Here is a 72089-nt window from a genome sequence, read left to right on the forward strand (position 1 = left end):
ACTACTAAATCATGTACTGTATATAATTATATTTACATCCCTGAATAATTTTATTTTTCTGTGATTGCCTGTTTTCTTTTCTCTCTCCATCCCTCCCTCCTTCCCTTCCTCCCTCTCTCCTTTCCTTCCTTCCTCCTCCCTTCCTTCCTTCCTTCCTTCCTTCCTTCCTTCCTTCCTTCCTTCCTTCCTGTCTTGTAATTCCTGTTTTCCTCTGGCTTCATCCATCTTGCAGTTCTCAGTCCTTCTGCTCCAAGCTGAACTGTTTGTTACCTGTGATTGTTTGTACAGTGTGGAGAATGGTTGTCTGTCCTGCATAAACCTACTGAGGAGCCATGTACAGGGTGCCCCAGAATTGTTTATAAAAGGAATGGAGAAGGAAAAATGTATCCACTGGTTTCTCAATGATCCTTGATGGCCGGGGTTTGCCTCGTTGGTCTTTAGTCTCCTCACATTTCTTCAATATATACACATGAGTGCTAGATAGAGCCCTCATACCAGAGATTCAGATAGGCTTGGGGAAAGAAATTGAAATACACGGTACAGCTGAGGTAAGGTGTGTTCAAAGTACAGTAAGTATGTGTTACTTTGCTTAAAATTAGCTGCTTCAGCAATGGCTAGAATCAAAGACTAGGCACAAGATACATATAGTATAGACCACTCCTTGAACCTCTATTAAGTTCAGTCTGTCACAGGACTTCAAGGTAGTAGCTGACTGAAATCTCTATAAAAAACTTATTTATTTATTTATTCATTTAGAGTGCGGGGGAGGGCAGGGAGAGAGTGGAGGGAGAGAATCCCAAGCAGGCTCGGTGCTTGTCAGCACAGAGCCCAATGTGGGGCTCAAATTCATGAACTGTGAGATCATGACTTCAGCTGAAATTGAGAGTCTGACGCCCAACCAGTTGAGCCACCCAGGCACCTCTCTACAAAAACCTTAATGGAAGAGGTTACTGGAAGAAGTCATCTTGTTCCTACCCCTAAGTGACCAGGTGATAGTCTTAGCTGTAAGAAGTTTTCCAAACCTGCATCCCTGATCCAGGAATGAGGACTTCTAATCCTGTTGAGTCCAGGTTTGTGGGACTGGGAAGCACAAATTCTGCAAGTGGGAGATGGGCACGAGTGAGAGAGACCAATCCTGCCTTCACCCTTGGCTCTCAGACCCGTATATTTTAATGACTAAGATGCAGCAGGTTGTGTATTTCCTGCATCCTGGATGATGTTGCACCTGAGTCCACATCATTTTTGAGAGATTAGCAGGCCAGTGCATTTTTCCATTAGGCAACTGCTTTTAGGTGAGGAAGTATAAGGTAGATCCCCTTTGGCTTGAAAATTAGCTCCTGGTTTTGAGGAAAACTGTGGGATTCCATTTTGGAAATAAGACATGTCATTTTGCTCCTTTTCTCAATTTTGCTTCCTTATATTATTAAGCAACTTCTTTAGTAATTTTCTGAGAAAGGCTCTATGGGAGGCAATTTTTTGACCATATCTAGAAATGTTATTCTGATTTCACCCTTGAATGACACTTTCACTGATTTTAGAATTCTGAAGTTGAAAAATCACATTTGCTTTAGACTATCAAAAGTTTCCCTTTCAATTGTCTTCTAGTCAGGATTTCTTTTAGAAGTCTTACACCATCGTGATAACTGATTCTTTGTGACCTTTTGTTTACAATTTTTTCCGAAAAGTTCTGATGTCTTGAAGTTTCAAGATAATGCAAGATATTTGGTGGACTCTTTTTCTCTTTTGGGAAATTTCTTACAGAATTTATTTGATACCTCATTTCTTGAGTACTTGTTAGTTAGATGTTGTACTTTCTTTTCTTTTCTTTTTTTTTTAAATTTTTTTTTTCAACGTTTATTTATTTTTGGGACAGAGAGAGACAGAGCATGAACGGGGGAGGGGCAGAGAGAGAGGGAGACACAGAATCGGAAACAGGCTCCAGGCTCTGAGCCATCAGCCCAGAGCCCGACGCGGGGCTCGAACTCACGGACCGCGAGATCGTGACCTGGCTGAAGTCGGACGCTTAACCGACTGCGCCACCCAGGCGCCCCAGATGTTGTACTTTCTGTATTGATCCTTAAATTATCTTTTCTTTCCTGTTTTGGATAGCGTCAATATTTTTGTTCTCTCTGGAAAAATTTTTTTGTCCCCTTCTATCTTTTTTTTCTCTGGATTTAAGTTTTGAAAAATTTGTTTTTTAATTTGTAGGGTTATTTCTTATTCTATAATTATTCATTTTTTCTGACATCCTATTCTTACTTGTGGATCACTGTATGCTCTTATCTCATTTTAAGTGTTCTGCCCTGGCACTGTCTTTGTTTCCTTCAACTTCCTTTTAATACTTCTTTTTAACTCTTTCTCATGTTGAAGGCTTCTCGCTATGGTTCAGGAATCCTTTGCTAACTCTTCTTTTTTTAAGTGATTTTTATTTTATGATTTAGAAGTTACTGTGATTTATGGTTTTATTATTTTTTACTTAGGATTTTACAGTGCTATACAACCCATTCATTTATTCATCGATTCATCCTTTCAACAAATGGCTATTTCATGCTATTATAATAGCATGCAAATATACCATGAACTACTCCAAGTGTTGGAAATACCAACTTGTAGCTGGCTATTCTTACATGGGAATGAGGCACTAAAATGCCAGTGTCAATAGGGATGACTGGATGGTAGGGGTATCAGTGGTGAATTTGACTATTTCTCTCTGGAACTGCTCTCACCCTCTCCAACAACAGTGGTATCTCTTGTCCTTTTTTTCAGGAATGGTTCAACTTTTCTAGAGAAACTTCCTCTAATCTTCTGTCAGTGAGCTGGGAGATTGAATGACATTGATTGCCTATGTACTATATTTGGGTGGGAGCTGGTTGTCTCACTGTTTAATATGTAGTCTTTTATTATTCCCCTTAAAAAATCTAAGTCCACATCCTTACTTTCCTCTCTGCCTTGTGTTCCCAAGTATAAGGTGTCTCTGGTTCAATTACTCCACATATTATAACTCCCATATTCTTCCAGTTAGACTCAACTCAAGTTGAGTCAACTCAACTCAACTGGGTGGTTCAGTCAGTTAAGAATTTGACTCTTGGTCAGATCTTGATCTCACTGTTTGTGAGATGGATCCCTGCATTGGGCTCTGTGTTGTGCTGGGGAATCTCTCTCCCCTTATCTCTCTGTCCCTCCCCCTCCTCCCTCAAAATAAATAAATGAGCATAAAAAAAAAACAAAAACAAAAACAATTGAACTCAACTCTTTGGGGTGGGGCTGGAGAATTGTGGTGTCTAATTTTCCTTTATGTAGACTATTAAGATTTTTAAAAATGTTTTGTAGATACCTGGTGCCTTATATCCCAATTCTCCAGGATTATGAAGACAAACATTGACTTATCTGTGTGTCCATCTATAGGCTCTTAGGTCTGACCTTTCTCTGTTCTTCTAAGTCCTTTACCACATTTCCATCAACTTCAGCCATCAATAGTACATTAAAGAAGTAATTTATGTTTTTCTTCTTGTTCTAGTTTTGCATTAATGGGTGGAAAGATATGATGTTTAGAAATATCTTTCTTTTGCCACTTTAGAATCAGAAGTCCTAGAATTCCTCCCCCACCCCATCTTCTGCTAAAATATAACTCCTTGAAGGAGTTTGTGTCTCCAGAGCTTAACATGACACGTAGTACATTTTAATTAATGTTTTTTTTTAAGTTGAATGACTTGGAATTGAGGGATATGAAGTAATCAGCTAAATTGGGAGCAAGGGCTTTGGGAAAAGGCTGTTTTAGAAAGACAAAACAGCATGTCTAAAGGAAGAATGAAAAGGAGAGCACAGTGAATTTTTGCAATTATAAGGAGTACTTTGTGTCTGTACCTTAGAATACATTTATTGGTGTAGCAAAAATGAACTTTGTCTTTTTGAAGGATCCCCTGGCATGAATGTGTGGTAGAAAGAATTCTAAGATGGCCTTAAGGATTCTGCCCTCTGGTATACAATCCTCTCAGATTGTTGACAGAGTCTGTGAATGTGATGAGATGTCACCCCTGTGATTAGGCTACCCTATATGGCAAAGGTGAAGGGATTTGCAGGTGTAATTAAGATCCCTAATCACTTGGCTTTGAGTTAATCAAGAAAAAGATGATCCTAGATGGGCCTGATACAATCAGGTAAGCTCTTAAAATTGGTCAGAAAAATTTCAAATGAAAGAGATTCTCTTGCTGGCCTTGAAGAAGTAACCTGCCTTGTTGTGATAAGGTCCCATGGCTACCATCTGAAACCACCTCTAGGAACAGAGAACAACCCTCCCAGCTGATGGCCAGCAAGAAAATGGGGGTCTCAAACTTATAGCCAAAAGGAACTAGAGTCTTCCAATAGCCTGATGAGCTGAGAAGATGACTTCAGGCCCTAGATGAAAACCCAACTTGACCCACATCTGATTTCTGCTTTTTGGGACAGAGCAAAAAGCCCACTTATTCTGTGCCCAGCCTTCTGACCTCCAGAAACTACGAGAGAGTATATGCATGATATTTTTAGCTTCGGCTGTTTATGTTAATTAGTTACATAGCAACACAAATGTAAAACACCATGCCAAATGCTTGACATGGACAGTATTTGACTATTGCTGACCTTATATTTTCAAGTAGTGACCTTTATTAATACCCAATTTAGGTAAGAAAAAAAAAAACCAAGCTTGATCACATATGTAATTTACATAACTTACCTTAGAAATATGCTCAGAAAAGCATACTTTTGGAGGTGGAATTTGAGAAAATGCTGAGCCAAATTGCCTAAAATAATACGGGAAAATGAATATCCATATTAATATTAGTCCTGGAAGCCCTGGGCTGTATGAGTGTGGAGGTCTTAGGAAGGAAGAAGATGTTTCTGGAGATGGAGTGAACAGTGACTTCTGGGGGGGGGGTAAGGATTCAGGTATATGGGAGATGAGCTATGAGAAATGCCCACTGGACTTTAGGAATTGTGAAGTCTGATACCAATGTTTAGCTGTTTCCCGTTTAGTGTGGTCATTTGTCTATTATTCTTACTATTTGGCAAATTCTGTTTTGCATTTAAAATTTTTAAAAAAGAAATGTGGTCCAGATTTTTTCTTTCATATATACATTTTATATTTATATATACTTTTGAGAGTAGACCACCATGATGTGTTAGAAGTTTGGCCTCACAAGTCAAACACATTTCCAGCTCTCCTCACATATCCTATTCTCATGATCATCTGGACACATATGGTTGGGAATATCAAAGTCATCTTATTGAAAACAGCCTATTGCAAACTGCATTGCACAGAATGAGCCCTGATATGAATTGACTACCCTTTATGTAGATGGCTTTTATACAATAAAACTTCATTAACTTCAAACACCAGGCACCAGCATATTAAGGAGGTAAAAAGAGAATGAGAGAATCTGGTCATCTGGGGATTAGCAATTTGTTGCATTGAAATAGACATAACTTGTAACAAATTAATATTTGATTAATGAGATTTTAGGCCGTGTGACTATGTTTGTGTGTGGGGAAGGAAATGAAAAATGAGCAGATTTTTCTGTCTGGGACAAGAGGAATGGGACTGATCACAGCAGGGTCTATGAACTGTGTTTAATTTACAGGAGTTATGTCTTCAAGCCCAGCTCGGCAGGCTTGAACTGTTCTCTGCAGTACCTAGTGCATGCTGCTTTGTGGAAGTATAAAAATGAAGATCATCTCTTACAAAAAAATATAAAGTCCTCACATGAAATGAATCTGTAAGCAGGGTATTTTATGAGTTAAAAGCAACATGTGAGGATGAGCTAATCTCATCTGTGAGCGTTTTAGATGGACACAAAATATTTAGAAAAGGTTAGACACTTCTCCACAGTGACACAAGTCTTTCATCCAGTCATTTGCAGGACATAGGAAAATGCTGGAATTTCAGAGATAGATTTTATTTAAATACGTTATTTTGAGAATGGTTGATGAGGAGTAATATAGCAGTGGTAGACAAACTATACTGTTTTTCTATGACATCAAAGCAAGATTCACGATTGCAAGCAAAGCCTCCAATATTTCCAAGAACCCCAACTAAAAGCCAGCATTTAGTGAGTGCCGACTGCATACCATGCACTTTACATTCCTCGTTACATTTAATCCTCATAAGAGTCTGAGATGGGAACTTTCACCATCCCCATTCCAAACAGGAGTCAACTGAGTCACACATAATTTGGTACAAGTGAGAATTAAATCTCAGCAGTGTAAGCTGAGAGTGCTGTTTTCAGCTACTACTTACTACTCTTTCCCTGGAAAGCACATGCCAGTTTTTAATCATTACTGCCACTTGGACTTGTTTGGATAAAATTTAAGCATCTGAAGCATCTCACACTTCCCGTGTGATACAAATGGAATGCTTGGTGATGGGTTTTGTGTCTGTTATTCAAAAAAAAAAAAAAAATGGCGCCGTAGCTGCACTTTTATTGCTCATGATTAACGTGCCAAGTACACTTGTCTTAGTGCCTTGGTCCATGGTCATCATCTTTACCCAATGTGTTCTAAAAACCCAATCCACACTCAAAGCCACTCTTTTTTTTTTTTTTTAAAGGTTTTTCTTAATTTTTTTTTCAACGTTTATTTATTTTTGGGACAGAGAGAGACAGAGCATGAACGGGGGAGGGGCAGAGAGAGAGGGAGACACAGAATCGGAAACAAGCTCCAGGCTCTGAGCCATCAGCCCAGAGCCTGACGCGGGGCTAGAACTCCCGGACCGCGAGATCGTGACCTGGCTGAAGTCGGACGCTTAACCGACTGCGCCACCCAGGCGCCCCCAAAGCCACTCTTAATTGGTAATGGATTAAATAACACTCCTGCTACAGGAAGCAGTAAATGAGGCAGCAACGTCCTTGCCATTTGACTTAATTTTACATCTTTTTCTTGGTGCTTCATTCTTTTGATGATATATTTTTCTGTCAGGGCTGGGTGTCTCTAGTTTTTAGGCATTCAGAAAGAAGATTGAATTCTTTCTTAGATATAGTCTTAATGGAAAGGTGGTAGTAGAGTTGATCACTGATAGGACTGTGTAATATGAGAAATAATTTGACCTTTCAATCAGTTCCCAAATCAGGAGCTTCCAAAGAGTCATTGGAGCACATTTATTTGCCATGCACCTCAAGATAGGCAGAGACCAAATACTAGGCATCACAGACCAAGCATTAGGAATATTTGCATTAGAATCTTCTGACTACGAGGGCACCTGTTGGGATGAGCACTGTGTGTTGTATGGAAACCAATTTGACAATACATTTCTTAAAAAAAAAAAAAAGAATCTTCTGACTACTTTGAGAACCAACTGAGTAGGGCACAACAGAAATCAAATAGGATCTACATACTTAAGATCTGGAAATAAAATTTGAAGAACACTGAAAGTCATTTAAATTTAGGAAAAATTCACTGCCATCTCTAATCTTCCATGTTGTTCTGATAATTTCAACCCTGCCAAGTGGACACAGCAACTATCTCTGGAATTTATGACCCAGGTGAATTGAGATAGAGAAAACGGAGCTGGTGCTGAGGTATTTCCATATATCACCTCTTTTCTCAGAGTGTGTACCTGATCTGAAAGCTATGTGGCAGGGACGAACCCGAATTAAAAACAGAGCTCCCCCACATTATTCATCACCACGGACCTGGGCTTCCTTGTTGGGAGAAACTTTGGAGATCTTAAGAGTGAAACCTATGAATAAAGTCACAGATCAAAGGATGGAAACATTTATAGTCATGAATACTTTTAAGTAATCCATAAAACAGCCTTTACATCATATATGTTACTTAATTTGAACATCCTGTGTTTGATCCTATAGGGGTGTGTAGGTTAAATGTGATGTGAATATTGGCAGTTGCAGTAGGCAGTGTTCTAATGGAGAGCAACTTGTAGTGGTATAAATAGTCATTCTGGGGCTGAAAGCAGTCATGAGCTAATTTTGAAACTATAAATTTGATATAACTAGTAACTGGGCCATCATCAAATGCCCATATAATATAAGCTACCATTTTCTTGTTGTTGTTCCTTTTTATTACTTTCTGGAACCATGACTCTATGAAAATGAAAGAACAATATAGTGGCATAAAACAGGTCTTCATCTTAGGAGCTGAACTTTCCCAGTTTTCTCAATATTGAACTAATTTATTCATTTATTCATTCATTTATCAAATACACATATAGCGAATATCTATAAGTGTGGAAAACATTCTCAGTGTTGCCTTGTTGGAGTTATCTACCCTAGACAAGGCATTTGAATTCTGAGTTACTTTCCTCTTCTCTATAATAGAGAAAATGATATATGTCTTATAAAAGAAAAAAAAATACCTAAAAGATTATGTGTATGGATGTATATGTTTGTAGAGCAACAAAGTCAGACACTGTTTAGAATAGTAGTTTATAAAATGCTGTATTGCATAATAAATGAGTAGCATAGCCATCTTAAAAGCAATGAAAACTCCATTTCCCCCAGATTATTTCCCTCAAGTGACATTTATTAGGATAATATTCAATATTATGTCTTTGCATTGTTAGGGTTGATTTTGCCTTTGAAGTCAATGAAGTTTTCCACAAGTGTCAGTATAGAAGAACTGTCTTCTTCTGAATCAGATTCTGACTGTCTTGACCATGAGTTCTCATGGTTGTTCCTTTCTTCACCCTTGGCTGATAGGCTTTTCACCATGATAGTGGGAAAATTCAGAGTGGGTATATTTTTACTAAAATGGCATTACTGAGACTGGGATGATAATTACTGGTGCTGGCTCAATCCCTTATATTTGCAGATTCATTTATATTTTATATAGGCTGGATAATTTCCTTCTTAAATCTGAGAGGTTAGGTCAGGTATTAGTATCCCATTTTACAGATGACAAAACTGAGGCTCAAAGTGTCATAAACCAGTATATGGTAACTTATGGAAAGGAGCTCAACACTAAAATTTTTCACGGTTTATTCTACTACTTAATGATTCTCAATGAGGTACTATATCTTATTATGAGAATACATTAGAATCTCAGAGTGTGGAGATATATGAACAGTTTAAAAATATGAAAAAAACTTGAACTAAACTGTAATTCATTTGCTTTCAGCCATATTTAATTTATTTGGAAATAACAATAAAGAATGAAATTTTGATATTTATTAAAGGACTATAGATTAAGTCCTTTGTATACCACTTTAGCACTTTTTGTCATGTAAATCTCATGTCTATATTATAATTTACTTGATATTTTTCTTTAAATGTGATGCTCTGCTTTTGGTTAAATATATATATTTAAAATTATTTATTTTTTTATTAGAGAGAGGCAGGGGGAGGAACAGAGAAAGAGGGAGAAAGAATCCCAAGCAGGCTCCACTCTGTCAGCTCAGAGCATAATGTGGGGCTCGAACCGTGAGATCATGACCTGAGCTGAAACCAAGATTTGGACACTTAACCGAGCCACCCAGGTGCCCCCAGTTAAATACATTTTTAAAACAATTTTATGTCACTGTTGTAAATGAAAAGCTGAGATAACTTGCGATAAAAATAAGGTAACCAATAAATAAAGGGATAACTATCAAAATGAAATATAGAGGTGTTCAAAGACCTCACACAATTGTCATTTGTTTATTTTAATTAGAACAAACCATAATTTAGGAAACTTTAGGTTTAAAATATATGAGAAAATATTGTATTGTTATGCAGTGCCTCTCCCAATGACTTTCAGTATTTCCATGCTTTGTTAAAACTGACTTAAATGTAAAGAACCCATAAAGTTGTGGGTTCTGTAAGTTATAAAAATTGCTTCTTTATTTCTACCTACTGTGTGGTATTATGTCTTATAATTATTCTCTAAAATCCATTCTTTACTTGGTTTTAGTATTAGGTCCTTCCCCATGCCACCAAATTTTAACTAGACACATGGCTGGCTAACCATAAACTATACTTCCTAGCTTTCATTGCAATTCGATGTGGCCATGTAACTGAATTAACATTAACATTATCAGCTTAGTAAGAGACTATTTATATTCTGATTTTACTTTTTCTTTCTTATAAGCTGGAATATGGGCATATATAAAGATAATACCTTAGAGAATCAGAGAACAAGAAAGAAAGGACTTGGGTTCTGTGGTTACCTTGTGAGGAAGACTTTAGTCTTCTGGGATGGCTACCAGAATAAATTTTTATGTGAAAAAAATTAAGCATTTGCTTTTATTAAACATTGATTAAAGAGTTAAATGGAGACCCTTACTAACAAATTTAGTACTCTCCTTCTCTCTCTCTCTTTTTTAGTGGAGTCCTATTAATGATTAAAGCAATGGACTTTTACTTAACGTGATATTCTCTAGTGGTTCACTTCAAACCCGGAGGTCTAATACTTTCTACTCTGGCCACTCTAAATAAAAAAAAAAAAAAACACTTTAGGCATCAGGAGCAAGGCAAGGATGTCTCCTCTCAGCACTCCTATTCAATATTACACTGGAAGTTCTGGCCAATGCAATAAGACGAGAACAGGAAATAAAAGGTATACAGATTGGAAAGAAAGAGATAAAACTGTCTTTGTTCACAGATGACATGATTATCTATATAGAAAATTTGAAAGGATAGACAAAAAAAAAAAAAAAAAAGAAACAAAACCAAAAAAAAAAAAAAAAAAAAAAACTCCTGGAACTAATAAGCGATTATAATAAGGTTGAAGGATACAAGATTAATATGCAAAAGTTAATGGCTTTTCCATATACCAGCAACAAAGATGTAGGATTTGAAATTGAAAACATATTACTGCTTACTTTAACACCTCCCAAAAGAAATACATAGGTGTAAATCTAACACAGTATGTATAAGACCTACATGAGGAAAATTACAGAACTGATGAAAAAAATCAAAGAAGAATTAAATAAGTGGAGATATATTCCATGTTCATGTATAGGAAGACACAGTCATGTTGAGGTGTCAGTTCTTCCAAATTTGATCTACAGATTTAATGCAATCCAATCAAAATTCCAGAAAATTATTATGGGGATGTTGACATTCTACAATTTTATATGGACAGGCATAAGACCCAGAATAGCCAACTTATTATTAAAGGAGAAGAATAAAGTCTTAGGACTGATACTACCTGACTTTAAGACTTACTATTAAGCTACAGTAATTAAGACAGTGTGGTGTTGGTGAAAGGTTAGAGAAATAGTCAATGGAACATAATAGCCCAGAAGTAGACTCACATAAATATATTTTTTTAATTTTTTAAATCTTTATTTATTTTTGAGAGAGAGAGAGAGAGAGCAGGGGAGGAACAGAGAGGGAGATGCAGAATCCGAAGCAGGCTCCAGGCCCTGAGCTGTCAGCACAGAGCCTGACGTGGGTCTCGAACCCACAAACTGAGATCATGACCTGAGCCAAAGTCGGACCCTTAACTGACTAAGCCACCCAGGTGCCCCTAGACTCACATAAATATTAACAACTGACCTTTGAAAAAGGAGCAAAAGCAATACAAAGGTGCAAAGATAGGCTTTTTTTTTTCCACAAATGGTGCTGGAACAAATGGATATCCACATGCAAAAAAAATGAATCTAGACACAGACCTTATATCCTTCAGAAAAATGCCTCAAAATGTGTCATAGACCTAATGTAAAATGCAAAACTATTAAACCCCTAGAAAATAATATAGGAGAAAATTTAGATATTCTTGGGTATGGTGATGACTTTTAGAAAAAACCAATGGCCAATTTATGAAAGAAGTGATTGATAAGCTGGACTTTATTAAAATTAAGATTTCTGCTTTACAAAAGACAAGATCAAAGTAATGAGAAGATATTTAAATTAAAACAATAAGATACTCCTAAATGCCGATTAGAATAGTTGAATTCCAAAACACTGACAACACGAAAGGCTAGCAAGGGAGTGAAGTAACAGGAACTATCATTCATTGTTGGTACGAATCCAAAATGGTACAGGCCCTTTGGAAAACAGTTTCCTGGCTCCTTACAAACTAAACATACTCTTGTAATGTGATTCAGCAGTCATAGTCCTTGGTATTTGGTAATAGCAAATGCATTCAGGGTATAAGAAAAAGAAAAAGAAAAAGGGAGGAGTCAAGAATGACTCTAAGATGGTTGGTATGATCAATGGTATGAATAAAGAATGCTTATGGGGGGTAGGTTGGGCTTGGAAATACAAATTTGGGAGTTACTGGTATACAGATAAGTAGGGAATGACTGAAGATAGTAATCACTAAATAAATGATAGCTTTATAGCCATATAATTTGCTTCTTGAGGAAAATATTGACCCTATCTGAAGATTCTCCAGAGGTGACATGTCCTACTCTCCTTGTGAAATACAAACATCTAACATCCGATTCATGTAGCTTTTCTTACAGTTAGCCAGTCAAAAAATTTAGTCTGATTTTAAGATTTTATTAGACTCATGATTGAGGGCATTAGAGTTAGAATAATATAGACATGAAAATAAGCATTGACTCTAGCAGTGGGAAAATTATAATACAGGCATATGCTTGCAATGGAAATAAGCAGCAGTGCTGTGGAATATGGGGACTATTTCCCAACTCAGCCTGGGAGGCAAAAAGGTAATTAAGGCAAGTTTTGAGAAGGAGACAGTACCCAAAATAAATATAAACAAATTGGTAGAAACTAACTATATGCAGGAGGTGGGTATAACATTGAAGTACAAGAGGGTATACATATGAAGACCATAAATATCTTCTTATGAAGATTTAGAAGCCTTAGATAGGCTTCTAAAAGGAGGCCTTATCTAAATAAGGCCTCAATGTTAGACCCTGATTTTTTAACGTATGGATTAGAGGAAAATATTTATATAAAAATGTCCCACATCTGTTTGAAGGTTTCCCTGTACATTTTATTATCTTTTGAATAAAGATATGATGAATTCATTCCCCGGAAAGTTTCTTGTCTCTTTTAATGAACCAGCATCTTCTGTTATTCAGACTCTGAGTATATTTTGCCTTGGGTGACAAGAAGCCCAAATCCAGAATTAATGCTCAGTAATAATAGTTATAGCCTATGTTTCTGATCAGTTTATTTTCCCTTGGAATCAATGGTGTTTTCTGTTTCTACACTTAAATAATCTGATTATGTGCTTGTCTTTCATGGTAAGCCAACACAAAAACTTTTTGAAGTAGGTTGAGGGTAAACTATAAATATACACATAAATACTGCACAGTCCAGATGGAAAACAGGCATCATTTGATGCTTTTGGAGCTGCAAAAATCATGTACGTGTTAGATTGTAATGCATTTTAAGGTTCACATTTATGCAGATGTTGAACCATGTGAGAAAGCCCACTTGGCATTGTTCCTTCGAGTTTATGTAACCATTTTGTTATTTTGCTAATTTTAACCTCCTTTCTCTCTCTCATTCAATCACCAAATGTCTATCCCGCACAAAGTACTTGGTATTTTTTTCTCTCCACCATTTTTTCCTATTTGTAAGGAATTCCTCTGATAATGGATCCTTCCAGCTTTCCCCTTACACCCATTCATCTATACGGTTATTCTGGGAACCATTATGGCAGTACAACCTCACTCTCTGGCTACAAATCATGTCATAGGTACATGGTAGCTACCTTATCCAAGATCGGTAAATGAAAACCTTTATCTGCTTGGAGATGAGAAGTTCTAGTATAGTTTAACTGCTCTCAGAGGAAGTAAAACTTTAGTAATTGTTGGCTTGTTCTTTTATGTTGCAGAAAAAGCCTGTCAGTGAAAAGAGTGAAATAACTACACAAGATGGACAGAGATGAAAATGGTACTTCTAATATATGAGATTGCCACAGTGGGCTTGTTGGCCTCCAGAGTGAGAGTAGTACTCCTGGGAAACCAAGAGCTCACACAGGAACATGGGACTAGAAATTAAATTTTACATGCCATGTTGACATATACCATTATCTCACATTCTGTACAATCCTTGGACGTAGGACTCCTACAGTCAGACTATGGACTGTCTGCCTAGAAAAGGAGGATTCTGAGTTAGGTCATGGAAAGACAATCTAGTTACAATATTGTACAAACTAAACACTCAATCCTGATGAATGAAAGTTACCAAATCTTTGCAGAGCACCAAGACATAAAAATGAACCAGTAAACCTCACAGAAGCACTATTATCACATGATATAGATTAAGCATAGAAAGTGGAAGGAAGTATAAAAATGGATACAAATAATAGCCTTATAAATACTTGAGAGAGTAACCCATTCTTAAAAGCAAACAAAAATGGCTTCTTGTAAAGGGCATCATCAGTTTACATAATTAAAAGCATAAGCAATTAAATAAAAACTTAATAGGGGCGCCTGGGTGGCGCAGTCGGTTAAGCGTCCGACTTCAGCCAGGTCACGATCTCGCGGTCCGTGGGTTCGAGCCCCGCGGGTTCGAGCCCCGCGTCGGGCTCTGGGCTGATGGCTCAGAGCCTGGAGCCTGTTTCCGATTCTGTGTCTCCCTCTCTCTCTGCCCCTCCCCCGTTCATGCTCTGTCTCTCTCTGTCCCAAAAATAAATAAACGTTGAAAAAAAAAATTAAACAAAAAAAAAAACTTAATAGATTAGTTGAATAGCATAAAGAAGAAGAATAAATTAGTGAATTCAAGTTTTTGGTATTAGGTAAGTAAATCCATTGAATTCAGTTGTAGTTTATTTACAAGATATTTCCAAAAGAAAAATACAATACAAAGTGAAAAGTAAAGTGATACATACTTTGTGAAAATGTTAACCAAAGAAATGGTGACGTATGTGACAAAATAGAATTGAAGGTGAAAAATATTACACAAAAAGGTAACAATTTATATAGGTAGAATTGTAATTCACCAGAAGCATGTGTACATCTTATTTAGAAAAAATATATATTAGAATTATAAGTAATAGAAGAAACACATGCGTGTACATGCACATAATATATATAGTAAAAAATCTATTAGAAATATAAGCAATAGAAAAATACACACACACACACACACACACACACACACACACACACACCACATTATAGTGGAAAGTTTTACCACACTTGTTTCAGAAACCGATGCATTAAACAGGCAAAAATGAACATGTAAAAGTATAAATATGGATGAACCATATTAGATTGTTGATTTAATATTATTTCAACCAATAAAGAGAATATATTTGGCTTTGAAACACCAATGAAATAGTTTTAAAGTTACCCATTATGAGGCCACAGAGAAGATAGAAAGATATTTTTAAAATATGACATGGTATAATCCATATTTCATTATAAAAATTTAATGAAATTGTGTATTGGCAACAAAATTAACAAATGATGAGTAAATAAATAAAACTTAATTACTTTGAAATTAACAACAAAAGCATGTCAACCTCTTCTAAACTTTTGAGTTTAGAAGGAAATTAAAACTGAAATCACCAACTAATTTAGAAAGGAATAACAATTAATGAATAGCAATACAAACCAACAGGATGCAGTCCAAGTGATATTTAGGAAAATTAATACCCTTTATTGCATTTAATGAAAACTAAGACCTTAAACAAATGACTTAAGCTTTCATTTTTAGAAATAAATAAAAGAACTAGCAAGTAAAACTAAAGGAAACAGATGAAAAGAATTATTAAATTTAACAGCATAAATTAATGATTTGAAAACAAAATTATTCTTTGAGAAAAAAAGCAAAATATGAAAAAAAATTGCCTGTGTGAGAGAAAGAGGAAGAGAGAAAAGAGAGAGAAAGAGAGAGAGAGAAAAGGGATGGGTACCGAAAATAAAAGAGGAAGCACAGGGCGTTTACAGGGATCTTTTAAAATCAGAAAACCCTTCTGAAATTCAGATCCCACTTGAAACTTGTCAGTGGCTTCTAGGGTGTGCAATGAATGTGTCTAAGAATATTCCCAAGTGTGGTATATGTTGCTTCAAAAAGCCAAAGTGGTCCATTTTTCTTAATGTTAAAACATGTAAGATGCAACAATGTGAGCTGTTGCAGCAGGGATTTATACACTAGTGTGATATTCTGTGAACTCTTAAGACAATAAAGTTTTCTGTAAACTTTTGCAGTAGAGCACAGTAGCATTGGCATAGCAGTGTGGCAAAACCATGAATATTATTTTCCTCTCTATGTAAAGCAAACTGCTTTTATCCTCCCTACGTGTAGGTCTCAAGAAGAATGCACACACCAGATCAGTAGTAGCATACCAGGTAAGGACATCTATCACAGTAGCTGAGATTGAGACTGCTGCCTTATTAAGATTATCATAGTTGACCATCTGTGATAATTTATATGGCTTTTGCAGAGAATGGGACAGGTGAATTGAATGGGGCTAAAAGGGGACAGTTACTCCTACATTTTGTATAATTCCCTGTGTAAGTCTTTGATGGTGGGATTAACGGTGGGTGTCCAAGATTCTTAGGCTCTGATGAACGCGTAAACAAATTGTGATGTACGCAATGGAATGCTATCAGCAATTAAAAGGAACATACTATTAATATGTACAAAAAAGGAAGAATTGTAGAAAGCATTGTGTTAAGTGTGTAGACATATAGACATAAAACTCTCATACTATATAATTCTATTTATATGACATTTTAGAAAAGGTGAAGCTATAGAAATAGAAACCAAATCAGAAGTCGCCAGAGGCTGGGAATGGGAGGAGGGTATTGACTGCAAAGAAACATGAGGGAACTTGTTAGGACGATGAAAATATTTTGTACCTTGTGTGGCAGTGGTTGCATGAATTTATCAAACTCATTAAACTGTACACTAAAAAGGGAAAATTCATTGTATGCAAGTTATAATTATACTTCAATAAATTTGCCTTTACCAAAAAAAAAAAAAAAAAAAAAAAGAGTCTCAGGCTTATCCACTAGCTGTTTCCCTGCCAGGTCACACGGTTGCATTTTTCCCTACCAGATCCTTGACTTTGACATTACTGATCTGTTGAGGATTGCACTTAATCCCCTTTAAAGCTCTGCCCCTCTTACAATTAGATCAGGGGCCTGATTTTTAGCACAATCTGCCTCACAGCTGCAGGAGATTAGGGTCTTTTTCAAGTTTCCATACAGGACCTAGAGGCTTTTTGCAGAATGTCCTGACTTGAAATTGGCTATTATGATTTTATTTGCTTTTTTCAAGACTTCTAACAAGGAAAACCAGTCTATTCTACAATTATTATAATTATCATTGACTCCATATACCATTAATGTGCTAGAGCCACCATATAATCTAATGCCTTACCTTCTACCTGCACCTTATCCAAAACCACAACAGTAAAAGTCTTAGTAATTCTAATTGTACTAAATTCCAATAGTAATCCTTGCCCCAATTACCAATAGCAATAGGGATCTTACTGCCATGTGACTGGTGAGTGATTAGGCTTCAAAATTTCATCTTGAGAGTCTATTGTCTAGGTCCATTCTTGGTACTAACCGGATTATTACCAAGTTCCCCATAAAGTTGGTCCTGAGACAAAATCTTATTAGTAAAATGTATGAATATATTTTTCGGGAATATGGTCACAGGTAGGAAGAATAAAGGACAGAGCAGTGAAACAGAGAAGAAGGGAGAGCCAATACAAAGATATATTATTGAGGAGCACCTGGGTGGCTCAGCTGGTTAAGCATCCGACTCTTAATTTTGGCTCAGGTCATGATCTCACAGTTTGTGAGGTGGAGCCCCACACTGGGCTCTGTGCTGACAGCTCATAACTGGCTTCTGATTCTCTCTCTCTCCCTCTCTCTCTGCTCCTCTCCCACTCATATGTGCACACATGCTGTCTCTAAACAAACAAATGAACGAACATTTTTTAAAAACCAAAGATATATTATTGAGTTGGCCATTGCTATATGCTACTGGTTACTTAATTCTGCAGTACTAAGAATCCACATGAAAAATATTTGAAGACTTTCCATCCTGAGGGAAAAATTAATCTATCAGCTCCCTATCATCATTGAATAAAGACTTGCCTGGGGGTTAACTCCTTTTTATTTTTGGGTTGCATATGCAGGCACTGAGCTTGCTACCTTGCATCCTACTTTGGGACATCAAAAGAGAAGTCTTGGGGTTGGAGATAAAAAAAACAAATGGAATAGGTGGTGCAATGGATTGAATGTGACTCCCTCAAATTCATATGTTGAAATCCTAACCCTCCCATGTGATGGTATTAGGAGGTAGGGCCTTGGGAGATGAATGGGATTGGTGTCCTTATATCAAAGACCCCAGAGAAATCCCTAGCTCCTCCCATGTGAAGACACAGCAAAAAGATGGCTATCTATGAACCAGAAAGCAGGCCCTCACTAGAAGGCCTTGATGGGACTTCCCAGCCTTTAGAACTATAATAAATAAGTCTCTGTTGTTTATAAGCTCTCCCATCTTGAGTACTTTGTTATAGCAGCCAGAACGCAGACAGATGACCTGAAGCTAGATGCTATCAGTTATACAACATGAAGCTAGCAGGAATCCAGGCAGGACTGGTTGCTATGGTTGTAGTGGAACACTGGAAAGGGGAGACCAAGAGAATGTGAAATGATGATTGATCATTTGGATAGAGTTGTTGTAAGGATTATATAAATTAATGTATGTAAATCAGTTAGAATATTGCCTAACATGTTGCATACATTGCCAAGAAGTAATCATTTCTACTACCTATCATGGTGGAACTAATCAAGAAATAAAACTTTGCTGATCTTGTTTGATCTTTCTCCTAATCACTGATGCTAAGAATTGTTCAATATCTGATTTCAACCAAGAAAACACTTAAGGTATACAGATCAAAACCAGGGAGAAATAATGGAAGGCTTCCTGCCTGAGGGTTTTCTTTATGTGGTCAGGGCTTGGGTAAAGCCTGTTAAATTTACCACAGCCTTTCTTGTTAAATTAGCTATTCTATTTTTTTAAGAGAGAGAGAGAGAGAGAGCACGTGCAGGAGAGCCTGGGGGAGGGGCAGAGAGAGAGAGGGAGGGAGAGAAAATCTTAAGCAGGCTCCATGCTCAGTGTGGAACCCAACGATAGGCGGGTGGTGCCCTCGATCCCACAACCCTGGGATCATGATCTGAGCTGAAATCGAGAATAGGAAACTTAACTGACTGAGCCACCCAGGTCCCCTTAGCTATTCTTTAAGAACTATGAATCTCCAGTATCATTTGCTTCTGGCAAGACTCTCACAACCAATTATTGTTTTTAGCATTGTGGGCCAATGGGAAATGTTTTTAGATCAGCATTCATTTCCAGATATTTATTTAAAAAGAAGCCATTTTTTCATTGTGTGAAATTATCCCAAAATAAGGAAATAGAAGCATTCATTTCCAGATATTTATTTTAAAAGAAGCCATTTTTTCATTGTGTGAAATTATCCCAAAATAAGGAAATAGAAGATCTGGCACGATGAATACATCACTGTAGGGGAAATACAGTGCATTTTTACAAATAAGATAGGAAGTCATTGTTAAGGAAGAAGAGAAGAAATTGTTAATGATAGCGAAAATTATGAAGAACTTACTGTCTTTTAGACTGTGCTGAGCACGCGACACACAATTTCTCATTTAGTCCCAAGGTACGAATACGTCTGGCTTCTGTGGCTTATTTGCTTCTCGTGACCAGCATTCTTTCTGATTGATTAATGCCTGTGCTATATTGGTCATTAAATGTTTTGAATATCGGCCTTGGAAATAGCTACGTATCATAATTTCCATCTCATAGAGGAAAAAAACACGGATGCTGTAGATTAAATCACTTAATAGAAAAGACGAAATCTTTTCTTAAAAGAATCTTAAAGATGACTCTTTAAGTTTCTATTTCTTGAAAAGCTTCTACCGTGTCCTGTTGCCTCTGACCTAAATATAGCATGCTACTGTGCAGGTGGTTGGAGCATAAAAAAACTTTGCACGGTGGGTTAGCCATGCCTATGGGTGAGAATGAGGCTAATAAAAATTCATTGAAAGTGTTTTGCCCTGAAGAAAGCAAGGTGCCTGCCATTTTTTTGGAGTTTATGTGTTGACAGCGTAAAGAACTGGTACAAAGAAAGTTGCCTTGCTTCCAACTTTATAGCCTCCATCTGGTCAGGAAAGGAGTAAGTTGACATCTGCTGCAAATCTGTGGCTGTGCTGTTGGGCCTACAGCTCTGTTACTAGTTCACAGGCTTTCCCCCAGACCCAGGACACTATATCCTGTGCGGAAGTGTGCCAGTTTTCACACCTTTTGTACTCTTCTCTAGCATTCTTCAAACTCGGATACTCTTGCTCATCCATTAGGGTAGCAGTTGGGAAGCTTTTTCTTTACAGAGACAGATAGTAAAAGGCGAAAGATTTTTAGTAAAAGGCGAAAGATTTATACGATCTGAAGAGAAACCAGAGTATACAGAGACAGATAGTAAATATGTTAGACTTCGAGGAGCACCAAGACGGATTGAGGATAGTATTTATGATATTATATACAAAGAAAGAAAGCACATTTCTACAGAACTTCTAATGGTAAAATTCAAAATATAATAATTAAGTACAAATGTTTTGGTAATATGTCTATTAGGGAGAAGAATAGGATTATTTTGGAGGGGGTGAGGTATAACCTTGCACGTAAAGAGGGTTTAAAGTTAGCATTTCCTGGGGCGCCTGGGTGGCTCAGTCGGTTGAGCGTCCGACTTCGGCTCGGGTCATGACCTCACGTTCTGTGAGTTCAAGCCCTGCATCGGGCTCTGTGCTGACAGCTCAGAGCCTGGAGCCTGGATCCTGCTTTGGATTCTGTGTCTGCCTCTCTCTCTGCCCCTCCCCCGCTCATGCTCTGTCTCTTTCTCTCTCTCTCTCTCTCTCTGTCAAAAATAAATAAATATTAAAAAAATTTTAAATTAGCATTTCCTATTATCAAATTGATTACAAATATTCATCTGTAAGAACCATTCTTAACTCATGAGTTGTACCAGAATAGATGATAGGCCAGATTTGCCTCACAGGCCAAAATTTGGCAACTTTTGCCTCAGGAAAAGCTTGAGTTTCTACTGGGAGATAGGCAAAAATATGCAGGGTTAATAAACTAATGCAAGAAGCCATCAACGGTAGATTTCCGTAAAGATTTTTATTACGGTTTTTGTGTGTGCAAAGGCAAAGAGGGAGGAACTAGTATTTTGAGGATCCAATGATATCTGTCCCAGAGACTGGTTTCCAGGTCTAGCTCTGTGGAGTCAGGTCTATGTATGTGGAAACTGGAGCATCAGACAAGATTTAGAGGCATGTCGTTGAGGGGTGTTGTGTCACACAGGGCGCATAACTATTTTTCCTTGAGTGCCCACTTCAGTGACAAAGTGTGACCTAGTGTGAGAAAGCAGGGACAGTTTCCCTGCTTCTCGGTAAACACCGGGTGGCCAGGAACAGTGAGGATGCAGGAAATTACAAGTTTGGTCGCATCTGAGTGGCAATGGCCTTGGTGCTAATATCTGTGTTTTTATGGAGGGCACCAGCAGTGGTGGCAAAATGTGGCTTCAACATCAACTAGCTGTAGGATAATTAATATTTAACAAGTCATGAAAAATACTGTTACATTCTACCAAGTCAACTGGAAATCTTATTTTTGTGTGCGTGGTGTAAGGCTACTACTACATGAGCATTCCAGACTGGTAACTGAGATTTCCTCAAGAGATCTTTGAATAGATAGTAAGTATCATACCTGTACATTCCACTTCTACATGACAGCATGAGGAGCTCCAGGGACTCACTCCCTAGAGAAACGAGCAAAGTCGGCCAAAAGACACAAACAAGGAAAACACACACCACTTAAGCCCTCTGTAAATTGTCCTAAGGTAGGACTATTTCTTGAAGAAAATCCACTAAGTCTCCATAAGAACTGTGAGAGTCTGTGGCACACAAGCCACAATCTGCTTCCTTTCCCCCACCCCTCTCTGGGGCTTAACTTGAGGGAAGCTCCACTCCGGGTAGATGAAGGCATGAACAGGGAGCCCCCATCCTATCACCTCCCACTCAAGGCTTACAGAATCTCAATAGGAAACCAAGCAGCCAGCATTCCTCATCCCTTCCACCTCTAAGCTGAAGAGACTAACCTCCTGGTTACTGCAGCCAAGAGGTTGGACACGCCTTTCCTACACCCAGATCCTAGTCATAGAACAGAGGCTGTATTCGAGACTATGTCAAGATTCTCTGTTAGTGTTTGGTTTTCAACAATTTGATTATAACATGTCTCAGTGTGAATCTACTTGCATTTTGTCTTCTTGGAGTTCATATGATCTATAACATATCTTCCTTTAAGTTTGTGATTCTTTTTTTTTTTTTTCTGTCTGCTCAAATCTGGTGTTGAAACCCTTTAGTGATTTTTAAATTTCTGTTATTTTAGTTTTCAGAATTTCTGTTTCTGTTTGTTTCCTTTTTACAATTTATATGAATCCATATTCTCTATTTTTTCATACATCGTCCTCCTGACTTACATCAGCTCTTTGCCCATGGTTTTCTTTAGCTATTTGGGTATATTTGAACTCCAAGATTCTCCTGAGTCTCTGGAGATGGCAGACGTGACCCCTTCCTCCTTCTAATGGGAGCCTTTCATTTATGTAAAAGTCTCACCTGGATAAATACCCTGCAAGATGATGCTTGTTTTCAACATCTAACCCTGCCTCCATTCTTTGCCTGCAGACAGATAACTAGGAATCGTCTCAATCTAGCATGAGCAGGAAAGTACAGTTCCTATACTAGAAGAAGATAACTTTCTTACTAAAAAAGGTTATAGGACCTAGCAATTATGCATCAACATCAAACAGAGGAACACATAAGGGAGCATGTATTAAAGGTGTTGGACTAAAGTTGGGATAGAGTGTGTTATAGGTTGAATTGTGTCCCTTGTACAGATATGTTGAAGTTCTAACCCTGGTACCTGTGAATGGGACCTGTATTTGTACATAGGGACTTTACAGATGTAATCGAATTATGAAGAGATCGTAACTGAATTACTCTACACACAATGACACATGTTCTTATATAAGAAGCTGATATGAAGACACAGAGACAGGGATGATGCTATATGGCAGTGGAGACAGAGATTGGAGTCATGTGTTTACAAGCTCCAGGATTGCTGGCAACTTCTAGAAGCTAGGAGGAGGTAAGGAAGGATCCTCTCCTAGAACTTTCAGAGACAACACGCCATGCCAATGTCTTGATTTCAGATTTCTAAGAGCCTCCAGAATTGTGAGAGAATAAGTTTCTATTATTTTAAGCCACCCAGTTTATGGTATTTGGTTATAGCAGCTCTAGGAAACTAATACAGAGTGGGTGAAACATAAGGTCAGGTAGGCAAAAGTTTGTTGGCCTAGGGACACTGTCCCATGACTATGGCTTTAACATCTTAAGGCTGGTACTAATACTTGGCTAGATTGTTTCCTTAACAGTTGGACATGGCAGTAATCTAGACTTACAGCAAATTAGTTGGAGATGTTGAAACTGTTTTGGCAGTGGGATCAAACAGCTCAGAGAGGGGCATTTGGGTGGCTCAGTTGGTTCAGCATCTGACTCTTGATCTCAGCCCAGGTCTTGATCTCAGGGTCGTGAGTTCAAGTACCATATTGGGCTCCGTGCTTGGCATGAAGCCTACTTAAAAAAAAGAGCTCAAAGAGTTGGGAAAGTTTGAGTATGTTTACTACGTGAAGATGAGACAAGCTGCAATCTGAGTATGATCCCCTATGAATCCAGAATTCTCTGTCTCTGTCTCCCAGTCAGATTTTTTCATGTAGATGCTGCCTCAGAACTTAGCTCCCTAATGGAGATAGAGAGATAGGACTCTGGAAGCATAGAGGCTAGGTGATAGTATTTAATATCAGGGAAAAAGTGGTGACACATAAGAGTGAATAATTTTTTTGTTTCTAGGGACAGGTGATGGGTAGAGTGAATGACTGACTTATGTAACTGGAAAAATAAAAGGCAACCAGAGACTGATGTTAGCCACTAAAATGGAAACTTGTGATTTCTCGTGTAGTTTCTAAATTTGAGACAGTTCTCAAGCTTAGAGCCCATCAATTCCAGAAAGCAACCTTTGATATACAATAAATATTTCACCCATTCTTCCTAGGAAGTACCTGAACCATTTATCAGAGTAACTCTATCCTGGGGGTAGCACAATACCCAGACCACTTGAAGGATGTTAAATACAGCTGACACTGCCACCAGAGGACCCACAATGCCGTTATAGCCTTCCTATTTGAATGAGGATATAGAGAGGCCAAATGATAAATGGAATCTGGGACTAGGCACCTCTCACAGTAGGTCTAATCTGTTCATAGGCTTAGTTTATGATTATTTCCTTGCTTCCAGAGTACATAAATGGATAGCTATAATTTGCAGTTTGCAGAACTATATTGATTCTCTGGCCTCTGGAGTGAAAGATGTCATGGTAAAAATGCCCAGCCATATACACAAACTTGCCCTCTCTCCCATGTCAGTATCCAAAAGAAATCCTCAGGTAGTTACATAAAGAAACATGGTGTGAGGAAATCCACTGCAGAATTATATGTGGTGATGGGGATTAGAGACAGCTTGAGTACCCCTCATTGGACAGGGGGTTGATAAAGTGTAGTGTGTGCACTCCCTGTAGCAGTTAGAAGAAACAGAGAAGTTGTGCACACAGCAACATGGAGGGATCTTCAACATAGAGACGCTAGTGAAAAGCTAAGGAATGGAATAAATAATATAAAATGAGCACCATAGTTTTAAAATACACACACAAAGAAAGCACACATCTTGTATAATACACTGAAAAAAAGGGAAGATCTTAAACAGCACATAATGGTTGCCTATGTAGGGGGGAGATTTAGCAGTGAGAAAAGGGGATAAAAGGACGTTTATAGCGAAGTGAATGAGCAAACACATAAATAAATAAGCGGGACTTGTCAGAACCAAAGATAATAAAATATTATGAACTGAAGAAAATGATGAACTCAACCTTCTGCACCTGAAGTCTATTAAGAAAAAGAATGCCCTACAGAAAGCCCTTGAAACACGTGACAAGATGAGACTGTTCATAAACGGAATAGAAAATTTGAAATGTGCCAGTTGGCTGATTAATAGTGAGTGTCTTGGGGCTAGTCTCTCATTTCCAAAGAAAGATGTTCCAAGCAACAATTGGCAATGGTCCTCTAATAGAAGTTCCCACATCCTTCGGGGGCCTTCTTTGCATCTGGATGTGGATAACCTTCACAAGATGTGGACTGCAAGTATTAGAGACTCTGATTTCTTCAAACTCTGAGGGATAGAGCACCCTTTTAGAGGTAACATCCTGTCTTCCCCTCTGACATTTTAAACAGTTTTTCATTCATACTTGGGAGAGTAGGGTGGGGGAGAAAATTGGATATAGGAACCTGGTGACGAGTTTCAGCCCTGTTTCTCTTTGAATAAGCAGTTTTTCACATCTGATATTTCTGGACCGGGGAATGGAGAGAGGAGGATGGATCCGGAGTGTCTAGTACTCTTTTGTACTTCTTAACAGCTGCTTAACCCAGAGGGAAGGAGACACTAGTAACATGAGCCAGGATAGTGATGGCTCCGTGGAGGCAGGGACTGCTCTGCTGAGAACACAACGGTGAAGCACAATGAAGTGTGAGGATCTAACACGAGCGGGGCTGAGTCCCTGAAGCTCTTCACTGATGGAGAGGTTTTCCTCAGTGGGGGCAGAGAGAACATGTGGGAGCAGTGCACGCCAGATTCACACACTGGAAATACTGCAGCCTCCCAAAGAACAGGCTAGAGGATGAGAGCGCGCACAGGAAATGGGGAGATTCCATCCCTGCAAGTTGTTTTATTTTCCACTTTTGTTCTGGTAGGAAATCTCGGTGTCTAAATCTGAATAGCATCAACTTTTCTTCACGCTTATTATCTTGGTCTCATTACAAAATCAACTCCTTTATATTTCCTCTAAATTTTGTTTGTTTTTTATTATCCAGAATTCCGTTACCCACTACAGTAGCCACAAGCCACATGGAGCTACTGGGTGCTTGAAATGGGGTTAGTGTGAGGTAGCAAGGGTATTTTTAATGTTATTTCCTTTTAATTGATTTTTTTAAATTTAAAAACAGAAGTGGCATAAAAATATTTCTGTATTGAGTTTGAAGGATTATTTTCCCTGTTAACCAATGGAAATTTAACAGCAAAAGTGAGATGTGCCATTAAGGGTAAAGTATGTACCAGATTTTGAAGATTTAGTTCAATAAAATAATGTAAATGATCGTACTTTATGTGTATTAAATATTAAAATACTATTTTCTATAAATTGGCTAAATGAAATATGTTATTGAAAATAACTTTGCCTTTTTTCTTTTTTAATATGGCTACTAGTAAACTTAAATTTACATATATCACACTCATTATATTCCTATTAGACAATACTAATTTAGAGTGGAGATTTTTCTAGACTTGCATTGTCTAGTACCAGAAGCATTATCCATTAAGTATATTTACATTTAAGTTGATAAAATGAAATAAAATTAAAAATTCACTGTCTCAAGTGCTCAATAGCCATATATGTGGCTAGTGGCTGCCTTAGTGAATTGTCGGGCCTTATTCTTAACCTTTTCCTGATATGCACCCTTTGCCAGGTAGCTTTTCAGTTCCCTCCACAAAAGATCTATTATAGAACATTTCCATTATTGTGGAAAGTTCTACTGCAGAGTGCTCCTCAAGTCAGTGAAACACTTCTCACAGGGAAATTAATTTCAGAATTACACCAACATCTGAACAAAGACCAGACTGCCAGCTCCAGAATGGACTATAGCTCTTAAACAGTTCTTCATTGACCAGAGTGACATCTAGATCCCTTGGTATGTTCTTTACAGTATGGCCCCCATTGTGTTTTTACCCTCAAGGTCTCCTGCTGCTCCACAATGGCCACATATGGAAGCCTTCCTCATGGAAGTCTTCTTACCTGCATGGACATGATAACCTTCCCACCCACATACAAAAACAGGTAACATGGGAAGTTAAAGGCGAATTCCAAAGAGTTGAGGAAGCAATCTACATGAAGTCTGGCCTCACTGACATCTGAGTTCTTCTATCTTATGTTTTCCTAAGGCAGTATCCAACAAACTATGCTTATTCTTCTCTGTAATAATTAAAAGAAAAAACCCCCTTAAATTAATAATTTTAAAAAGCTTTAAAAAATCATTAAGAGTGTGTTGGCCTTATTTGGAGATAACAGGGCAGAAGAGTTGGGCAGGGAGTTTTTTCTCCCATCCAAGTACTAAACAGGGCTGACCCTGCTGAGCTTCTGAGATCAGATGAGACTGGGTGTGTTCAGGGTGGTATCACCATAAGCTACAGGGATTTTTTTCAATGCATGCTTTATCCCTAGCCTGCAATAGTGCCCGCACATAACTAAGCACTTAATATATACATATTGCTGCTTTTCCTTGGAAGAAAGATAAAACTCTGGGTTCTGTAAAGAGAAACAAAAGTGACAGTTTATCTGGCCCAAGATGGAGTTACAGCCCTTGAGACAACCTGAGGGAAGAGCTTCTTTTTACAACAATATTTAGTGTATTACTCCAATATTGATAAATTACTATATCATAGGCATTTAAGATGTCTTCAAGAGATTTACACTCTAAAGTGAAGTCTCAACTCAGAGTTATTGACATTTGGGGTCAGATAATTCTTTGTTGTGAGCGCTTGTCCTGTGCACTGTATGACCTTTGGTAGCATCCCTGGTCTCTGCCTAGTAGAGGCCAGTATCACTCTTTTCTCCCCCCACCCCAGTTGTGACACCTAAAAATGTCTCCACTCGTTGCTAAATGCCTCCTGGTTGAGAACCACTGTTCTAGAGAAAGTGAAATATATAAATAGGAGAGGGTTATGATATAATTGCAGCTATGATAGAAATACCAACATGGTAAAAATGAAGGCATTAAGAAGAACATTTCCTCCCTGTGAGTGTGGTTGTTCAAGAAAGACTTCATAAAGGCGTTATTCCCAAGATTCCTAGCCTATTTATTTTCCCATTTACCTACAACCCTAAACTTGAGTAAAAGGTAAGGACAACATGCATGTGAATGTTTTAAAAAGTTATAATAATTCCAGTGATATAAAAATGTATGTACAATATCTTCTGATACTTAATTCACTTCATGAATTAATATGGTTTTTTGGAGAAACTATTTTAAAAAGGTCAGAATTCCCAAATCTAAAATTTTACAGTGTCATCTACTACTATGTAAAGAACTTTGGAAAAGTTACCATCTTAATAAATTAATTGATATTTTTTACACAGCTAGTTTCTATAAGTGCTGTTAGAGATACACAAAGGTATAGGACTAGTCTTAGACAAAAAGTATTTCATAATCTGGTTGTGGAGTGAAGACATAAATATATGAAAAATTTAATAACTGTATAGAATTCAAAACTGTAATAGGATTGGGTTTCACCATTCTCCAGTCCTACCCAATTTCCAGAACTAAACTTTACATTGCACATCCCTCCACATCATCCCCTTGGAATTAAAGTTATTTAGCTGGATGAAGGTAGGGAGTCCTGCCTTCTGGGCCAGTTCCACAGCAACATGAGATCCTAGGGGTCCAACTTTCATATTGTCCTGGAGCACTGACAGAGGGCTATGGTCAGTTCTAATGGAGATTGGGAAAGCCCCAGGGCCTGTGTATTTCCTTCTTGTGGATGCTGCATTAGCAACTAAAGAGGACAGTTGACATATGGTCCATGCCCTCCTACAATGAAGTGACTCTAATTTGGCTTCTCTTTTTGGGAGACATAGGTTACTTGAATGACCAAAAATGTCCATCTATCAACTTTGTACTGGCCTCTCACTTGTTGGCAATCCCAGGATGCTGGCTCTGCTGACATTTATTTCCACATTGTCCACCAATAGTTTCCTTTGAGTACAGATGTAGGAATAGAGGAATGAATTATCTATCTGGTTCTTTGTCATTCTATGTCCAATTTATTTTTATATCCTATGTTTTATTTGGTACTTTTTTTAGACTAAAATTATGAACAAACATTAAGCCCTTTGTGCACTTTTAAAATTCTTGTTCTACAATTCTAATTTCACTCAAGGTGAGGTTGATGCCTGTGAATCACCAGGGGGAAAGGATTAGGAAGAAAATGAAGTAAAAGGAAGCTCAAAGATGATTAGTATAAGAATTTGGTCTTGCCACATAAGAGTATAGGGAAGTGCCACAAAAAAAGTCTTCTATGGCTAGAAGGAGCAGAGAAGTCTTCTCATGGTGAAGAACTTGAGTGGGCAGTTTTCTGGTGGTCAGATTTTGGATAAATAGAAAGTCATGAGGAGAGGGGCAAGGGGAATTCTGGGCAGGAAAGTTGGTGTGAGGAAAGTTCCAGAGGAAACTGTGTTTGGGAAGAGAGAATAGACCAGCCCAATTCTGATATGATGAAAGACCCAGGAGAGTACTTTCCAGAAAGGCCTGCTAGGCTTCTGTTCTGAAGTCCAAACACATGAATGTGAATCTTGGCTGAATCATTTAGCCATCTACTCACCATCAAGGTCTTCAGAAAAAAAGCGGTAATATATTCTCTTCTACCCATCCCATAGTACAGAGTGATCATCTGACAAGAAAGGGCTCTGTGACTTGTCAGGCCCACCAGAAGTGAGAGACATCAGTTTGCTGCGGAATTACCATAGTGTTAAAGGTGTTGAAACTGTAGAACTCTTAAGATATCTCCATCTGGGCAATGAAATGAAGAAGTGAATTATCTTCTTCAGGGGCACCTGGGTGGCTCCGTTAAGCATCGGACTTGGGCTCAGGTCATGATCTCACAACTCGTGGGTTCAAGCCCTGAGTCGGGATCTGCGCTGACAGCTCAGAGTCTGTAGCCTGCCTCGGATTCTGTGTCCCCCTCTCTCTCTGCTCCTCCCCTACTTGCGCTCTGTCTCTGTCTCTGTCCGTGTCTCTGTCTCTCTCAAAAATAAACATTAAAAAAAATTTTTTAAAAAGAAGTGAATTATCTTCTGCAACGGCAGCAAGTGAAATTGTAGAGAAGTTTAATTTTAACTGTTGTTTGCCCCGTGTTTATTTTTTTTTCATTTGGGAGCCCAAATTCTCTGTCCTGCCATCCAGGACCTGGTCAAGACCCTTCCTGACCTGGCTCTGCTTGCAGCCGCAGCTGCGTCTGCTGTTGGTTTGCTCTGCAGGCCTGGTAGTCTAGCTGCAGCCATCTATTTTAGATTCCTAGAAGACAACACAGCGGCATGCCTTTGTACCTGTTATCCCCTTTCTTTCAAATGCAATTCCATTTCTTATCAAATTGAATAGTGAGTCTTGAAGAGTCAGCTTAAGTATTAATCTACCCTAAAGCTTTAACTTATGAGTGAGAGTGTTAAGCCCTTTCACATCCAAGTGCTATCCTAATTGAGTTCAGGGACAGTGATGGCAGCAAGCTCTACCATTTGGGAGATGCCTATTATGTATTAAGCGATGAGGAAGGTTCTTTATAAATGCTCTCAGTTCTCCTCACCACAATCTCCTGAGACATTGCTTGTGTTCCTCTTACATTCATATTACTTCACAGTTTAATTTCAGCAGTTGTAGTGTTTTATAGCCACGTGTACATTTAATATCGTGTTTTTCCTCCCCCTTATTATCTATTATTAAACAAGGTGTTTTAAAATAAATGATACTTTAAAATCAAGGTACCATGGCCTTATCCGTATTTCCCGGGTTTCAAAACTAAGACACACACAGGAGACAGGGATGAACAAAGCCAAAACTCTTTCACTTCAAAAATAAGCCAATATTTTCAAAACAGTGAGACGAATTACTTAATAGAAAAGCAGTGCGAAATAGTGCTGGGAAAATCACGGGCTCGGACATGTGTTGTTACTGGGTTCAAGTTGTTGGTTTGTCACTTAAAAACAATGTGACTTGGGCAACTTACTTAACCTCTGTGCTTAAGTCACATATATTTCTTTTAAGTAATTAATCTCATTGTTTTTAAAATACTGGCTTATTTGTATATGACCCCAAATAAATCATGAGGATTGTCAAGTGGAGGAATTGTCAAGTGGAGGAATTAGCCTTGTTCATCTCCGTTGCCTCCATAGGCCTATGATAGACATCGGACAAATATCCACCGAGTACAAAAAGTGAGTTCTTTCTGTCACTGCCTGTGTCACCTGTTATAGTAAAAGCTTGACTGTAACAGAAAATATTCCTTAGCACTCCCCCTCCAGAGGGATGAGTAACCAAAAACTTGTTTGCTGAATGCTTGAACTGCTTAGAGAAAAAAGATGGAGGAAAGAATTTTCTTAAGGACGAAACTACTTATCATTTTGTTTTGAGGGCTCCAGGAACAGAAAAGGCAGGAAATGATGGAAGACAGAACTTTCTCATACTCTGCCCACCTTCTCCTGGGGCCAGGAGACTTCAGGTCCTTCCTGGAACACCACCATATGAAAAACAGCTGCAGTTTAAATGTGGAAAAGCTAAGTTCAGTCTTGTTGGGAGTAGTTGTGATTAACTGCAGAAAGAAACATCCAGCTTAACTACTGTTATTAAAACCTGCAGCAGAGAACAGAGTGGGTCCAAAGCTGCTTTCTCAAAGAGGGAAAATATACCTATATTTAAGCAAAGTTCTCAGTCTATCGCTTGTTTTTAGTTGTCATAATTCTTAGCTCTATTTGAGCTTAGTGGCAAAACCTAATGAATCAGAGAGGCAGGAAATAAAACATGAAAATAAGTGAGTCTCAATGAACTAAGGTTCAGCTATTTTTATTAAAGAATAACAAGGCATTTAAAGGAAATAGCAGTTGCTTTGAATTATCCACTAGTTGGAACAAACTCAGAATAATGAGATGTTAGTCTGTTACATAAAGCTCACGAAGCTATTTGTAGCTTCTTTCCCAGCGTAGGCTTTTTTTTTTTCTCCATGTTTCACTTTAAATAGCGCTCAAACACCAAAAGTCTGTCAGCAAAATTAAGGGCTTCTTGTTTTGTCTTTAAAGTAAAATGCAACTACTTTCAAGACAGTTGTTAACGTCTTCACCATCCTTGTTCACACACTGTAGCCAAGACTGTAGAGGCTGGAGGGCACATGCCAACTAAAATTGATTCCTAAAAAAAAATTAGGAATCACTGGCAAAAATGATTTGGACGAGTCTACAGATAATTCTACATCTGTCATACATTTTTTTCTTTTCCACAATTACAAATGTGACTGTGGTGGTTCTGTGACATCCGTGTCAATAGCGTGGGGCCTCTAATGGCAGTAACAGGTGGATGCCTTGCCTCGTTGATTAGCAAACAGGAGTGAGACTGTAAACCATTGTGTGTTCCGTGGCTCTTGCCACACAGTGTATTTACACAAAACTGGTTCTCTAGCTCGGAGCTTCCCAAAGAGTGTGCTGGTCATACGTGTGCCATTGATATTGCCGTCCTAGGTCCTTGGGGAGGAAGGCAGGGTCTAGGGTGACCTAGTCAGTCATCTTAAGCAGCAAGCGTCCCCTTCCAGCATGTACCTGAGACAAAGATTTGGATGTAAGTGATTTGACAAGGAAGCATTCCCAAGAGAAACCTGCAAGGGAGTGAGGGAAGCATTATAGAGAAGGGGAAGAAGCTGAGCAGACAGAAACTTCTAGCGAAGTCTCAGACTCACCCTGATTCTGCAAGGAGCTCTGGAACATAAGGTACACCTTGGGTTTTGCCCTACCTTGAAATAAGGACGCTGAGCTTGCATACTCCTGCAATGGTCAGTCATTAGCTACAGGCTGCCCTGGGTGGGGCATGAACTATCGAGTACTACTGGTTCTCTGGAAGTGAGGGTGGTGTGGGTGAGTAATCCTCTGAATAAAGTTTGCAGGATGTGAGCCCTAAGTAGCTAAGCCCATTGGAATTGGAGGATGGGAACAGAACCCTTAAAGAGATCTGAGGGTTTCAAGGTAGAACAACTAGGTTCTTTACTACACCCTCAGATTGTAGTCTTGAGGAATGGGGTCTGGCAGTTCTCCCTCATCGTTCCCAGCAATAAAATGAAATGAAATGAAATGAAATGAAATGAAATGAAATGAAATGAAATAAAATAAAATAAAATAAAATAAAATAAAATAAAATAAAATAAAATAAAATAAATAAAAACAAATGATGAGCAGTAGCGGTCTTTAGTATTCAGTTTGGTTGCACAGAGACTTGCTACTCAGCAGCATCAGCATTACCTAGGAGCTTGCACCGAAATGCAGAATCCCAGGTGCCGTGCTGGATTTACTTCATCAGATTCTGAATATCAGCAAGATACTTGGGTGATTTGTATGCCAGTGAAGTAGTGTAGGTATGCTCAAGTAAGTTTTTTGTCTCAGCAGCAAGCTGCCAAATGGCTACTGACCGCCATGAATGAGAGGTCCTGGAGCTGCTGGGGAATTTCATGTCCTAGTGTCTAAGGAATCTGGTGCACAGACCACGGCATGACTAGCTGAAGTAGAATGTGAATTTAGGCAGGAGTTCCTGCTGAGTGGGGCTTCTTCAGGCAGCCGCAAGCATTGACCTTCTCATACACTGGCTCTTGCTGAGTGTTTCAAGCTGTGCCCCCGTTTGGTAGCATCCATTTTCATTTGCACAATTCATGCACGGTTTGCAAGTTTGAGATTTTTCATTGTTTTAAAAAATGGGAGGAAAAGGTTTGGAGTCAGAGTTCATTTGAAGTATCACAAAAATGTTCAACATCGCATTTGTCAGTGAAACAACTATTACTATCTTCAAATGTAATTTCAACGGTTGTAACTCTTTTTTACAGTTTATTTATTTGTTTTTTGAGCAAGAGAGAGCACATTCACGTGTGTGAGCAGGGGAGGGGCAGAGAGAGAGAGAGAGAGAGGGAGAGAGAGAGAGAATATCTTATGCAGGCTTCATACCCGTTCCGATAGAGGCCTTGATCTCGTGATCGTGAGATCATGACCTGAGCCGAAATCAGAGTTGGATACTTAACTGGCTGAGCCACCCAGGCACCTCTCAACTGTTGTAAACTTTTGAATGATGATAAAATTAATTAAAAATTTTTTTATTACCTACTGTGTGAATGAAGATTTTTGTCAGTGATGATTATCAAGAAGATTGTAGATACGGATCATGAATGATGTAGAACTGTTGTGAAAGGAGCCTTCTGAGAAGGCCCCCATGATCCTCACCTCCTGGTATGAATTCCCTTCCCCTAGAGTAGATAAGAGTGGACTTCCTGACTCACTACTGAGAAATAGAGTACAGCAAACAGGATGAGATCTCATTTTTGATATTAGGTCTCAAAAAGACTGGCTTGCGTCTTGGTCTTCCTCTCTTGCTGTCTTGTTTGCTTGCTCTGAGGGAAGTTGGCTGCCCTATGGAGAGGTTTTCCTGGAAAATAATTGAGGAAGGCCACCCATCAACAGCCGTTGAAGAACTGAGCCTCTCAGTCCAGAAGCTGAGAGGATCTAAATCCTCCCCACAATGTGAGCTTATCTGTGAATCTTCCCTACCCGATGCTTCAGATGAAATGGTAGCCCTGGTTTGTAGTTTGATATGAACCTTATGAGCGATCTGAGACAGAGATATGCACCTTTGCTAAGCCTGGATTTCTGACCCCAGAAACTGGGAGATAATAACTGTTTGCTGTGTTAAGTACTTATTTGGAGGTAATTTGTTACATAGCAATAGATAAACAAATACAGAATGCCATATCACACATAAGCCTACTATAAAAATATATTAATGAAGTAAACTCATTACTTGCTAACTTAAAAATATTTTATTTGAGGGTATTAAGAACTTCAATATTTAAGATTTTCCTAAATATTTTATTTTTTCTCATAATAATTAGATATGAGGAGAATATAGTGATCTTTTTTTTTACCAAGCTCATTTCTAAATTATCTCTAGTTTATTTAGTTATTAGCTTCCAACCATATAATAAAGACGCACTTAATCAAAATGTGTTATAATTTAGAAAGGAGACTGAAGAATAGTAAAAACCTGAAAGGAGGGTGACCTTTCATTTGGGAGAGGAGTAAGATTTTAAGATCATGAATTTCAGGTCAGCCAGGCTGGTTCTACTCCCAACGTGGCCTGTTTCTAGCTCAGTGATTTTGGGAAGAAACTTAACTGGTTGAGCCTTATATCCTTATCTGTAAAAGGGTAGTAATAGTAGCACATATTTCATAGGCTGATTGTAAGGCTTATATATAGTAAGTAAAGTGATTAGTATATATTTGCTGGCATGCAGAAAGTCTTTGATAACTTTCAGTGGCTCTTGTTACTGAAATCGAAAGGAAATGCTAAATTTTTCCGAACACTTTAGTCTTCACTTACAAATTAGGTTCATATCTTAACTAACAATTATTCCTATGTACGCATTAAAACATATCTTCAAGAAATCTCTATTTACTAAAACTTTGCTGTCCTGTTTCACGATAGCACAGGGATTTGAAAGGAAAAAAGCCATTTTCTTTTGTGAATACACCATAGCTAGAATGTCATTTCATTTCACTTTTATCCATTAATCTGAATTGATAGTTTATTGTACTTTTACTGAATCTTTCTTAAATTTTTATATCTTAATTCAATCTGTGTATTGAAGATAAACAGGAAAAATATAGACATATGTATAATATTGCTAAATTTGAAAAAAATGCTAATGTTTTCTCAAATGCTATTACAGTTTTGGAAGTTCTAAATGCTGATCATTAGTGCTTTTTCCTTCCTGCTTCCTTTTCTTCCTGCTCCTCTGTTTTTCTCTCCCTCTCTCCCCTTCTTTCCCTTCTTCTTATCTTTCTTTCCTTTCTTCCCTCCTTCCCTACTCACATTGAAATGATATGTTATTTAAAAAACAATAATCGGGTAAAAACAGATAAAGACATCAAGATAAATATAAAAAAAGTTGAAGCAAAAGGAAGGACAATGTTATATACAGAAATATAGAAAAAAAGATTTTGCAACAAAAGAGACATAGAATTGGGTATAAGGTTCACAATTGTCAATAATATGAAAATATATAGATACAAGTTTCTGAGGAAACATATATGTTTACAATGACACCAAAAAAATAAAAGAAATTATTTTTGAGAGACGTCGTAAGGGAAAATCTTAAAAACATACACCCAGGAAATAATTGCCAATTTCCTATGGCTGCTTGTTATAGCATCTGTTATGGGTTAAATTATGTCCCCTCCAAAATTCATATGTTGAAATCCTAACCCTCAGCACCCACCTCAGAACGTGACTTTATATGGAAACAGGGTTGTTGCAGATGTAATTAGTTAAGGAGCGGTCATAGGGGGTGGGGCCCTAATCTGATATCATCAGTGTTCTTATAAAAGGGGAAAGTCTGGACACAGGCCTGCATACAGGGAGAATGCCATTTGAACCTAAAATATCTATAAGCCAAGGAGAGAGACCTGGGATAGATTGTTCACTCACCGAAGGAACCAAGGCTGCTGACACCTTGTTTTAGATCATTTTTGTTGTTTACGTGGCTTAGTGTATAGCATTTTCTACGACAGTCCTAGTAAACTAATACGGTACCCTTTAGTTATGCATTAAGAACACAACATCGAAACTAAATGTTATACAGGGAATCGTAGAAAGCGGTGTGAAATGAAATGTCCTTTATTGTTGTGTACTTATGTATACACGATTTTAACAAGCATGTATGAAGGTCTGGTATGTGCCAAAGGGTATTATAGGCATAGAGAATTTCACAGGGTGGTATATTCCCCAATGCCCGTTAATCTCCAAGTGTTTAGTCGAAGTCAATCAGAGCAATCTCGTTCTCCTCGACGAAAGTTGGATTGGGAACCAGCATAAGACCCAATGGGACTTGATGGAAAAATCTGAGGTTTCACATGTTTCTTCTCTTAAGGAGACATAGGAAGAAATCATCCTCTTACTTTCTTCATTTACACGTTTTCTTGTCTCAATAGGTTACCTGAATCTATTTTTTAAATTTTTTAAAAAGTTTTATTTGTTTATTTTGAGAGAGCGTGAGTGGGGGAGAGGTAGAGAGAGAGAGAGAGACACGGGGCTCGGAACTCACAAAACCATGAGATCATGACCTGAGCTGAAATTTGAGAGTCTGATGCTTAACCAACTGAGCCACCCAGGAGCCCCGAGCTGAATCTGTTTTGAGACTAAGAGAGGAGTCAGTCTGAAGGCAAAGCAAATTTACTGAAGATTGTAGATCAGAGAGATGAAAATCACCTGGGTCGTGGATGATTTGAGCCATTAAATCAATCCATGCTGGAGTCTGTCCCATTATTAGACTTCTTCTTTGTGGAATTTCCTTCTTATTTCAGATACATCAAGTTTGGTTTTCTGTAACTTAAAATCAAAGCATTCGAATTGGCAGATAGTTGAAGACACAGTCTCTTCTTAGTATTTGTTAGAGGTCTTCATTAGCTTTCCATTGCCACTCCTCTGGCATGTGGACAGAGTGCATTTCTTTCACTATCCCTAGTCACCCCTTGTAACTTGGTGTGGACACATGACATGCCCTGACGAATAAGATGTGAGCAGAAGAAATGTGAATCAGTTTTAGGAGAAAGAATTTAGAACCACAGTGTGAGTCACTATTTTCTCTTTTCCTCTGCTACAGACACAAGAAACATAGATTAGTCATGGCTGCTCTGTTGGCCTGAGTCCCAAAGAGAGAATGATGAAGAGCAGATCCCCAGCCAGCCCACTAAGAGTGACAAACAAGCCTTTGTTACTTTAACCCCTAATATGTTATTGTTGTTGTTTCCTATGACAGAATCCAGCCCATGCTATAAGGAACTAATGTATTTCATTATTTATTTGGTCACTTGGTTATTATTGGTCCCTGACATTGGATTGTAAGTACTATCAGGGGAAGGATTATATATGTTTTGCTCCACATGCAGCCACTTGTACCCAGCATGATGCATGATATATAGCAGATTTTCAGTAAATTTTTATTGATGAGATAAACCTAATAAGAGACAGAGGGATAAAAATAACTGTCATCTAACCTAATTTGAGCCCATTACCTGTTTCCACTATTTTTAAACCAACTCATATACCACCCCAAAATTTCCCCAACCTATTACAGATTTTAGTTATACAGAGAAAACACTGTCTTAGAAATCTCTGTAGAGTCTTAGAAATCTATATGTATATATGTGCAGAGGAGAGAAGCCTTCATCACAAGAAATGGTGGAGCCAATGCTGGCTCTGCTGCAAATACATTGACAAAGGACGTGGATTGGACGATAGTTTAAAAACAACTAAAGTAAAACAGCTTTGGAGATTTATGAATGAGAAGATGAAAGGAAATAAAGTGAACGCTGAAGAGGGTATTTTGAAAGAGATGATTAACAAAAGAAAATCAATTGAAAACAGAAGGCTTTATACTACACAAAGCAAAAATGGAATTCATTTAAAAAGAAAAAAAAACCCTAAATGTCAAAATAAAATATGGCCCAATGCAACAGGTGCGGCATTTGGAAGTGGGGGATACGAGCCTGGATGGGGCTCCAGTGGGTGTTCTGGAGAATGTACTGAGCTCCAGTAGGGTTTGAAGCATTCCTGTGTTCTGGAAGATGGACTGAAGATGGGCTAAGATGAGGGTGGTTAGGTTAAACTACTTCTGGGTAGATGGGGTGTTCTTTTGCCATGTGACCTGCTATCAGCACTGTTATGAGAATTAACAGTAATGGCAATTTTACGTGGAGGTATTTTAGTAGAAGGCAAAAGTACTGAAGCGTCAATGTGGAAATTAAGAGCAAATGGCACCATGGGCAGAACCATAGGCACTTGACAAAGCAAGTTGCCAAATGCTTATCCTATTTTTCCAAGCTAAGCTTTGTCTTCGTGGTCTTGTCTGATGGATCAATAAGAGTTATTGTCATCTTGGTGAATGCAGCGTAGCCTGGAGGTGCATAGAGATTTGAGGTTCCTTAGATGATTGGAGAAGGATATGTCAAATATATGTTTACTAAAAAGGAAAAAAGAAGTTCTCCAGCAATCTTGTGAGGGAAAAAGGATAAACTGAGGGTCCTGGGGTGGAGTGGGGAATAACAAAGATGATTCTGATGACTGTGGCTTAGGGTCCCAGAAGGAAAAGAAAAGAATGTCAGTAACTACTATATGAGAAAGGGTATTGAGCGTGATTGGAGAGAAGAAAAGGGAGGGAAGTATAGGAGTGGATAGCTACGCACCAGGAAGGTGAGGTCAGCAGGCTGGTGGCATCATTCCTACTTGCAGACCATGAAAATGGGGATTGTAGAAATCTAAAAACTTGTCCAAGATGACATAAGGAGTAAGTAAACCCCTCTCTGCTTTTAGTCTTTATTTAACATGTGTTTACGGATTCATTTACATTATAGATTTCTTCTTTTATTATTAATATTGCTATAACTGATAATATTTTTGAGTCACTACTATATTCAAGGTGCCTTTCTAAATATTTCACGTGTTTTTTAAGTTTATTTATTTGTTTTGAGAGAGAAACAGGGAGCACAAGTGCGAGCAGGGGGTGGTCAGAGAGAGAGAAAGAACCCCAAGTAGGCTCTGCATCTTCAGTGCATAGAGCACCGTCAGCATGGACCCCGAGGCAGGGCTCAAACTCACAAACCACGAGATCATGACCTGAGCCCAAACCAAGAACCAGCCGCGTAACCGACTGCGCCACCCAGGCGCCCCATGACTTCACATGTTATTTTTTACGTGTTATTTCATTTCATTCTTACAACAGTCTCGTGAGATTTCTTTGCCCATGATCACACAGCTGGGAAAGAGGTGTTGTAAAATTCTCAATTCGGATGTGAGACTGTAACACTTTTCCAGCTGCCTTCAGTGTTTGGCTTTGACCCTGGCTTAGTCCAGCTGTGTAAGTTTGGACAAATTACTTTGACTTTTGAAGTCTTAGTTTCCTCATCTATCAAACGGAGATAGTTTGAAATGCCATGGAGGATTTTTCTGTGCGTTAAATGAGATAGTATATGTGAAAATTGTTTTGTAAATAATATATAAACATTAGTTCCCACTATTATCATGATTAGTCTGTTTGCATTAGAAAAGCAAGGATCAGGGCACCTGGGTGGCTCCATAGGTTAAGCCTCTGACTCTTGATTTTGGCTCAGGTCATGATAATGTTCAGGAGTCAACCCCATGTCAGCAAAGACCTCACTATCATGACCAATAGTTCTGATTCAGAATCATGAGAGATGTATCAGGGTTCTATTAGAGAAGCAGAACAGTTGTGATTTATTATACGGACTTGGCCTTAGGCAATCATGGGACCTGTTTAAACAGTTTATGTATCAGGATGTCTCTTACTTGTTTCAGGGGTGGCAACCTGAGGTGACTGGTGTTAATGACGGAGGATGGAGGAGATGGCTATGAGGTGTGTGGGGATGGTTCCCGAAACCCAAGAAGATGACCTAGAACCTATGATGGCAGGCTAGAACCTACCTCGGATGCTCACCAACAGCCAGCCTCCAACTTCAAGACCTAGTATGAGTTACCACGGAACTGTACATGAACCTAGTACAGGATCTGGAGAAGCTGCAGGAGGAGAGCCAAGAGGCACCAGGTGAGCTGCAGTTTTGGCTGCGGCTCCACGAGGTAAGCCAGCACACCTGCCGGCGAACCGTAACAGTGCCAGACCCAACATCCGCCTTTCAGATGTGAGCACAGACGCTTGGTACTTCAGCCTTTCGAATCTCTGCAAATTTCTCTATTGCCAAGTGCTAACTCTGAAAATGCAGGAATGGGGATTCTGGAAATTGTAGTCCCAGCGTAGCTAAATTGACACAGTACAAAGTTCCCATGATGGACTTAGAGCAAAAGTTGGAAAATCAAGTGCCTGCAAGGGTCAAATAATTAAAATTAATAAATGAAGCAGGTTGGATTTAAGAAAGAAAGCACGTGGCCCATCTAAAGGGGGCAGACCATTTGTGGCATGGGGAGTGCAGTGATCGAGGTGTTTCTTTTTGCTTTGTGGAAACTCTGTGTGTTTGGGGAAAATTGACCTCTTGCACATGCATACAGTCTTTTTCCTCTCATTATTTGTGATATTTGTCTTTTGTTTTTCTTTTTGCTAATTTTTTTATATAGGAGTTTTGATTTTTTGGTCAACTTTATTAATATTTTCTTGTATGGTTTATGGTTTTGTGTCATACCTGGGATGACTTCTCTACTCCCAGATTAAAAAAATAATAATTCTAAATTCATTTCTTCAAAGGGTGAAGGAAGTTGATAATATAAACTTCAGCTATATTAGATTTATTGAGTTTATTGAAGTTTATTGAACACAATATTGTCAGACAGTTTTTAAAAGAAAAACAGGGAGGGGCGCCTGGGTGGCGCAGTTGGTTAAGCGTCCGACTTCAGCCAGGTCACGATCTCGCGGTCTGTGAGTTCGAGCCCCGCATCGGGCTCTGGGCTGATGGCTCAGAGCCTGGAGCCTGTTTCCGATTCTGTGTCTCCCTCTCTCTCTGCCCCTCCCCCGTTCATGCTCTGTCTCTCTCTGTCCCAAAAATAAACGTTGGAAAAAAAAAAAAAGAAAAATAGGGAATATAGGTTTTAATGTGAAGTGTTTGAATTGTTAAATATTGGCAACTAGTCCAAATCCATTTTTGAAACTAAGTAAGATATACAAACTTTTGTGCTTACTTCTAGTGCACATCCCTTATCATTCTCTTAGTGTTTGTTAAGTACTTTCTATGTGTGGGCATGAGCTTGTAACTAGGCCTTCAGAGATGAAAAAGTCTGATTTAGCACCTAACAGATGAATGGGCAGATTGTTAAACAAATATTTACAAGGTGATGGATTTATACAGCACTACAGGAGCACAGAAGAGTAGGCTTCAGTGGAGTTCAGGGAAGGTTTCACGTGAGTCAATATTTGAGGCTCATCTTTTGGGGAAGCAGGAAGGAAAAAGAATAAGGGAATTTCAGGCACTGAGTACAATACAGATGTTTTGAAGTGTTTTATGTATTCAGGGCTTCTCTTATACTTTTCTCTATTTTGTAAGTTTGGTATTTACCTTCAGAAACCCTCCATGAAGTAGCAGAGAGTAAAATAGTTTAGCTGGGGCCGTACAACAGAAATAAGATTTCAGATCCATTAGTCAGAAATCCATAACCCTACTTTTCACATTGCTGACTTCTTAGATGGTTCTATAGTAGTGGCTGCTTTGCTCATTAAAATGTAAGTCTCTCTGGGAAAGAGAGCACCATGAAACTTGCTTAAGTAATACTCTCCCAGAATGAGTTTATCAAATCCTTTCTTGAGAATAGATTTAGATAGAACTAGGGAAAAGAGTATGAGAACCTCGAGTGCCCCACCACAGGGGAAGAAGACTAGAGTAGCATGTATCCATGAGTGTGAGGAAAAGAACAAATCTTAAGAACAGATTCCATTACCTTCTTGAAATGGTCATAATCATGAAACTTTTTCCCAAAAGTAGAATATAGACTAGGCTAGCCTTTGCCTAGAATTCTTTTCACCATTGTTCCTGGGTGGCTTCAACATGGTTGTCTGAATCTGTGGTCAGCAGAGGTTCATTGCTTCCTACCCTATTTCAGGGTCAAAGACTTTTCCATGCCCTCAATCTTTTTCCAGATGGGGAGACAAGCCAACTAGTAGACATATGGGCTCAATTCTTAAGGCTGCTTTGCTTCTCATTAAGTCCATAGATGTTGCCAGATGAACCCTTCTCCTTCCAGCACACCTTGACCGTAGAGAATCTTACCGAGTCCTGGAAAAATGGCGGTAACATGTTTTGTCATCAGAGGACTACAGAAATTGGAAAATTTGATCAAAAACATTTCTGTGTCCTGGTCTTGTTAAAAGAGCTCTCACATATGTTTTAGGTGGCTGACATAAGGCATACAGTCTGTGAACCAAGAAAAATTGGATTTTTATTTTGACATTTTTTTTAATTGCCAGAGTCAGACTTTTAAAGAGGTATTACTTGGCAATCAAGGTCTTACCCATGATTACCTTTGTCCAAATGCTTATGTGTGTTCTTAAAAGCGAAACTAGGAAAGTCTTGCTATTCTTAATATTTCTTCTAATGTTTTACTGACTAGCTGAAACCTAGAGGCAGAGTGATCTTGGGTGGAGCCCTAATTCTGCCAAAACTCCATTTATATGACCTTGGGTAATCTACTCTTTCACAATCTCAATTTCTTCATCTATGAAATAGGAATCTTAATCATTTCTCTTGAATAGCATTGTGTGGGGGAAATCAGGTAAGGATGTAAAACACCCGATAGAATTTCTGGTGCATAATAATCTTCCCACATGTTATCTATTGTTGTGGTTAACATAAAAGGCTCTCACACAACCTTGTTTGATTATTTCCGTTCTACAAGGTAGGGGGAGGAGTTGCATTGCCATTTTTAATGTTTTAAATGAAAAAACAAAAATAAATAGATGTTAAAGGCTCTGTCAAATATTGCATCCCAAATTAATGGTAGAGCCTAGGCTCAAACTTCTCTCTTTGATCTCCAGATCATCTCACTACATCACTGCACCAACGTGACCATGAACACCAAAGCTTCAACTTAGGGGTGAATTTCAAAACATTTATTAACAGAGAAGAGGTTCAGGGTATGGCTTTTCACTAAAAGATATAGAATTATTTCACAATTTTAACTATTGTGACATGGTTTTTAAAATACGTGGGCCATCTAAATATCAGTTCTATTTGTATCATTGCATGTGATGAAGAACTTCAGGAATTTTAGATTGGTTGCAATGTCAAAATCTCTGGGTCTTTGGCTCTGTTTAGCAAAGGGTTAATCTTAAGATAATCTTTAGTTCCTTTAAGAAACTGGAAAATAATACAAAACCAGAAGATTCTTTTTTGGTTGTTCATCAAATTTGCCCCATAAGATTTACACTCAAGCTATTACTCCATCAAACTCTAAGGCACCAACCTACAAGTAGGCATCTATTTATTCTCTACATCTTAATGCAAAATATATTTGTGGAAGGTTATCAACAACCTTTAAATTTCTCTGAATCATATATGTTTGGATAGTTGCTGCTTTCATCATTTCCAGTTTTATAATAAATTTTACAATAGTTAGCCCTTAGCTCAAATGAGATGGCTAATGTTTTTGTTATGGTCAAAATAGGCTTGTGCTACATATGGGGGTACTGGATAGAGATTCTGGAAGGAATCCAGAAAGAAAAATAGAGAAGGCTATCCATGTTGGTAATAAAATGGTTGAAATTTAACCATATGGGGCCTTCATGTTATCACTAACCCAAGAGATAGGGTTCCTTGTCTTTCCATTATGTATGTACTACAGGCAAACCTTCTTTGGCCTGGTCTGCTGCCTGTCCCCTCTTTCTCTGATATTGTGATTTATAATACAGCATATATATTTGGTCCCTATATTTGGCAAAGAGCTCCTAAAACCCTTAGAATTTCCTAAATGATGAGAGCAGTAAAGGTGTTTTGTTATTCATAACAAATTTAAAATAAATACTTGAGTTCATGTTAATGAGGTTAGTTTTAGAAAGCACCTAAGGATGAGAGTTGGTTGACAGTGGAGCCATCCCTATGATTAGTGGGTGGAAGTTTCAGTTCCACTTTCCTGATCTCTAGGAAGGAGAGAGGGGCTGGAAGTTTGACCCAATTGGCAATGGCTGATGATTTATTCAGTCATACATACATAATAAAGCCTCCGTAAAACCCAAAAGGATAGGGCTGGGAGAGCTTCTGGGTTGTTGAACATGTGGAAGTGAAAGGGAGTGGTACATTCAGAGAAAGCCTAGAAGCTTCAAGCCCCTATCCACATACATTGCCCTACTCATCTAGCTGTTCATCTGTATCCTTTATAATACTCTTTATAATGCACTGGTAAACATAGATAAATATTTTTCTGAATTCTGTGAGCTCCTTTAACTAACTAAGCCAACCCAAGGAGAAGGTCATGGGAACCTTCTATTTATTAATTTTAATTATCTGACCCTTGCAGGCACTTGATTTTTCCACCTTTTCAATAAGTCCATCGTGGGAACTTTGTACTGTGTCAATTCAGCTAAGCTGGGACTACAATTTCCAGAATCCCCATTCCTGCATTTTCAGAGTTAGCACTTGGCAATAGAGAAATTTGCAGAGATTCGAAAGGCTGAAGTACCAAGCGTCTGTGCTCACATCTGAAAGGCGGATGTTGGGTCTGGCACTGTTACGGTTCGCCGGCAGGTGTGCTGGCTTACCTCGTGGAGCCGCAGCCAAAACTGCAGCTCACCTGGTGCCTCTTGGCTCTCCTCCTGCAGCTTCTCCAGATCCTGTACTAGGTTCATGTACAGTTCCGTGGTAACTCATACTAGGTCTTGAAGTTGAAGGTTCCCATAGCTAAATGGGTCAGAATCACAGATGACACCTAGATTTGAAATTGGCATCAGGGGTGGGGGCAGTCTTGTGGGACTCAGCTGTCAACTTGTGAGATCCGATGCTATCTCCGATTAGATACTATCACAATTGAATTGTTTGGTGTCATTGGAGAAACACATATATAAAATTTTCACATAGGGGTTTTTGAGGTTAAGGGTAGAGAAATATAGGTTTAAGAGCAAAGAGGAAACAGATATAGAGGATATAGAGTCCAGACCACAGCAATACCCAATAATTGTGTATTGAATAAATATCTGAACCAAATTGAAAGAAACTCCTCTCAAAACCCCTATAATAGGCACTTCATAAATCTCAGACTCTTACAAGGGATGAAATTGAAGTGAGGTTAATGATTTGCCCATTGTTAAATTCTAAACTCCATCAAAGCCAAGAGCACAGTCCAAATTCCTGATTAATATGGTTCTCATCATTATACCACACCATATTGTGGATCCCATTGGAAGGGAAAATGAAACCAATGGCCAGCCATTTCCTCATGAAATTAGCTCAGCAGCTGCCCAGTATCAAAGGGGCATAAATTTAAACCAGTCTTGTCATTTATGCTTCATGCTGGATAGAGGATGATTTGGAAGCCCAGGTATTCTTTAAAAACCTGACCAGGAAAAATTGAGATAGTCCTAATTTTTATTTCATTGTTTGTTCCTATAGTGTATTAACCAGTTGTCTCTAGGTTATGGCAAAAAAATTAAATTACTGCACAATTGCAGTGTTTATCAAAAAATTTTTTCTTGCCTTGTTGATTTGTATATATGCTAACATGCCACTTTTCATATTAGTTAAAGCTCAGAGCTTCTCAAACTCTAATGTTCATACATATCACCTGTGAATTTGGGAAAATGTACATCCTGATTGACATGCTCCCAGATGGTGAGATCTGAAAATCTGCATTTCCTACACATTCCCAGGTAATGACACTGCTGGTGGTCCAGCTTTGAGCAGGAACAATATAACTCTTAAATATTTTCTTTCTCAGCTGTGAACTCCTTAATATTAGGCCCTATGATTTACTGTACTTGAATTTCTAGAATCCAATACACATGTGAACATGCAAAACATTTTAAACATGTTGACCCCATCATTATCTAATATTATTTTTTTCAAAAAGTTTGAACAGAACTACCAGAAACTACTTTCCATGTGGATATCAATACAATTCCCATACTTCATTCAAAGTAAACCTTGGCTGTTCATTTTTGATTCAGAAATTCTGGAAAACAATTCCTGGAAGGAGCCCTAGACAGCACCTTTTCTCTGGTTTTACCTGAGGTACAGCAAAGTAGATCAAAACAAGTTGTCAATTATCATGAAAGCACAGAGATCGGAACACCAGCCTGAGGTGGGGGCTGTGGGTGCGGATTTGTCCAGAGAAGGCTTCCCAGAGAACATATAAAGTGGCCGGGGCTTGAAGGATGAATAGTAATTATCAGAGAAGATTAAGGAAAAAAAATGGATCCTAGAAGGGAGAGCAGAGCTAGGCAGACAGCAGTGGGTATACCTTGAGTTCTGAGAACTACTGAATAGTATGTTTGGGGGTAAGGGAAGGTGCCTGTCAGGAATAAAAGAAGAACCAAACAAAGGGAAAATTTTGAACCAATTGTGTCCTTGAATTCCACGCTAGGCTATTTGTCATGATGGGAAGCCATATTTAAATTATATGTGGATGAAGAATAAGAAAATCAAGTCTTTATTTTAGAAGATCATTCTGGTTGCCATGTGGTAGATGGATTGGACAAAGGCAAAGGGAAGGAAGACATGTGTGTGAAATTTTCAGATGACATAAAGCTGGGTGGAGTAGTTACAATAATAGATGACAGGAGCAAAATTCATAATGATTTCACCATATTTGGAGATTGGATCCAACAAATAGGGTGAAATTTAATAGGAAAAATGATAAAATTCGCCATTTGAGTTTTTTAAAAAAAGTAGTTGAGAAAGTGCAAGGGGTAGGCAAACAATTTTTATAAAATTCCATAAAACTTGTGGTGGTGGATGTGGTCATGATTTGGTCGACCACAAGTTAAGTCTGTGCCAACAGCGTACTAAAGAGCTGAGTCTTTGCCTTCATGGATAGGAGCAAAATGTCTGGCTCCTCGGAAGTAACTCTTTCTCTTGTCAAACAACCTTGTTTCATCTGTGCCTTTTCCCACCTTCTACTTTACCATTTTATCAAAAAGCAAATCTATTAGTCTCTGATGGTATAAGGACCAGCACATATTTATGCTAGGATTGGATGTCTGGATGAATGGAAGTTTTCCCCTAAAGACTTTATACATATTGGGCCTCTATACGAGCTTTTCAAGATGCATTTTGATTATTTTCTTGCTGTTGTCTGCCACCACTGAAGAGGGAACAGAGAACCTCTTGAAGAAGTACTTTTCATTCCTTCTTGTGTTCCAAGTCCCTAGTACGGTGCCTGACACAATCCAGGCATTTAATACTAATGAGGGAATGAATGAATGGATGAATGAATGAGAAAATTAAACAGAGTATTAATGTAAAAGAGCCATAGGGGCACATGTAGGTATGCATTCCACATAAGAGTATAGAGAGTGGTTGTAACATGTATTAAAAAGAAAATATACAATCCTGTGATTGTCTTCTCTGAGAAGTAAATGGTCCATTAGCAACACTTTAGTTTTTTCTAAAACCCCAAATCCTATGTGCACAGCCAGCAAAAATTTCCCTATTGAGTTCCCTTGCAGCCTCAGCTCTGGACCCTCCCTCCCCCGGGATCTGTGAGAGATTTGTGTCCCTCCCTGAGGATTGTTCCCTGGGAGAAGTCACCAAACAATGCCTTGGGATCCGTTCTTCTGGCGTAATCGCAGCTGGGCATCAGATGTCAGAGGCCCAGGATGGATAAACATGCGGTCCCTGTCTGTTCAGGTTAAAAAGCTATGAGTGCCCTGTCTGGCAGCCAGAATTGGGGTCTATAAACCAAGAACACATGATAAAACCTCTGGTTAAGGGGCGAGCCCTGGGCTCCATCCTATGAGTCAGTGGTGTTGGGTTCTGAAAGCCCTTTTCCACACAGTTTCTTGTGCAGGACCAAAGAAGCATGGAATTTTCTGCTCTACAGTGAGAGGCAGTCTTTTCTAGATTCTGCCATCCTGCCTGAAGAGTGTTTCATCACCAGTCAGTTTAATTGTCCTATGTTCACTTTGTAACACAAAACGAAAGAGCAGAAGCTAAATACATTTTATGTGACGTTTTAAATTTTTTTTTTCTTTTTCAACGTTTTTATTTATTTTTGGGACAGAGAGAGACAGAGCATGAACGGGGGAGGGGCAGAGAGAGAGGGAGACACAGAATTGGAAACAGGCTCCAGGCTCTGAGCCATCAGCCCAGAGCCCGATGCGGGGCTCGAACTCACGGACCGCGAGATAGTGACCTGGCTGAAGTCGGACGCTTAACCGACTGCGCCACCCAGGCGCCCCATTATGTGACGTTTTAAAAAGCCACGCAAGCAGAATTATACCATAGCCAAGCTAGGGTTATGCTCCTAGTGAACATGAAGTGGATTCCCATAGTACCAAGGACTGGTATAAAATTCCTTAATGTTTAAAATGATACTGACCCTCTGTCTACCTGTGTTTTGACAGTAAGAGTGTCCTTTGCCTTATTTTGCATAAAGGAATGAGAGGCAGCTCTTAGCTCTTCTAATAAGCCAAGCCCACAGCCACAGTTACTCCGGGAAGAAGGCTTTACTTTCTCCTCTCAGAGGGGCTAGAAATGTCTAGAACTACATTCTGGTAGGCAATAGTCACAATAGATATTCCATATGCTTTGAAACTGGAAAAGTCAACTAGTGAATTTGTTTTTTTTTTCTTTTTCCACTTGGCCTCAATATCATTATTTTTCATAGCCTGTTTTTCCTTATCAGAAGAGTAAGACAAAAAAACAGAAGAGTAAGACAACGGATCTCAGTTACTATTGTTGCTGTTAATAGTTGTGTAGTAGTAATAGCAGTAGACACAACTTCTTTTTGCTGGATACTTATTCTGTGTAGGCAGTGTGCTATGGACCTTATGTAGTAATAATCTCACTTAATTTTGTAAAAATCTTACGCTCAGAATCTGACCAGTTCACGGTCAGGATGAATGAATCAATAAGTCTTTCCTAACAGCATGTCCAATAGTAGGACGGCAACAGGAATTGCAAATAATGGGTTATGCTCACATTTACTGATTGGTGACATACTGGTCTTGAGTCGTCTGTATTTTCTTTAAAGGGATTATGTCAGACAGTTGTCTGCTGGTACTCAGCCCCAGAGCAACTTTTCTTTACTCCCCTTTGAACTGCTGGGGCTCGAAGCCTGAAAACTACATTTCCCAGATTCCCTTGCCAATTGGGTGTCAATAGGCCCACTTTGTCTAGGACTGAAGATTTCCAGGGATGTAGGATTCTCCCCGTTAAAATTTTCCCTGCAAGGTCCTTGGCAAATGGCAATGATTTGGTCACTTTATTTGATACTGTATTTCTGTTAAGTTAGTGGTAAGCACTTATATGGGATTAGAAGACCCTAGAAGAGTAGATGCCATTTCTACTATTGATACCAGTATTGACACATGTGTAGACTTATGGTCTCCTGATTAGCAGCAAGCGTGTGAGTGTCGTTGGCAAAGCCATCTCCTGCAGCCCGTAGTGACGGCAGAGGCTCCCTGTAGTTACAACTGGTTAACCTTTCCTCCTTTATTTCTTAGCCCTTCTAATATTTTATAAATAAATCCCTGTATGAAATTCTTCTCTGCCTGAAATATGTATAACAGTTTCCTTGATTGAACATTGACTGATAGACAGTCCCTGTGTAAGATTGCTCCTGGATTAAGGGAGAGACAAAAGTTAATAGGAAAGTGAAGTGCTAATCAGAGACATTGCAGTCCAAGTAAATAGATTCTTCCAAGATGGCAGAAGCTCAGAAAATAGGAATGATGTAACTGGAAGAACACATGAACAACCAGGTGTTACCAGTGCTGTAGCAGCAATATATTCTAAAACTTTCTAAGTCTCTATGAAATAAGCTTTGGACATTCTTCCAAGATTGACCCAGGAATTAGAATAGTTGGCACCCATTAGCAATAAGGACTGTGAGGAGAAAAGGAAGATGAGATTGATTTTACATTTTTGCTTCTTCCTCAGTTTAGATAGCACTTCCTCTGATGAGGTAGATGACCTTTGGAATTGCTCCCTGGAAATAGCCATAGGATAGTACTTCATCATAGACAGTAATATTTTGACTACATGCCTGTTTCCAATATTGAATTGTCAACTTCTTAAGAATGTAATGTTACATCTTCAAGCCTGACATACAGTATGATATTCAGTATGTTCCCATTTTATTCAGAGTGAAATTCCAAACTCTCACCAAAGGCCACCATGGTGTGAATTATAGCCACTGCTGTAAACTCATCTGCTGTTTTTTCCTTTAATTACTTTCCTTCAGCTATACTGGTCTCCCTGGTATTCCTCAGCCATGCCAGGTTTGCTTCTATTTCATGGTCTTTGCACTTGTTTTTTTTTTTTTTTTAATCTGCCTAAAATACTTTTAAGCCACATGTCTACATGATTTGCTCCTTACTTCCTTCTGATCTCTGCACAAATGATATCTTTGCAATAAAGTCTTCCCTGACCACCCTAACTAACTAACTAACTAACTAACTAACTCAACAACAAAACTTGCCCTCTAGTACTTCTTGTTCCTCTTGAGCTGTTTCTTTTTTCTCCATAGTACCTTTCAGCATTAGACAGAATATATATTTACCTGTTACTATTTTATAATAGCATATATTCTGACTCTTAATGATGGATAGGAGATAATTTATAGGTAGTAAGTTACAGGTAAAGTAGGTGCTGTGGAAAGTTTTTGACACAGAAATTGTTTTTAGGAAAATAATTTCACCATGATGTGCAGCAAAGATTTTCAATAGGTAAACTAGTGGTATGGGAAATAAATTTTCGGGTAGGCTATTGCTACTCAATAGAGAAATAAAGTACAGAAAAGTACCTTGAAAATCATTGAAAGCAGTAATTCTAGAAGACGAGGTGAGGATTTTATAATTCTTTGGGTCATCAGCTCTGAGAAATTGTGCGTCATCTTGAAACTGCTGACAATAGCATCATCAGAAAAATGAATTGGGGCATAACTAGGTCACTGAGAGTAACATCATTCGCTTGTATGTGTTGGGTTATATTTCTCCGTGTGTGTGTGTGTGTGTGTGTGTGTGTGTGTGTGTATAAAAGAAAATGTGGCTATATTCCAAAAAGAAGGAGGAGGATTAAGAGCAGGTAAGGGTAGAGAGCATGGGTGTATCAGTTTGCACCTATAGAAGTTATTCTAACAAAAGACCCCAACACAGGATCGTCGGGATGTCAGCAGGTATCTGGGTCAGGTAAGCATCTCTGCTCTGTGAGATCATCCAGGCGCTCAGATTTCTTCATTCATTCTGCTACATCATCCTCTGTGATACTCTCCTTATCTGCATGATTGAACTGGCTCACCATCATTTGCATGGACTAGCCCAAGTGAAATAAGAAGTAGAGGAAATAAGAGGACAGCGATTTCCTTTTCAGGAAGGGAACTTTCCGTTGATGAATACTTAGTCATATGGCCACACAAAACTGCAAAGAAGACTAGGAAATAGGCTCTCTGGATGGGAGACACGTATCTTTAGAAGTCTCAGTCTCTGGGCACCATGCTCTAGGTTAAATTCTGTCCAAGAGAGCTAAGGCTTATAGATTTAGGAGAGGACAGCTGTGGGCAGGCACTGTGCGAGTGTCTGAGACAGGTTAACAGATAAAGAAACAAGGCAACACTGTGTCTCAATACCCAACTTGCTCAGGTTAGCTGCTTTCTGCAATTGCTTTCTGCAGTTTCATCCTTGCTCTTTCTATATTTGGAGACACTGCTTGCTAAGATTCAAGGTCTATGCATCTGAGGAACTGAAGGGGCTATGTATGGGGTGGAAATGAAGAGTACTGAATAATAAGTACCCCAACTAGAAATAGAGAGAATTATGACTCCCTTATACATAAGAAATATTCATATCTGAAAGAGCAGTAGCCAAAAACAATGGGGAATAGATGCGTTATGTAATGTTTTGACTAAGAAATGAAAAATCACTAATTCGAGGAGAAAAATGAGCCAAACCAGTAAATATTCTATTTGTTATTTATTTACTATTCCTTAACTTGCAACTTTTCTAAATTGGGTGATGTATTATAATAAATCATAATCATATTAATTGCATTTAATTATATTCAATATATTATAACTTTAAATAATATATTAATTCATTTACTATGTGTGTGTATATATGTATCTATATATTTAACATACTTAAATATATGTATTTTTTTTTAAGTCCCAGACCTACTAAATGTAGATCTCTAGGGACTGGTTCTGCTCATTTTTGTTCAGGAAAATAAAATTCCACATGTGATTCTGTGTATTTGGGGAACATGATCACAAAACATACCCTAAGAAAGCTCCAAATGGATTACAGAGTTAACTATAAAACAAAATGAAATCATGGAAAATAAATTTGAGTAGTTATTAGATACCTGGTGGGGTAACATTTTAAGTTATAAAGTGAAAGAAAAACAAAAATCAATTGATCTAGTCATAAAATTTTTAAACTTGCAAAGAATGAAAAATAATACCATGTAAAAATTTTATGGGACACCTGGGTGGCTCAGTTGGTTAAGCATCCGACTCTTGATTTTGGCTCAGGTCATGATCTCACAGTTTGTGATTTCCAGCCCTACATTAGGCTCTGAGTTGCCAGCACAAAGCCTGCTTGGGATTCTCTCTCTCCTGTCTCCCTCTCTCACTGCCTCTCCTCCGTGTGTGCATGCTCTGTCTCTCAAAAATAAATAAATAAACTTAAAAATAAAAATTTTATGAAATTATAAAGGCTTTGGTTGCATTACACAAAATATTCATACAAATGGATTAGAATACAAAATTGGACCTCAATGATTAAATATAAAAAATTTATAAGCAAAAAGAGTACACACAACTTAAGAATTTCACTGAAAATATGACTTATTTTCTTTATTATTTACAATATAGGTCATTATTCACACACTACTTGAAATGCATACATTGATGCAAAAAGTATGACATGCTTTTGGCAATTTATATCACAAATCCTGTCCTCTCACCTAGTTCTGAAAAGAAACATGAAGTCTATCTTTTTTAATAACAAAAATCAAAAACAATGCAATGTTCCAATAATAAAACAGTAATTCAACAAGAAAGGGTGTGTTAACCTCATGAATATCACACAATTATTAAAAATGAAAATTATATATACCATATAACTGTATACAGCGATGCTTAACATTATTTTAATATTCCCTATCATTTTATATAAAAATATTTAGTTAAAAAGTAGAAAACAGATCTATGTGTGCAAACTGATTATATGCTGATTATATGAAGACACAATTAGCTATGTGTATGGACTACAGTGAGGGGAGGACTTGAAAAAGAAATAAAATACTGAGATGTTTGGATAGTAAGATTGAGGTAGATGTTCCTCCTTAAAATAGTTCCCTTATATTTGTTGTAATTCTGTGGCAAAGATGGAAAAACAGTACAAAAATAACTAGAGATATTTGTTCAGTGGTGAACAAAAAGTAGCCAAGCTACCTTTTGAAAATTTCAAAAGAAAAAATAGGCTATTAAGACATACAATCTAATTCCAGAGCAGGGAGAGGGAACAACTCACAAGAGGAGACTGAATAAGAATGGGATGAATGTGTATGAAGAATGACCGGAGAAGAGAGGTGCCGTGCCATTCACCAGAAATAAGGTTTCTTAAAAACAAAGGCTTGGTGTGGTGGTAGTTCCAGTCTGTGTTGCGGCCTGATGGGATTTTCACCTTTCATCATGCAAACCCGTATCTAGGGGTATGGTTGCTGCACAAGTTCATCATTATCCACAGAACTGAACAAAATGTCTCTATGTTGAAATTCTGACTAGAAATCATATGATACATCTGCCAGCAATTACTATGGGTGTTACTGAAGTGCACACAGCCCATTGGCCCTCACTAACACCGTTCTCAAACAGTAATGCTGGGAAAAGGCACTTTCTAAAACTTTCAAGTGATCTACAATCACCCAGACAACTTTTATAATTGGCTTTTTTCCCCCCTAAATATGTTATTTCATTTTTGGCCACTGACCAAAAGGTCATTGTTGGTGAATTTGTAGCTTTTCAATTTTACGTAAAGCAGTGATTTCATTTTTTTGTTTCGATCTTTGACACTGAGCTGCAAAATGTCACCTTTATTTACTCAGAAAAAGTAACCAATTTGGAGAAAAGAAGTGTGGTTGTGCAGTGTTTCAGTGGTTTGATTTCCTCTGCTGCGCATTAGAAGAGGCAAGAGTAATCTCCTGCATGACTGGGGGAGAAAATGCACCTCATTAGCATGATGGCCAAAATGTCCTTGTTCATAACCAAACATACTGTTTTACCCAGAAGAAAATATTAAAAATAGGAAAATGTGAAATCTGCAATCAGTTGCTCTAAACAATGTCTCAGGTATTGATTTCCCAAGGAACTCTCTGTGTAGTCCGTACACTGGATATTATATAACATGTGTCTCAGCCAATGATGCTATCGAAACTATGCTAGTTGGATGTCACAGACAGATTCATAATTTAGTTGTTCTTACAAACCTATTTGCCTTGGCTCATTGTGCTCCAGCTGGCACATCATGGAATGTGTAACCCAAGCCTGCTTAGCATCATCATTTGGCCAGCCCACTGAAAGCATCATGGAGAAAATAATACTACATTCGGTGGGAGAGCCCCAAATTTCAATTTAGCAATAAAGCTTGTGTTTTTCCCTTAGATGAGAGGAAGCATTTTATTATGGAAATAGCAAAGGTTTTGGAGGCAGAGCTTTATAAACCCCAATTTCCTGTGAAATTTATGTAATAATACTTACCTCATAATGTTGCTTTAATAAGCAATGAAATGAAATGAAACGCTTACTTAGAATTTCAATAAGAATTTATCAGCCCTGTGACTTTGGATAAAGTACGTAACAGTGCTGTGCCTCAGTTTTCTCATGTACAAAATGGATATCATACCACTTACTTCAGAGGGTTGAGTGAGGATTCGATGACTTAATAAATGGCAAGCTGTTAGAACAGTACCTGCTAATAGTAACTGCTCAATAAATGTAGTTGTTATTGCTTTTATTATTACTCATTGTGTGCTAATAAGGTATCCCACAGAAAGAGAATAACATGCTCAGAAGGAGTGACGGCGTTATCCACATTTTTGCTTGGGGTGGTGGGTAGGCAGGAGAATAGAGCTGAGGTGGGAACTGCACAGTAGTGCAGATCTGATAAAGAGTACCCATAAAAGTACTACTGAGAAGTACTAATAAAATACTGATTTAGGTTTCAAATGCAAGAAGACTATGTCAAATGCTTGTGCTTTTTTGTTTATTTTTTTTAATTATTTATTTTGAGGGAGAGAGAGAGAGAAAGAGAATGCGGTGCACAAGCAGGGGAGGGGCAGAGAGAGAGAGAGAATCCCATGCAGGCTCCACACTGTCAGCAGGGAGCCTGATGTGGGGCTCGAACTCATGAACCATGAGATCATGACCTGAGCCAAAATCAAGAGTCAGATGCTTAACTGACTGGGCACCCACGTGCCCCAAGTGCTTGTGCTTTCTTATTAGGGAAGGTGGAAAGCCATCACAGGCTTAACTCAGTAGGTATATGACCATATCAGTATTTTTCAAAGATGACTGGAGGGGGTATTAGATGATTAATAAAGGGAGGGTGATGAAGGCGATCTTTAGGAAGTTCTCGTGGAAGGTACAGTACTGTAAAGCAGGTATCAGTAACGGAAAAGAAGAAACAGCTACAGAAAACAACACAGGAGCAAAATCAATTGGATTTGTTGGCTAACTGGTTGTGGAGGTTATGGGAGAGGAAATAGATGAAGCTGTTAGAGGTTGCTCATTTGTGAACATGGGGACATGAGAGGCCCAACATGGCAAATGTGAGCACATGGTGGGTCCTGCTGAGTTTATCTTTATGGGTCGTCCAAGGGTTAATCACTGGCGTGAGACACTGCCTAGAAATATTGCTCCATAGAGCATGGAAACTAGAAGTATGACTAAGGGGAGCTTAAATGACTGAGTTGGTTGAGCTTCTGACTCTTGATTTCAACTCAGGTCATGATCTCACGGTTCGTGGGGTCAAGCCCCACATGGGGTTCTATGCTGACAGAGGAGAGCCTACTTGGGATTCTCTCTTTCCTCTCTCTGCCCCTCCCCAACTCATGTGTGCATGCTCTCTCTCTCTTTCGAAATAAATAAATAAAAACTTTAAAAAAAAAGAAACATGACTACATTTAATAAGAGGTGACAAGCCACAGCCCTGAGAAAGCAGTCAGAGAGTAGGAAGTGGACAGAAGGAACAGCACAGAAATCCAGAGAGGTGTGTATTTCAAAAGAAACAACATGTGAACAGTTACACCTTTAGGAATATTTAATAATAATTAAGAAGAAATTAGTCCATTCAAAACGTTTATTTAATGCTGAACACATACCAGTCTCTTTATTTTTTTCCTCCCATTGTTTTTCTTCCTATTCCTCAAACACCACGTAAACTCCCTTTGCTTCCTCAGATCCCTTGCAAGCCCTTCAGTTCCTGGATGGTAGGCAGATGATCCAAACATTATCAAAGGGAGGGCTAAGATAAGATGTGGGTGATGTATGTGTATCTGTGTCCAGTGATCCCCGCCCACAATGATTCAGAACAGACCTTTGCTGTGTTGTATTGCATATCTGGACAAAAACTGAAAAATTCAGTCCTGGGTCTAGAAATGTTTCTTGGTGTTGTAAGTGATTCTTGTTTTTAAAATACCTGGATCACCCAATGACTTTTTTTTTTCTATTTGAAAGTTGGGGGTCATGTAAATAGGGTCCTCAGGAAGAGCTCCCAAATGGGCAAAAGAAACAAATCTTGCATGGTCAGTTCAATGCACAATTTTTAAAGCCTTGGTACAGTTTTATGCCTAGCGATGATAGTTACATAATTTGTCTTTTATCCAACTTGCTTAACAATCTGCCTGTTCTTTAGCTGCTTTAAATAATATAGTAAATCCATGGTAAACTGTAAAATCCTATGTACCCCAAATGCCCCTACCCTTTCTAATTTGGGGGCACAAATGGAGTCACACGTTAATAACTCAAAAGTTCTTAACTTAGTCTGTGTCACTAAACTTCCTACCTTACCAGGTAGGATTTACTTATTCCTTAGCATGCAGTCAGCAGGCAAGATCTATGTAATCTTCTTTTGTTCAGATTTGATGTGTGCTTCTTGTCCATCCAGTGCTTTGGATGCCCATGTGGGAATAACAGTGCCCAGATCTGGGGTGCTATCTCCCATTCATGAGGTTATCAGTTCTTAGAATGTCTAATTGGTTCTAGGTTCTAAGTACATGTAAGAAAAGTATCTTGTTTTTCTAACCTGTACCAAGATTTGTTAACTTGGCCCCAGATGGACATTATTTTTGACGAGCGTCTCCAACAGAATATCTCTTCTGTTTGTTGGCCAACACCCTTTTAAATACCAGGGAAGAAGGAATGATAGGACAAGAGGTTAAAATAGGGACACAAACTATTCTATATTCTTCCTCCTTATTATTGTTATCTCTCCTATTCTTTTTCCAGTGTTCCATATCCCCATATTCAAATTCTTTCTCTTTCTGTGGTTATAAAACAAAAGGTTTATGTATTTCACTTAACTCAAAAAAATTCTTGGGGTGGGGCTCTTTATACTAGAAGTATCTATATTCTAGTAATTTGTTTAAATGCCCTGTTATACTTTCAAAAGATAAAGAATTTACTATTATATGTAGATATGAATATATCTCACTTTCCATTGAGACACCAAAGGCCAAGAGCAATTCAACAGGTGATGAGAGCCATCCCATAAACTTGAATGCTTGACTGCATCTTCATAACATAATAAGAGATTCCAAAACAAGTTCTGTTCAGCCTTATCCCACTATCCAACTCTAGACTGTGTATGAAGAAGCAAGCAAAAGGGACTATTTTGAAAAGTGTTCCTTCTGTGCTATATTTCTTTTTTTCCCATATCCCCACAACAGGGGAGTGTATTTCTATCTTGCATTAAGCCAATGAAAAGAATTTTGAGGAGATAATTGAGGAGCGATTCACACAACTTGGAGTTTGGTAAACTTAAATCCTATGAATGAGGCTTGGAAAGTCTAAGTGTCATAAGCTATGACTGGATTGCTCTAAGAGCAGCATGGGGCGCAGGCTGCATTCCCACCAAGCAAGGGAGCTAGCCTGGGCTCAGTTATCCAATTTGACTACCTGGAGGATCCCTGTGACCCCCATAGAGGGGAGAATGCTGGACCCCCAGGACCGTGAAGGGAGTTATGACAGCTAACTGAAGGAAAGCACTGATCATATCACGGGGTCTGCAGGTGGAAGTTCCTGGTGGAGGGTCTCCATGGAGCCTACACAAGCACTCAGTGAATCAAAGAGACAGTAATTGCATCTGGCATTAAAGAGCACCAATGCCAGAGTTCAATCGTATAAAATGGTGCCACTCCTCCATGAGCTTGGCTAGGTGGCAAACAGCAACTATTGATATGGGGAAGAGGTAGTACCCACTCCATATTTTCAGGCCTTTGGCAGGACCAAATGGTGAGATAAGAGAAGTTAAAACTGAATATCAGTTAGGAATGTTGAAAATATTCTTGGGGGATATTTTCCAAAATTACTAAGGAACTGGAAACATCTATGTGACCTGCCTCAGATTTCCACCAGAGTCAGAGAAAAACAATTTGCACATAACTTGACAAGGGTCATGTGATAGATAGAACAATGGACTCCCAAAGATGCCCATGTTCTAACCCCTGGAGTCTGTGAATATGTTACCTGACATGGCAAAGGGGAGTTAAGGTAGCAGATGGACTTAAGGTTGCTAATCAACTGACATTAAAATGGGGATGTTATCCTGGATTATCCGGGTGAGCTCAATGCCATTACAAGATTCTTCAAGTATGGAAGAGGGAAGAAGAAGAGTCAGTGTTGGAGTCAATGTGATGTGAGAAAAACTCAACTGATTATTGCTGGCTTTGAAGATGAAAGAGAAACATGGGCCAAGGAATGTAGGCACCTTCTAGAAGCTGTAAAGGGCGAGAAAATGGATTCTCCTATAAAGCCTCCAGAATGGATTACAGTAATGGAAAACTGTTGCTCTGGAATCTACTCTGCAGACAAAAATTTGGTAAAGAGCCACGCTAATTGTCACACTAGCAAAATGTGTTACTGAGCACTTAAAATGTGGCTAGTCTGAATTGAGATGTGCTGTAAGTATAAAACACACACTAGATTTCAAAGACTTGACACAAAAAGTCAGAATGTAAAATATCTCATTATTTTTAAGTGGATTATACTGCTTAGCTTACACTAATATTTTATATATGTTGGATTAAATAAAATATATTATTAGACTTAATTTCACCCCTTTTGCTTTTTAAGTGTAGCTATTTGAAAAGTGAAATTACACATTTGACTCCTACTATGTGGGTATTGAACACCATTGATTAAAAAAAAAACCCTTCTGGAAATTTTGCAATTATGCTTTTCATTTGTTTAATCTACAGCACTGCATACATTTCTGTAATAAACACTTAGTTCACATAGCACTCGTGTATGATGAGTAAGGTATAACTTGTTATTCCTAGTCTTTAAAATGTGAAAGTTTAGGCTCAGATAAAATACAAGAACTACAAGAAAATCACATAAGCAGCAAGTGACAAAGTCTTGAAATATCTATGAAGTTAAGGTTTTTTTTTCCCCTATTCTCCCATTCTCTGGGTTGTGGAAACCAGTGCCTAACCTGGAGTCCTCATTTTCTCCAGCAGTTACTTAAAGGGAAGAGCCCAGAAGACTTGAGCTTATGAGAAAGGGGGGTCTTCTATGTGTCTCACCTCGTCCTCTAGAAGAGCATCCGCCAAGCTGAACCATGTGATCCAAGTTTCCCACAACCTACTAACGATGCTCCATTATCAAGGCATTCTGTGGCCGTGTGGACTTGAGGAGCACTGGTTTAAAATTTTAGAGCACTGGATTTCTTTTAATGCATTTAAAATGCATTATTAATCTCGCAGAGGGAGTAGACTACAATTTCCACGATGTATTTTCACAGATTGTGGTGTTCTGAAAGAGGCAATTTGGAAAATCTGCCCTACAACAAAAGGAAGACTCAAGGACAGGTCTGACTTTTAGCTCCTCGCCATGTGTGAGCCAATCTCCAGTGTTGAAAGAGGATCTGAAGGAAGAAGTGGCAGCTTGTTCCCCAGCTGAGATGCATTTGCTAGCTTTGGCAACTGTCCAGGACAAAGATGGATGTTTAAAAGTGATTTTTAAACTATAGAAAATTAGAATCAGTTCAATAATTTGTTTAGCATCTTAATAAGATTTAAATACAGAGCCAGATAGCTGTTCTTTTAAACCACAAGAACACGTTGAGTGCTTGGAAGCATTCCCTGACATTCTAGTGACTTTCTAAATGAAATTCTAGTAAAATGGGAAAGGGACATTTAATGGCCAAAAGTTCAGGGAGAGATTTTGATATTTGAAACCGTTAGATTTGCCAGTATTAATGACTATCAGTTGGTAATAAGAAATATAAAATTTTTTTCCAAAGCAACTTTTCATTAATTAAGTGATAAAATATATGCCAACAAACACATATTAATTTCCTTTTTTATTTCCTTCAGACTAACGAAAACCAGATACAGGGACGAGAAATATCAGTAGGAAGAACAGAACAAGAATCTGTTTATTCAACAACATTTTGTGTTGGCTTTGTTTTAGATGCTGGGGATTCAGTGGTAACAAAATAAAATCCATGCTTCAGTGGAACTTACAATATTGTGAAATTCAAGCAATAAAAATATTACTGTATGTTTCCAAACAATTCATTCATTCCTTAGACACTAAGAGAGTGAATGAGCACCTCTGTGTCAAACATTGTGCTAGGTATTACGGATATGAAGAGAAAGAAGACAAAACTCCTGTCTTGGAGAACTCTACAGTAGAGTGCAGGAAGAACACAATAAAACAGCTAATTATTAATTGTGTTTCCTCTCACTCAAACCTGTTTCAGCCACATTCTTCTGCTGCTTAATAACTGGTCACTCCATTCGACCATCTTCCTAGACTAAATATCTAAGGATCCTTGACAACTCTCTTTCTTATCATCCACATTCCAATCCCATTGTTCTTCCACAAAAGTATATTTTAAAAATATTCAACCACTTCTCACTATGTCCACTAACTGTCAACATGGTCCAAGCTACCACTATCTTTCATAATATTTTCCTAAACTTGTCTGTCAGCATATCTCTCTCTCTCTCTGTCTCTGTCTCTCTCTCTGTCTCTCTATTTCTCTCTCTCTCTCTCTCTCTCTCTCTCTCTCTCTCTCTCTCTCTCTCTCCCCCCCCCCATCTGCTCTCAGTAGGGCATACAGAATGGTCATAGGATATTATTTCTCTATTCAAAATCTACATTTAGTCTGCCTCAAAGCATTTATAACAATCTACTATGTTTTATGTGTTCATCCATTTATTCGTGTATTGTCTGTATTCCTCCTCTTGAATGTAAATTTTTAAGAGAAGTGAGTGGGTGTACTTTTTTTTTCCTTTTTTTTGGGGGGGGGTCTACTTTTAACATGCAAATAATCAGGTAATTTATCCTGTGTAGTAAATTATATAGTATTATAAATATTTATATGGTGTTAGCAACAGTGTCACAGATGAGAGTTTGATCAGTTTTGCTTTGGGTTCAGATGGTGGAAGGATCATGGAAAGTTTTGCAAAGGAATTATAGCTTGTTTAGAATGCTGTCCTCTGACTTCTATCTCTATGCTTTCTATATAAAAATAACCTCTAATTGATAAAATGTTTCCTTATCACTTATCCTAAACAGCCTCTTACTTGAGATATCTTTCTTGGTTCTTTGTTCAGGTATTTAATAAAAATTTATTGAGGGCCCTTTTATGCAGGCCCAAAGTATACAATCATAGATGAGGTAAACATGGGCACCATTAGAATGCGGTAAGGTAAAAGGCCATGAGGAGGCAAACAGAAAGGGCTGTGCATCTTCGAGTCTTCTGTTTGGTTTCTCCCCTCCTTCTCATCTGTGTTCTGCTTTCAGCTTAAACTTTTGAGTTTCTCCAGTGGTTTTGAAATCCCCAGTTCTGGCAAAAGTCCATCATTTTTATGTGCGTAGATTTTTAGTTTAAAATGTAGCTACATCATACAACCCTGCTCAGTTCAGTCCATTTCAGTTGCTTATGCTGAAGATCACAAACCTATTGGCTTTATTCCCTGGTTCTTAGGTCCCACTAACAAAAGGTTGGAGCTGGCACCATTTTGCTTTACTAACCAGTTGTGTGGTGCGATATTCCCATTGACGGCATGTGCTGATAATTACGGTTGCAAACCAATACTAGGCGCAGGGCAGGTAAAGTGAGTGAATCAAGGAAGCTGGCTGTGTTATGAATAAGAAGTAGTTGGACCTGTAGTGCAGTGAGGAACCTACACTCAGTGACCACATATTTTGGTCTGCATTGTTGCCACACGCAGAATGTAGGCAAGGGGCAGAAGGGAATACCTTTTCCCCTTTCTGTAGGTGGAATGACCTCCTGGTCTCTCTCCATGCTCTCCTCCACTCCTACTCAAAGACACGTGACTGGTCAAGTTAGTTATATTTAGAAGTATACCTGGACTTCATAGCCCAGCTTTTCTCTTGCTTTTTCTCTCTGGCATTCGCCCATGTGCAAAGGTGCGTACCTTAGTCTGCTCCTCCGTGTGGTGTTACAGAGTCAGGCCCCCACATGAGAAGTCCAGCACTAGTCTAGTGAATGAATAAGCCTGACCCTTTCTGTAGTGTGATGATAAGAAGGCCATTATTTCTGTTCGCCTAAGGCATGTCTTGAATCTTAGACTTTGTCAGCGGTAAATGAGAGGGTTTGATCCTCACCTGCTTAATCTTGTTGTCTCTCATTTTTAAAAATTTATCATAAACTCAAACGAAAAAATGAGGAGTGTGATTTATTGGGTCCTCACAAATCATGTAATTAGTGTTGCCTGATTTTCTAATTAAGAAAAAATTTTAATTAAAAAAAATTTAGGTAGGCTTCATGCACAGCATAGAGCCCAATGTGAGGCTTGAACTCATGACCCTGAGATCAAGACCTGAGCTGAGATCAAGAGTCAGAAACCTAACTGAGCCATCTAATTGCCCCAATTTTCTAAGTTTTAAACAGAAACCAGGAGTTCATATTTTTTTATGAAAAACTCCTGATTCTGAAATGTTGGTAAAGAACTCACACATATATTTTTTAATGTTCATTTTTTTTTAATTTTGAGATAAAGAGAGTGTGCAAGTGGGGGGAGGAGCAGAGAGAGAGGGAGAGAGAGAATCTCAAGCAGCTCCCTGCTGTCAGTGCAGAGCCTGACATGGGGCTTCATCCCATGAACCATGAGATCATGACCTAAGCTGAAATCAAGAGTTGGACACTTAACTTACTGAGCCACTCAGGCACCCCAAGATTTTTAAAGTCTTGAATCTGAATAAAGTATGTGTATCAGCCAGTTTTCATGAGAAGCCACAAGCTTGCAATTATGCTCCAAACCCTATGGTTTGGGGTCAGAATAAGCATCTAGATTTCTGTCCCAATCCCTTCTGTTGAATTCAATCCTCACTTGGAGTTGGAGCCCTGATCTTTACCCCAGCTGACTAATCTGGATTCCTGATATCTCAACTACCAAACCATCCCTCTCCAGCACCTTCTCCTCAAGGCTAGACCCCAGTCTCCTCACCCTCGTTCTCTTCTCAACTACAAACTATAGCTCTTCTTCAATCTTTCCCTCTCCCTACACCCCAGCCTCTAGAATTATTGCTCCCTGAAGGTCTCTATGGTCTCGCCTTATCTACAAGCTCTGAACTCTTGAATCAATGACTATACCTCACTGACCCTTAATCACTAAGATGTATTTAAGTGGTCATCACTCCTTAACCCATATTCCTCTCCATTCTCAGATTATCCCTCTCTCCCAATCTACCTCCCATTGAGACCCCAAACTTCATGGTATAAACATACAGCTTATAAGATTTGAGTAAATTCTAATTCTTCTTTTCTCTCCCTTTCCCACTTGGTACATGGCTGCTGATAGGAATGTTTTCCTTTTTCTCTTATCAATCAGGAATCACTTATATAAGTTGTTCTAGGTTTCTTGTTCTCATTTTCCTTAGCACATTCTTTATTTTTCTTACTTTCTTTCAAGTTATAGGCTCTACTGACAATCTCTTTCCCTGGTCCTCATTCAGCCAGTCTGATAGGAGCCCAGAGGAAGGGCAGTCTGAATTAATTTGGTTTAATTGTGGATTATTTTCTAAAGCTTGGACTAGTCAATAAGACAACATCTCAGCCTCCCTCTGGGACCACCCATTTAGTTTTCAACTCAACTTCTTTGACTTATTTCCAGCCATCTGTTTTACTTGGGCAAAGAGAGTCAGTCTTGATGTTGACATGTTTTTCCTTTCATCTATATTTTTGGCACCTTCAGTTCATTCAGAGTTAACTCCAAAAAGGAAACATTTACCATCCCTCAGCAGCTGTTCAGTCCTGGTGGAGGAAGTAGAGAGTCTTGTTTCTCTTCCCATTGGCCTGTCCTCCCTTATTCTGGCCATAGCTATTCCATCATCCTTGTGCTCTAGCCTGTCTGACACCTGGATGCACTGATTTTTGCTTTGGAATGAGAATAATAGCTTCTGAGCTCACCTCTTGTCAATTCATTTTTCAATGTGTATGAGTTCTGAATCTCAGTATATGGTCTAAGGCTTGGAGTCCAAAGGCTGACATTCCACCTTTGACTCCACCCATCATCAAATAAGCCACATCATCAAATTGGACTTCACTTTCCTCATCTGTGAAATGATCTGTAACAGAGAGCCTGAATTCAAATGTCTTCAAATATGTATGGATAAAAGAAAGGAGAAACTACTAAATTGAGAAGCTGTCTGCTCTAAGGCATGTGGGCATGACTGGGATTCGAAACTAAGAAGACATATCCTATCTAAAGACATGTACTGGCTCAGCTAAATCTATTTTCAAGCTCCTTTGCTAAGGACTGGCTTTGGCTGATAGTATGTGAGCTGTATGATACCTTAGGCCCTTACATTCTACAACCCTCAAGTCCCCTGTGTTACGACTCTTTCTCCCCAGTGGTTTTCCCTTAACTAATATTTGAAAGAGAAAGCTAGATATAATATGATGGGAGATAGGGTATATTTTATAAACCACACTAGCCAGCCCTTTGTTCATGGAGGTAATACATTAGCCTGAGCTGATTTATTAGTGTGGGTCAATCACTGGAATGGGAGCAGATATATGAATGCATTGCAGAAAGGGCATAACACAACCTCTGTGGCTTGAAAAATACAATTCTCAAAATACTGTTTGCTTATCAGAGCTGGAATTTGGAGAAGGCAGGATGAAATGTGCAGAGATGACATTGACTTTGAGGAGATGAATAGCAGCATCTCCTTTACCTTGATTTTTCCCATTATTAGACACTCTCTGATGGTTTGGAATGGACTTGGCTTGTGGAAAAATGCCCAAAAAGAGCATAGGTAATCTTCATTGGTCTCAAATATGGTTACACAGGTTTTGGAAGCATGCCAGTTATAACACAGTGTGCTGAGGTTATAGCCACATTGACCTGATTGGGGGACAATGGCTAAGAAGGTAGGTATGAGTAAAGATTAATACTCTGACTTAAACCTCAAGAATTTTATGGTTAGTTCAGGAATCTACATGAACAATAATATCACAAATATTTGTAGGATCATGCCAGACAATCTTCAGTAGCAACATCTAATGGCAGCAAGCCTCAATAGCGGTAGTGGGCTGATTCTCACTCTTCAGTTCACCCATTACCTACATTTGGAAGAACACCTGAGCAGTCACCATTTAAGCCACACAAGTTTGGCTGTTCTTGGAAAATTCAGGATGGAGGATGCCTCCAGGAAGGGGAAAGAGTGATTTTGTGATCATATAGGAATATTGGCTCTTGAGCAAAAACTTTAAAACTGCAACACACTGTATCAGTCAGCCATTGCCACAATAATGTTGGGTAACAAATAATCATGGCATTTCAGTAGCATTTAGCAGTCAGCATCCTCACAGACTTATGAGCTCACTAGAGTGCTGCTGATCTAGGTTGATCTCAGCCAGGCCACTCTGTTTCTCACTGCAGAACTCTGTGTCCGCTCCAGCAGCTCTGGTGTATGTCTGTCTTCATCTGTGGACCCTCAGGCTAGCTGTGGCATATTCTTTAAATGGTGGTGGTAGAATTGTCACAGGTAATATTCAAATGCACATGTACATTTTAAGCCCTTGCTTGTGTCATACTTTCTAACGGCCTATTAGCCAAAGAAGTTACGTGTACATGGCTGAGCTCAAAGGGAAGAAGCAGGAAAATATATTCCTCCTAGGAAGAAAACGCTGTATGGCAAAGGCATGAAGAATCAAGGCCAGTAATTGAATCTACAACAGATGTGAACATATTTTGTATCCTGAATTGAGGAAAAGGGCTTATCAGATAATTATAGATTTGGATGAGCTTCAAGGTTTTATATGTTGCCTGTAAAATAAAACACATTGCTTTTTTGCCATAGCGATATGTGGTTGAAAAATGTATCAAAGATCCTATGTGAGATGCGTGCTTATGTGCATATATACAAATATGCTTATATTAAATGTAAGTTGAATCCTATGGCAGAGACTAACTGATCACCAACGATCCGGGCCTCTACTTTAATACTTAGTATTGTTGCTAGGAAGTGGCTATACATCCAGGAACTGGATTTTCCAGTCTTCCTTGCACCTAGGTGATGCCAAGTTGTTGCCAATGGAAGGGAATAGAAGAAAGTGCCATGACTCAGGCTAGGTTAATTGAGATGCGGATGGTCTTTTTCCACCTGCTCCTCTTCACCTGCCTTGTGAATGCAAAAGACTGAGTCCCCAGCTGATAACTTGGTCTCAAGATGGAATAACTGTGGGCCTTTGAATCTTGTGCAACACTACCTGCCCTCCAGAAGCACTTATACACCATTACGTGATTAAGGAATGAACCTCCATTGTATTTGTGTTATGCCAGTACACTTGGGTGAGGATTTCTTACAGCAAATAAAACGGTCATATGGAGAAGATACTGAAGCTCCCTTCTTCCATTCTACAGAATTTCCAGAATAGGATAAAATAGTCAAAGAGAACATTTACGGCACATCTATCATGTGCAAGGCTCACAGCTAAGACATATTATAGAGTTAAATGTTTGAGACCCGTGATATGTTTGAATGAGTTATTGGACTTAAGTAGAAAGAGAAGCTGACTTTCCCATTATCCTCTACACTGGGCTGTGCAAATGGCAGATGAGTAAAGAATAGTAAAAAACCCTTTGTGTTTGACATGGTGAGAAATATCTGGAGACCTGTAGAGCCATATTATACAAGTTAGTTACAGAGCAAATTTAGGGCCCTTTGCAATAGGCTGTGTTGATGAACCTAAACAAAGGAGATGTCTAATTATCTTAGGCGGAGTGCAAATGTGAACCTATATTATACAAATTCAGTAGTTTGAGGATTGGGCTGCTGGAATCCTAAGACATTGCCTTAGGGAACCCACTCTTATTTGGGATGCCTCAACCCTTGACATCAGGTATGAAGGACCATATTATGGAGGGAAAGTTGTAGGATATAGGGCTGTTGAAGAAAGTGTTAGGACTAGGGCAGATATTTTCAAGAAAAGAGTGACAGTGAAAAAAAATTTCCTGTAAGGGTTGTGGTGGTGGTGGTGGTGGTGATAGTGGATATGCTAGAAGGATCTATGCTAAAACTACATGGATAGCAAGAAAAATGTTATTCTTTGTGCTTTTATTTCCCATACCTTATGACTTGTCCAAAGGTGTGCTTCAAGGATAACAAGCATTCTTATAGCAAGAATGCAAGAAGAAAAACATTTAATATGTTCTTATTTTTTATTAGCCAAAACAGATACTCTAAGTCAAAAGACAATGCCACTAAGTGAAGTGGCATATGAAAAATGTGTGTATATGTATAAAGTGTATACCCATGGCAGGATTGAAGGAGGTCTCTCTCAGGCTGAGTTTGGACTCAAGTGAGAAAAGTACTCAGGTGCTTGGGTGGTTCAGTGGGTTAAGCATCTGGCTCTTCATTTTGGCTCAGGTCATCATCTCACAATTTGTGAGATCAGGCCCCATGTCAGGCTCTGCACTGGGCATGGATGGAGCCTGCTTGGGATTCCTTCTGTCTCTCTCTGTCTCTCTCTCTCTCTGTTCTCCCGCCCACCCACACCCAGCTTGCACACGCTCTCTCTCTCTCAAAATAAATAAATTAATAAATTAAAAAAAAGAAGAGTACTCAATGTGTTACTTCATATAAATATTTTTCCAGGAATACAATGTAAGAAATATCTTTCATTTATTCTGTTAGTAATAACTTGAACCTGAAAACTGCCAGAGGAAGGGCTGGGGATTATCTTCTCTTTTCAACCAAATTCACAGCCGTTTCAGGCATTCTGGTGTTAACCATTGCCTTTCTGCTCTGTCTCTCCAGAAGAAAACCAGACAGTTTGTAAGTTAATGAAATGTTCCTTCACCAAAGCCAGACCCAGAAGTTTGCTTGTCCATAGTCCCCATATATTCTTTTCAGATAGTTTCAGCGTTCTGCTTTACGAATAAAGAGAAATCACCCAGCCTCATAAAGAGGGTTGATGACATTCCAAAAACAATTTTATAGTGGGCATTCTCATTTCTCCTTGGTTGTACCTTGGCTGGGAAAACTGTTTTAAACCTTCAACAGAGTGAGGCTGTGTCAGAAGAGGCCCCCTTTCCCTAGAAGCAGTTTAAATTTCAAAGGAAACAGCTCAATCCAAGCAAGCATTGTGGAGAGGGTTCCCTTGGAAGATAAAGCAAGTTCGCTGAATGCTAAAGTACAATACATGATATCCCTTGCTGGGAGAATTTTCCCTCTCACATAATTGCATAGGCCATATGGTCCCTTAACACACATGTAACTCAGATATAACAGGGACTAGCTGTGATTGTTTCATTATTTCTCTTGATTCTCTGTATTAGTTTTCTATAGCTGTTGTGGCTTATTGGCACAAATTTAGTGGCTCAAACCACCGACATTTATTATCTTATGTTATGAAGGTCAGAAGGCCTACATGGGTGCTTATTTCTATATATAAAAACCTTTGTAAAAACAGGAGGCAGGCTGGACTTGGCCTGCAGGCCACAGTTTGCCTGTGTCTGCATTTGTAGCCAAGGGACCACATCATATTCATCTTTTGTGTTTCCTGGCCTAGCAAAAAATAACTTGCACAGACGGGAGACTCAGTCAATACTGTGTTGTTGAAATGATTCAAGATATTTCCCCTAGGGTACAGACCGGTGCAACCCCTGTAGAGGGTGACTTGGTAATTGCTCTTAAATTGGACCAAGCAAGTGACTTCTAGGAATTTACGGTCCAGCTGTATTCTGTTGAATCTCCTAAGGAATGTCACCAGAGGTTTTTATTGCAGTATTGTTCTCAGAGCAAAAAGTTAGCATTCACCTGAATTTCTTTCGATAGAAGAGTACTTAAAGGAGTGTCTTAATGATTTAATCAGTGTGTAAAAACTGTGTGGATACCTTATCTTATTGGGGTTTTTACTTATTTTCTTTTTGTAAATGTTTATTTATTTATTTTGAGAGATAGTGAGTGCGTGAGGGGCAAAGAGAGAGGGAGACAGAATCCCAAATATGCTCTGCCCTGTTAGCACAGAGCCTGATGTGGGGCTCAAATCCATGAACGATGAGATCATGACCTGAGTTAAAATCAAGAGTTGGGTACTCAACCGATTGAGCCACCCAGGCCCCCCTATCATTGGGGTTTTTAAAAGGATTGTATGTATATTTCTCAGAACATTAAAATTTCTGTAAAGCTGTCCAACAAATTGTTAAGACTCATTATCTTTGGGTTGTGGTCAGTGGTTAGGAAGGAGGAATACTTTACTTTTCATTTTATATTTTTCTTTAATTTTATCCCTAGATCCATATATTATTATAATGTAGAAAAAAATTTACATTTCCCTGTTGCAGAATTGGGCACCATATATTTATCTTTGCTGGTTCCTATGATCTTAAGATATTTATATCCTGGGGCGCCTGGGTGGCTCAGTTGGATTAGCATCCGATTTTGGCTCAGGTCATGATCTTACAGTTTGTGGGTTCAAGCCCCACATCAGGCTCTGTGCTGACAGCTCGGAGCCTGGAGTCTGCTTCAGATTCTGTGTCTCTTTCTCTCTCTGCCCCTCCCCTGCTCATGCTCTGTCTGTCTCTGCCTCTCAAAAATAATAAATATAAAAGCAAATAATACTCCCTTATAAAAATAAATAAAATAAAATAAAATAAAATAAAATAAAATAAAATAAAATAAAATAAAATAAAATAAAATAAAATATTTATACCCTTGGTTTTGGTAATTCTACAGTTGAGATTCCACTTGTAACTATTAAAGACAATATGAAAATGAATACTAGTACATTCATTTCAATATTGTAATAGTTAAAAATTGATGAAAACTTTAGTGTTCAGAAACAGGAGAAGAGTGAGTAAACAACTGTGTATTCATCTTATAGGGACATTATATCATTTTAATTTATGCAATAGATGGTTTTGAGTATCTTATCTTTATAATAAAATATCTTGTGTTTTGTTTTATTATTATACCAAAAAATAAAATTATATGATGGAAAGCTTGTAATATGGGAAATAGTTATTAGTGAAAAATATATGAAAAGTTATATGTATAGTATCATCACAACCATATTAAAGAAACATGGACTGGGGTACCTGGGTGGCTTTGTCGGTTAACCGCCGACTTCAGCTCAGGTCACGATCTCGTGGTTCGTGAGTTCAAGCCCCGCGTCGGGCTCTGTGCTGACATCTCAGAGCCTGGAGCCTGCTTTGCATTCTGTGTCTCCCTCTCTCTCTGCTCTTTCCCCACTCATGTGCTGTCTCTCTGTCTCTCAAAAATAAATAAACATTAAAAAAATTTTTTAAATAAACACGGACTTTCTTTAATATGGACTGAGGAAAAAAAGGACTGCAGAAATATATAAAAAAACATTCACCGTATTATTTTTGAGGCATAAAAACAAAGGTGACTTTATTCAGAATTTCTTCCTCCTTTTACTTTTCTCTACCTTTCTCTAATAAATATTCAATTTCTAGTATGGGTGACACAGATTACTAGGTGCAGGTCAATGTCTATGTTTAAATAAAGGAAAGAGGGAACACTTACTACATTTTATCTCTTATTAATTCATGGTCATCATGAAACAGGGTATTTTATGTTGAAAGACAAGAGTGTCGATTGTGTGATATGAACAAGTGCCATGCTAGAAGGAGGAGGAGGAGGAGGAGGAGGAGGAGAAAAAGAGGAGGAAGAGGAGGAAGAAGGGGAGGAGGAGGAGGAGGAAGAGGAAGAGGAAGAAAGAGAAGAACAGCATCTCACAGTCATCTACTTCCCATTCCTACATCACCACACTCTTTAGAGGAGTTTATAAAACTGGAAATGTTGCACTCTCCTCCTCCAAAGTA

Source organism: Lynx rufus, unplaced genomic scaffold (genome assembly GCF_022079265.1).
Source record: "Lynx rufus isolate CCGP_SWC_20201006 ecotype Redwood Valley unplaced genomic scaffold, mLynRuf1.p SCAF_12, whole genome shotgun sequence".
Taxonomy (NCBI): domain Eukaryota; kingdom Metazoa; phylum Chordata; class Mammalia; order Carnivora; family Felidae; genus Lynx; species Lynx rufus.